We start from the raw sequence: 72,089 nt of genomic DNA, 5'->3' as shown, positions 1-72,089 counted from the left end.
ATCCTCCACAACGCCATGTACTGAGACGGTGCCACCTGCATTTTAAATGACAAAAAGGTTCAAGAAAAAGGAATAAAGGCATTCTTATGCAAATAAGACTAGTAAGACAGCCGAAGCTGGGGGCTTACCCTCCTCACTAAGTGCTGCCACTCTCCTAGGCCAGCGTCCGTCGCCTCCTCGCCAAAGTCACGGATCTCCGAGATCGTCGTCATCCCCGCCGCGTTAGTGTACTAGAGGGTCTCTAGGTAAGCTGGGGGCTCGACGCCTGCCACCTCGATCTCCTACGAGATTCAAATAATTTTTTATTCGACGATCATTCGTCATTTTTCAAATCAATTCAAAAGCGGAAAAGTGAGATACTTACCACGATCGGCCAGAACGTCAACCTCCGGTGAACGAACTCAGAGTACTCCTCGCCAGGAAGGAGAAGGGCGTCACCACTAGCGTCCGCCAAGTCAGCTTCTCTCTCAGCGTCAGAAGGCTCCCAAAACATCGTCCGTGGAGGATCGATGGGAACCGTGAAAGTGTCACGAGAGCACAGTCGAGTCAAACACTCACCCAGGTACCACACAGGTCCCATGGATATCCTCAGCAAAAACCGACTCGAGATCCTAGGCCGAAGGACCTCAGCAACGAAGGCTGGAGCGTCAGGGTAGTCCACCCAGGGTCTAGGCACCCACTAAAACAAGCAAACGAGGGGTCATTCCTATGATCGGCTCTAAGCAGGTAAAGGGGGTCATTCCTATAATCGCTTCTAAATAAGAATAAATAAAGGAAAAGTAATCAAAAGTACTTACGTTCTCCGGCTTCAGGGCGTTCACGCCCCGTCGAAAAACATCGTAAGAAGAGCGATGGCTCTTCCTACGGCACACTACCCAGTCTCTCACGACCGGGTATGCCCTTGGCTCAGGCTCCGTCCTCTTAGGCGCGAATCCGGGAAAGTAGGAGTTCACCCACGCCTGCAAAACAAAAATAATTGATAATGATCTTTCATAATTCGATAAAAATGGAAATAAATGAAGAAATAATGATCTTTCATAATACAAAAGAAGTAGCAGGAGAAGTCCCCTTCTCCATCAGCTCAGGACGTACCATGGCCCTCATATAGCGAGTCAGGACCGCAAAGCCTGGAGTAACCCAGTCCCGTCATTCTAGGCTACTCAAGTTAGAAAGAAAAGGAAGAAGCTTCGTCGACAGCCTCTCCCCCTTATCTTCGAGGCAAATCGAAGACAGAACCACCACAGACACAAACGAGCCCTCTGCTCCGCAGTACAAGCAGGAGGAGCCACCTTCCTCCCATCCATCACCACCGTCGCCGGGGTCCTACCCGCAAAGTAGTCTCTGAGGTAAGAACTTGGCTCCAACCCAGGAACGCTAGCAAGACCCTCCGCCAGGTTCCAGCCGATCAGCCTCCTCGTCTCGGCTGAGTCCACTCTCATGGCCGTCAACGGCCACACCAACACCTCATCTCCGCACGGCAGACCAGAGATCATGCCGTAGTCCTCCAGAGTGACCCCGACGTCTCCAAAACGCATATGAAAAGTTGAGGTCGTGTCCCAGTACCGATAAAGGAAAGCTCGAATCAGGCAAAGGTTAGCCCGAATCTTCCTTTCCCTGATCGCCCTCCACGCTCCCACCAAAGCTCTGAAGGCTCCCAACTCAATGATGGCCTTCTCCTCCTCCGACAGTCTCTCAAAGGCGTCCATCATCATCGTGTAGCCGGAAAAGGACCTCATGTTCCCGGCATCCTGCATCGATTCGAAGCAATGCTATCTTTAGCGCAAGACGAATAAGAAATGAAACGATAAACGAGTAAGGAAGGTAAATAAGAAATGACAAGTTTGAAATTTACCAGACTCCTCGCCATCCTGTAGGACAAGTGGCTCTCTGCCGCCCAAATGAGATGTCTACCATCCCATTTCTCGGCCCACTCGGGTGCACCGACTAACTGGCGACCACCACGTCCCACGTTGGCCCGCCTCGGGACCTCCTCAGCCTCCTCCTTAACCACCTCCTCTCTCTCTCCCCCAACAAGAGAGAGAGAAGGGTCAAAGTCTACGTCTACGTCCATGAGAGCCCTCCCCGATGTAGAAGGAACGTCACCTGCAAAATTAAGGTGAATTAGGCCATGTCGAGCCACGACAAGCCTTGATGGGGTCGTTTTCAAGTGTTTTCAAGCCCTAAAAGTGGCCTTTTCTCGCCATCCTTGGCCATTTATTTCGAAACCCGACCACTCATGTGGAACAATGGGTCAAGTCAAGTCTAAGTTCAAGCCTAGAAATGGGTTTGAGTCGAAATTTCGGCAGCATTTTGCCATAATAGCGATTATGCCCTAGAAAAGTGTCCTGAAAAAGTTGTCGCAAATCAAAAATCCGACATGGTAGGAAGTTCATCCATTACACAAGGGTTCCAGAAAACCAATTTTCACCAAAAATGGACAATCCTAAAGGCATTTTCGAAGCAATTTTCGAAACAGCTGAGAAACCTGTAACACCCCGATATTCAGAGGAGCCTTAACTAGGCCTTCCTTAGCATATGAGGGCGTTACCATCTCGGTTACCCGAGGAAAGTAATTATCAAACGTCAATAAAAGAACTATTAAGTTATATTACAAGTGATTCAAACCAAAATACGATACAAGGTACAACTCAAAGACTACTCGCTATGACCATCGTATGTCGTGAAGACTCATCCCTGCTCGGACTCCAGCTATCATCAACACCAACACCTGCTAAGACCGACTGCTCACCATAAGGGATCATGGCAGACACATAACAAACAAACAACCACACAAGGTCAGTACTGAGATAAGATAAGGCAACGGCAACTACAAACAACAACTCAAACAAAGACATCGGTCTCAACCACAACCATAACAATCCAACCAAATCTATCACTGACTGTCCACTGGACCAGCCCTGCCAGTGGGGGACCGCAGCCGTTCCCACCTAAGCCCCGCTCATCATACGAGCGATAACCCTGCTCATTAATGTGCACATCCCCTTTCGTGGCGGGTTCCACGAAGGGCGAAACTAGGGCGTGAAGTCACTCCCGCAAGTGACCCCACTCAGCCGAGAACGCATCTCGAGAACCGTCACCAGTAATCACGACCACCAACACAGCACCATCAATTACCATGCCAAACAATCACAATACTATCATAACGACTGACACACTAGACCATCTACAGAAACTGAGTAGGCGAACCTACCTTTACGCATCCGCAACCAATCCATGCCGACAAACACAGCATCCAGTGCACAAGCAAAGCCTACTACCATCATGCAAACATCTATTACTAACAATCAAACCCTAACTATAGAGACAAGGACACGGATGATGATTGTGACATACCTATTAGGGAGAGACAAGGCAAAAGACCGCTACCCGACTCAAGGGACGCTCTTCTAAGGCACAAGGATCTTCACAAAGGCTTCCATGGAGGTTTTGAGGTGAAGGGAAGGGAAAGAGGCGACTGAAGGATAGGAGGAAAGTGGCGGAAGTGATTTGCGGATTTAACAAAACGCGATATAAAACCCTCGCTGAAAACCAGGCACTCGATCGAGTACCCAACTTACTCGATCGAGTGGCCCCCTACTCGATCGAGTGCCCTAGCTACTCGATCGAGTAGCCTCTACTCTATCGAGTACCACTCTTAACACGCAGCTCAAACAGGTTTTGGCATACTTTTCTAAGATTACTCCCGTTCGAGGACAGTCAATGATGGTCAAAGGGTCCTAAAAAGGGCGGGTATTACGTCTTCCCCCTAAAAAGAACTTCGTCCCCGAAGTTCAACTCACCTCTCCCGCTCACGACACGGAACCAACACAACCTTACCAAACTTCCCGGTCAAACCATTACCTCTTGAAAATACCATTCCCCCTCATGTCATCATCATCACCGACCACCTTTATACCTAACGATTCTTGACACTATCATGCAACCTTTATCACAGTCGACCGTTATCTTACATATATATAAAGCGTCCGACTCGTGATGCGAATCGTCGCTCACGATCTTCCAACATACAATAACAACTATCAAACTGTCAATCGAGAACATGTTTCATATTAATTTCTATGTGGTACCACTAGTGCCACCATGTTACTTGGCAACATGATTCAAATGAAAAAAAGTAAGTCGTTTTTTTTTTTTTTTTAACACATGATACCAACAACATTCTAAACAACTACCAATGACTTTATAATCAAGCAAAACATAATACCGACAACATTATAAATAAACAAAGCATTATTCAAAAACAGCCTTTTTTATTTCGCGACATTACTCTTCCCCTCTAAAAAGGAACTTCGTCCCCGAAGTTCACCACCCAAATATCAACACGTATTACTTATTATGGGCATCAAAACATGAAAGAGAACCACATTATTATGGACATTACTCACTAATTGTACACTTAAATTAAAATCATACACACGCCACCGGAATAACTAGTCACCGTTGATAACACACATTAATATGGTATGCACAAACGTACGAGAAGCTAAAATTCCGATAAATAGATCGTAATGAGGCGTATACAAAATAAAAGTAACAAGAAATGATTACCGGCTTACTAATTGTGACAGATACGCTTATAAAACTTCAATCATGACTTGTAACATATGAAATTAACGGTTCAAAGGTGTTATTACGTACTCACAACTACTTTAAACATTAAACTCGTAATTATAAAACAATTGAACATTTTTATTTTTCAAAAACCTCCTGAATAAAGTGCCACTCGATCGAGTAAGTAGCGGTACTCGATCGAGTGCCATGCTACTCGATCGAGTGTCTTGGCTACTCGATCGAGTGGCCTACAGATCGTAAACTTTTTCTCATTCCATCCCGTAGCTACTCGATAGAGTACGGGTACTGTCGAGTACCTACAGCCAACTCCTCATACAACCTATTACGAGTTAACACCCATGTGCATATTATAAAATTGAGTCGGGACGACTCCCCGACTCCTAATATCCTGCAAAAGTTAGAATATGAAATCCGGCCTTATGGCCAACCATACAAATCCAACTAAGTCTTAATAACAAAAGGAAACATCTACCAACGTCTAACAACAATACCACCATCTAACATCAACTACTATCAACAAGGGTAAGAACAAGGAGTATCACTCCTCCTGCTGCTGTTGCTCCAACATCACCTCATCATCACCACCACCCGAAGTACCAGCTCCTGATGTCCCAATCCCCGCATCCATTCCTCGCTCCCGCTCCTCCCGCTCCCGGGCTGCGTACCATGGAGTCAAGCCGCCGTAAGGGAAGGATCGAGGTGTCCCAGCGTCGATCGCTCCACCCCGTAGGAATGGAATACCCCGAGTAGTCCCCAACTCCACTCCACCAAACCGGATGCGGTCCATCTGTACCTATCCCCGAGCGTACGCCATCTCGTGCATGCTCCGGAGTGTCAAGGTAGATGACACTCTCTCCGCTAGGTAATCGGATCGCGTCTCGGGGTGTCGAGGTAAGGGTAGTACGGGGAAAGGCTGCCGCCGGCTGCGCTGCGGTGCCTCCGGCTATGGCCTAGTCCCCGAGGCCCTCTCCCTCACTCGACGGGGTCCCCCCACCACTGGGTCTCTCCACCCCGGACTTCCGCATTCTCGCCCTTCGTCGGCTCCGGCATCTTCTGGAGGATGGTGCCATCAATGAGATAGGTCTGCGGTGGCGGGGTGTATCCTCATCCTCCTCCTCCTCCTCCTCATCGTCCACATCCACAGTCACCACCGCGCTCTAAGGGCTCGTGGGTCGGGAGGTGCTCAGAGCGGAATCTTCATCCAACTCATGCCAAGCACTCTCCACGCTAGGCTACCGTCAGCCAAGGTTCTCAACCATTTCAGGTCGAGATAGTACTCACGATCCATGGTAGGCACAGGGGTAGCTAGAGGCACGTACGCTGAAGAAGCCTCAAAGGAGGTTAGCTTTTCAGCTAAACGAGTGGCAATGGCACCACACTCAGTACCGAGAAGTAGAGGAAGCCATCAAGGCAAGAGCAGCACAAACTATGGAAGGAGCATTAAAGACCACTTTCTTGGCCCGCTCCGGATTGAGGTACGACATCAAAAGTAAAACCTCATGGTTATTCAACTTACTGATATCTTTTCGGTCATAGAGGAGGTTTGAAAGAGAACGGAGAAAGATTCTCAAGGCGATGTCAACGTCATTAATCAAAGATATTGCTCGCGGTGGGAGCTTGCTTCCCAGTCAAGCAAGGCATTAGGCGGCAGACGCCGCACTCAGCTGGAATGTCGGTGATGGAGTCCTTGGGAGGCTTGGCCAACCCAAGGTGAGAGGCAAACAAATCCATGGTCAAAAGAAAACTGGTATTCATCAATCAACTCACAACGACCCTACCGGGTCATAGTTAAAGGAACTCATGAATTCTAGGGTAAGAAAAGGGTAAGTGTGCTTCCTCAGCCGGTACAAACCCGTAAACCCCAAGGTCTCGAATATATGACGGACATCCGTCTCTATTTCCAACTCCTCTAGCACACCGGTGTCTATACACTTTGTGGGTCTCATCTTGCGTTTTTGTAAAGCTACAAAACGCTCCCTTTGCTTAAAGTCAACAAAAACAACAGAAGGGTACTCAGAAACTGCGGGTACTACCGGTCCACTAGCCTCCCCCTCTCAAGTGGATCAACCCTTCCCGTTTACTCGACGGGTTCCAAGGTTTAGTCTCGATCATCGCTTTGGACATAAGTTCAAACAATTTATATAAACATGCAAGCATATACTTCATGTAATTTGGGTTCTATATACTTAGTAAGTTTACTAATTCATCAACCAATTCCATATTTGAAGCACATAAATCATGTCGCCAAACTGGGTTGCTCAGCTAGATACACACCAATTTTCCAACCATTCTCAGCATGTGAAGCACATATTTCACGTTGTTACTTTGGGTATGAAAATAAGTATACATGTTCCTTAGCAGTTTCTACGATTTCATCACACAAGTTCATACTATTACTACTCATAAGGCATAGTGGTGAAAGTAATTATCATGATGGCCGCATATGTTCAGCGAATTTGAATACCCTATCATGCTTCTAAGGGTCGTTCTAGTACATTGCTAATTACATGTTACTAATTCAAGAGAATGAATAATTTATGACAAATTTATATCACCCTTCACTACTATGTAAAACAACTCAATCAAACTTTTCAGACGGTCTTTACAGCTGTGAAAATTGTGGCAGGTATTCATCAATCATTGTTTCCATTATCATATTGAAGTTCAATTCATGCTTATATTGTCAATTACAACATCAATTTTCTAATTCCAAGTCACGAATTTCTCATAAGGCACTTTTAAGACGGAGTTTTAAGGCAACTTGTCAAGGGTGAAATCATCAAAATCTATCCTTCAACATGATATAATCAATACTTAAGGTTCAATTCTACCATCTAATCATTATAAAACAACCAAAAATCGATTTCAATTTGGAAACCCTAGAAATTTCGATTCCAACTATGCAATCCCTACTCTAATTTACAGCATACAATCACCAACAACCATGAAAAAGGAGGCATATGAATCATATTTCAACAATTAAAAGCATCAAATTGGCCATTATCATCGAAATTTCAGTTTGTTTTACTATTTTGACACATTCAAAGCCATAAACCATGTACATTAGGAAGAATAGCATACCTTGATTGAGGAACAAGTAGAGGAACGAAAATTAAACTAAGAAATTAACCCCAAAATCACTACTAACCCAAGGTAAAGAGAGGATTTGAGAGGAGAAAAAAAAGAATTTGAGAGTGATTTAGATGTGAGAGTGTCGAAACATAGGGGAATAAGAAGAAGATATAGGAAGATTAGGGGTTTTAAGAAAACCCGTAGAAATCACTGTACAGTAACCTACTCGATCGAGTGCCTGGGGTACTCGATCGAGTACCACCCTACTCGATCGAGTAGGAGCTAAATCATCGAGTAACTGCGGAAATTTTCCCACATCCCGACATCATAGCTTCCTAATCAGATCGAGTGAGGTCTACCCGGTCAAGTAAGCACTTGCACTCGGTCAAGTATAGTTAAGTACTCGATCAAAAATACGAAGTAACTTTGAAGATTCCTGCAAAAACAACACCGCGTGTCGATTCCAACTAAGTTCGGAATTCGACACTAATTATCGCATTCAATCACGTTTTATAACCGCCGTCACACAAAATACAACTCTTCAACAACTAAGAGACATATCACGTCACGTTATACACATTACCCAACTCGGTCTGCCTGTCACCGAGTTATGTATAAACCTAGCCGTGTCATTTTATTACATTTAAACTTACTTTACATGCTATTACTAAACTCGTGTTTTCATCAAATTGAAACGTATAATTAACATTAATTCCCCATATTTACTTATCACATAATTATATACCTTGCAAATCACTTAATCAATTATGTCTTACATGTTATTCTAAGCAATCTATTTTGCATAATTCAAATATTTCGCAGCGGAAAAATTTCAACTAGCTAATAAAGTATATACACATTACCATATACCGTGATTCGAATTATTACCCATCCATACTATAATTATCATTATAGTCATCTCGGTAGGATCTACAAGCTCACTTACAACTTCCGTCATCATTAATTCTATGACAAACACCTACATGTCCGCTATTCATATTACACATTCAAGTTCACACTTTCACGCATCTCTATGACGTATAATCTCGTCACATAACTCCTAGCTATCCTATAAGCTCACTAATCATCCAACGAGCTTTAATAATCTCGTCAATGTTTACCATACTCGGCCCAAACATTACTATCACACCGCTATGCATTCTAACAAAACTTAACCGGAGGTAGCTCCGGCACAATTAACATACATAGCACACATAGACACACGGACTCCACATTCCCATCCCATGTGACTGGCTTAAGTATCATGGGGCCAAGATTTTGAAATGAGGGCGCCTACTCACCCAAAATCTAGCATCAGCCGGGGCTCCCATTATACATACACCAGGTTCATTTTATTAGACTCTCTATGTTCATTATGTTTATTTGTTACAGGTTCCAAAATCGTCGCTCTGATACCACTTTGTAACACCCCGATATTCAGAGGAGCCTTAACTAGGCCTTCCTTAGCATATGAGGGCGTTACCATCTCGGTTACCCGAGGAAAGTAATTATCAAACGTCAATAAAAGAACTATTAAGTTATATTACAAGTGATTCAAACCAAAATACGATACAAGGTACAACTCAAAGACTACTCGCTATGACCATCGTATGTCGTGAAGACTCATCCCTGCCCGGACTCCAGCTATCATCAACACCAACACCTGCTAAGACCGACTGCTCACCATAAGGGATCACGGCAGACACATAACAAACAAACAACCACACAAGGTCAGTACTGAGATAAGATAAGGCAACGGCAACTACAAACAACAACTCAAACAAAGACATCGGTCTCAACCACAACCATAACAATCCAACCAAATCTATCACTGACTGTCCACTGGACCAGCCCTGCCAGTGGGGGACCGCAGCCGTTCCCACCTAAGCCCCGCTCATCATACGAGCGATAACCCTGCTCATTAATGTGCACATCCCCTTTCGTGGCGGGTTCCACGAAGGGCGAAACTAGGGCGTGAAGTCACTCCCGCAAGTGACCCCACTCAGCCGAGAACGCATCTCGAGAACCGTCACCAGTAATCACGACCACCAACACAGCACCATCAATTACCATGCCAAACAATCACAATACTATCATAACGACTGACACACTAGACCATCTACAGAAACTGAGTAGGCGAACCTACCTTTACGCATCCGCAACCAATCCATGCCGACAAACACAGCATCCAGCGCACAAGCAAAGCCTACTACCATCATGCAAACATCTATTACTAACAATCAAACCCTAACTATAGAGACAAGGACACGGATGATGATTGTGACATACCTATTAGGGAGAGACAAGGCAAAAGACCGCTACCCGACTCAAGGGACGCTCTTCTAAGGCACAAGGATCTTCACAAAGGCTTCCATGGAGGTTTTGAGGTGAAGGGAAGGGAAAGAGGCGACTGAAGGATAGGAGGAAAGTGGCGGAAGTGATTTGCGGATTTAACAAAACGCGATATAAAACCCTCGCTGAAAACCAGGCACTCGATCGAGTACCCAACTTACTCGATCGAGTGGCCCCCTACTCGATCGAGTGCCCTAGCTACTCGATCGAGTAGCCTCTACTCTATCGAGTACCACTCTTAACACGCAGCTCAAACAGGTTTTGGCATACTTTTCTAAGATTACTCCCGTTCCCGAGGACAGTCAATGATGGTCAAAGGGTCCTAAAAAGGGCGGGTATTACAAAACCGTCTCAATTTCGCTCAAATGCTCAATACTTGACAAAAATTCAAAAAGAATACATGGTTATATTCCTAACATTGCCAATTATCCATTTCTAATGTCAATTTTATCAAAAAAAAATCCATTAAAAGCAAAACCCCCAAATTTTTGACATAAAGGGGAGGGGAAACCCTAATTTTTCGGCTCTAAATTGATCAAAAACAAGAATTAAAAGCAAGAATGTGATGCATACCTCTATTATTCATGATTAATGGAGTGGATTGATCAAATTTTGACGGGAAATGGTTAGAATTTGAGAGAATTTAAGAAGGACTAGTGTTTTGTTATTATGAATAAAACACGGTCTGTCGAGTTTTTACTCAGACAAGGACAAACCCGGGAAAAGACGCAGCACCTGCTCCGCCTCTTCCAAGAGTCGCATCTCTTGCTGCGCCTGTTTCCCAACTTCCCTCCAGCTCAATTTTCAAAAGTTCGTTATAAGTTGGTTGTTTGTGGGCCCATCTTTGGTGCGCCTCTTCTCCGACACCTTATATCATATATTTGGTTCTTTTGGGCATCTACTTTTGTCCGGACTCGTATTTTGCCAAGACATACTGCAAACTGTTACGACATTTTATCTCCCAGCAAGGATTTTTATCAGGATTTCGCTTGCAACAACGATCGGATTTCCAGCGGTGCTTAGGACGCGCCATTATCATTCAAGCCCCTTTGACGGTGTTTTAAGACACACCTTTACCAATACCTTTTTATCCAACGAGAGTTCATGACAGCCGATTGCACTTCTTGAGATGGAGTTTGTTTGGAAGCAGACATAAGCAGATTCCCAGAAAATGATTCGATCCAGACAGAATCATCAGCATATTCCCCGACGAGAGTTCGCTTGAGACCGACGCAAGCAAATTCCCCCCCCAGGTTTTACCGACGCCCCATTGTTCTCAATATTGTTCGTTTCAGATGATCCTTTATTCCTTCAGACAACTTTCATCAGCCTTCAGAATCCTTGCGACCCCAAATGCCTTCAGACATCAAGTTATCTTCAGACCAAAGAGTTTTGTCGAAGCGCCTTCAATCTCGTTTCACCCAGGGGTGTCCCAGGTATGATTTCTTCTTATGGCTGGCGAGCTTCCTTACGTAGTCTAATGGACTTTAAACGACCCTCCTCGATAGTCGACAGACTCTAAAATGTTCCCGATGACAGGTCCTTGGCTCAGCCCCTTGAGCTGCCTCGCGTCGCCATAGTCGTCAGGTTGTAATATTTGATTGACCTGATGGCTATACTTTAACTTTCGCCTTGTCCAAGCCTCAGTCAAAATGGGGGCTCTGTAGATACCTCATTTCTACACCTTCCGCCAACCACCCAGTGATGATTGGGCCGCATGTTTGGTACGCGGAACGATTTATGATAGTCCGTAAGTTTATCGTCAAGTGATAGCTCAAATACTTGTTTCTATCCCTTGGTTGTCATCTACGCACCGATATGGTTCGTTTTGACAATAATTAGAGTTCATTTGGAGTCCGGGTCAAAAACCGCTTCATTTTCTAAGAAACCGTTATAAAATGCCGAGTCGGAATGTCCTAGAATATTCCAGATATTTATTCCATAAATTAATTTTATATCTTTTGGCAAAATATATCCCATAAATCTTATTTTACGAAATAAGGAAGTAGAGATCCACCATAATTCCCTAAAAGAAACGCGGAATTCTTTCTTCCGCGGGAGGAAACCTCTGGGGAAATGACGCAGCAGATGTTGCGCCTCGTCGAAGGATCGCAGCAGCTGCTGCGCCCTTTCCCCAGCTCGTTTCTGCCTATTTTTCAGATTTTTCCGTGATTTGTTTCCAAAGTTTGAGTCATTCCATAACTCTCCATATTTTTTAGTATAAATAGGGACCTTCGTTCCACATATTTTTCACGCGAGTGTCCGCCCTTCTCTTCTCCCCTTTGCATTCTAAGACCGTGCTCTAAGCTTTCGACACCTACATGCTTGATCAATCGACCACGTAAGCTCAGATCATTCTAAGATCCAGTCACGTTGCATGACCGACCAATTTGACGACTACACATCAATCAATTTAATCTAAATCCTCTAACGAGGGCACTTTCTACATACATTCGAGTCGAACAATCATTAAACGTTAACTTAGTTAATCTCGTTTCGTCAAACATGTAAGTCTGAGGATATAAACCCATTCTTTTTATTGTATTTTATTTTTATACTCATTATTGTAAGATTTACGTCAAAAGTATGTTTAAAACCGACTTCTAAAACCCTATTATCAAACCGTTTTTATGGATTAGCAGTAACCAGATGTCGAGAAGAAACGCAGTAACAGCTGCGCCTCTTCGAAGAGTTGCAGCATCTGCTGCGCCTCTTCTAGAGGTTGCCGCTGTTTCTGCTCTTCTTCTTCTTCCTCGGTTTTCCTATTGATTTCGTTCCTTTTGTTTGACTTTCTTATTTTCTTTCCTTCCTTCATACATAATAAATTTTAATACATTCTTAATAATAATCACATTTTATTCCGACTTAAATCCCTTATAATCGATATCTGCGGGTTTTCGTCATTAAATCAAACCCGGATTTTAGAGACTCGATTTGTTCATATCAAGTTTCTGGAATCCGACCTTTGTATATGTTTTCATCAGCTTATTACGTCCTTTCAAGCATCGTTTCCGTCTTTATAATTAAACCTAGTTAGTTTTAGCCCGTTTTAATTCGTCCTTAAACTGTTTTGATCCGTTTTAATTCGTGTTTATCGCTTTTATGACGGTCTCATATGTAATTGATATGCTAAATCACTTCTACTTGAGTCAAATATCGATAATCAACCATTAAACCCACCAACGAATATTAACTACCCGCAGTTCTGACTTCACAGCCAGAGCTCACCTCAGGAACAGACGTAGTGATAGCTGCGCCTCTTCCAAGGGACGCAGCAATGCTGCGCCTGTTCCGGGATGAATTCTGTCTCTGAATTTCCGTTCTTGCTTTAACTTAATCCTTTAATTAAGTAATTAATTGACTATTAGCCGTAATATCACCCTTAATCTGTCCATAATTTCCGACCTTTTTTATATTCCTTCATTTTCTCAAATCGTCCGTCTTAAGTATATTTTTGACGTAAATCAACTAAATCATTGTAATTTATTGTAATTTCAATTATCGTTATTTTATTTTCCGTATTTAATTATGGATGACGTATTTGTTTGTTTTTCACATGTAACCAATTCTAACATCTAATTCGACATTAATAAGTGCTAATTATTTGTTCACCGACTTAGTTAATTTTCACATGTTAGGATTAAAACGTTGGATGTTTCATTGCATGCATATAATCGACGACATATTAAATATGAACGATTTCCCTAATCATTAGTAGAGGCTGCTAGCGAGGCGGGCGGGATTAGGTGTTCAGTAAAAGGACTTCTTAATACGTACCGTCACCCCTTACTCCAGATCTTTGTGAACATCCGTGTTCATTGGCATCCACGAGAGTCATTCTAGACATAGAATGCTAAGGGTAACGAGTTCTTAGTGTTCATGTCACTACTTTGTGTCTTGACATGCCACGAGGTATTCGAACGGTTGCAATTTCCCACAAAAATTGGTGGCGACTCCACAAATGCAAGCGCTTGTCCCAAGCGCCCCCGTGGCCCCTCGTGTCAACACATAGTATAAAACAAGGGTTGTAACACATGAGACACGGGATTTTTGCAAGCAACATTTGGATGTGTGAGGTTCAAATTAAGAATAGTCAACACATCACTCCTCCCACTTCTTATTGCAACACATGAGACACGTCTATGTCGTAACATAGAATTGATTACCAAAACAATGCATAAACCCAACTCAAATTGGAAAAATTTGAAAATACTCCTCTTATTTCAACAAATGAGCAACGTCTACACCCTAACAAGAGTTCGGTTTCCCAAAATCAAGCAAAAATTGCGTAAACTCGACTCACTTTGGAAAAACATCAAATCGCCCTTTATTCTAGCAACGGCTTTTTCTACCCCTTAAATGATGAGTAGGGTTGTTGCTTGCTCTTTCTTTTCTTCTAAAACAAGTATTTACAATCACAACATCTCTTTTTTTTTGCATTTTTAAAAAATTTCTAATTTTCTCTTTTTTTTTCATTTCCTTTTTCAAAACCTCTTATTTATTTGAAATTTGCCAACCAAAGCCGACATTCCAACACAACAAAAGGCCCAATACACCTACTAGCTCACTACTACAAATATGACTCATTCTTGATTAAGGAAGGTCATTATGGAATGTAGCTTGTATTGTGGTTATGCCAAATGAAATAAGCTAAGGCTCAAAAGGGGTGCATCAAAAAGGGAATCAATGTAAAGGTCAAAACAAGGCTTGATTTAGGCAATGTGAGGTTCAATTATGTGTAGACAAGTTTGTTTCATAAAATGTGCATAAAAGGAAAGCAATTCACGGTCTAAGGACGGAATGATACACTTATGCGTCTAGACATAACACATCTCGCAAGGAGACCTACTCACAATCCTAAGCGGGGGTCGGGTATGAATGCACCGACCCGAGGAGGCTCTAATCCTCACATATGAGTAGCTAGGTCGAGACCTAAGTCTAGCCTACGGTCTTTGGTCTCACAAGGTGGTCTAGACTCATTAGACAAACTCCTCTTCCCATGAATAACAAAGTAGTCACGGGTGCGAGCCACGGGGAGGGGGGACGGCACAATTGGAATGTGTTCATCCTTGGGGTATTCACTTTCCTCTCTTGACCACATTTCAAGCAAAACATTTATGTACAAACTCATGCAAGACTAAATGTAAAAACAACACATATAAACATTTGACAAATGCATGCGAAAATCAAACAAACATGAAACTAAACGTGCAACAAGTTGGCTAATCCTAGGAGCACATCAATACCAACAAACCAAAGTTCCCCAAAGGAACATCCAAGGCACAAAAATCTCATTCTCCTCCATATTATACAATGATATAAAAAGGGAAAGAACGGAAAAAGGAGAAAGAGATAAGAACGGTTATACCACGCGGTCTTCTAGTCTCCTTTTTGCCTCGGATAGTCAATGTACCTATGCCACTTTAATAGCCAAACATATATATACAATGCAATATTTTTTTATTTTTGAAGGTTTTTCTATTTTTTTTTTTTTTGAAGTTTTTGAAATTTTATCAAATTTACAAATTTATTTACAAATATATACAAAGTAGATATTTTCCTCCCCACACTTAAGATTTACATCGTCCTCGTTGGAACGAAATATAGGGAGCAAATAGCAAAAATGAAAGACATATTTTCGTATTTTCAAATTATTTTTTTCGAAATTAAAAACATGTTTTTGTATTTTTTTTTTTTTTTGAAATGTTTTGGAAATTAAATAACTTGTTTTTCTTGCTTTTTTTTGGGCCTCCTCCCAACACTTGTTATTTACAACATCCAATGACAGATGAAGTGTGGTTAAGAGGCAAATATGAAATAACATAACGTATTTTTGTGTTTTTTGATTTATTTTTTTGAAAATAAAAAACATGTTTTTGTATTTTTTTTAAATTTATAGGATCTCCTCCCCACACTTATCTATATACATAGTGTATGGAGGAGATTCGGAAATTAAAAAGCATGTTTTTATGAAGTTTTCGATTTTTCAATTTTTTTGTATTTTTAAATGGAGATGCAATGCATGATTTAACTAAATGCAAAAATTGAAATACGATGCAAGCTAGCCTATATGAATGCAATCCTATATGTGACAATTTTTACATAATTGAAATCTAATGCGAGTCTAAAGAATGCAACTAAATGATTAATTATCCTACATATCATACAACTAACTAAATGCACACAAAAGGGAAATATGAATGAGAAGTTTGGATTTAGGGAATCATACTCGGCATTTGGATTGAGAGGGAGAGAGGAGGACCATCATTACTAGGCCTCCTCAATTTGGGTGTCATCACCGTCATCATTATCATCATGTTCATCATTCCCGATCCCAAACTCGGACTCACGGATGAAGTCATCCGCGTTCATGGGCATGTCCGAGCCGAAAGTCCCCGCCTCCGTGGTCATATCAATGAACACCTCCGTATTCCCTCCCGAGCCACTAGAACCTCCCTCACCAAAGATGGAAGGAGCGCCCCCAAACCATCGAGTGTCGTGCCCCTCCCCATGAGTGGAAGACGGGGTGGGGAAGATGGGGGCATTATAGTAGTCGGGCCCCATATTGATGTCATCATAGAGATAAGACCCGTCCTTCGGATGGCCACCATTCGGAGCTAGGTAGTAGGAGGGGTGAAGGCCGTAGGGGTGCTCGTATCCCCGCCGTTGGTAGTCATCGTAAACTGGGAATTGGCTAACCGAGTGGTCAAAGTAGATACGGTCCATGCGTTGTTGTAGACCGAGCCGCTCATTAGCGACGGTTGCCATTCCCAACTTCATCTCCTCCATGAAAGAGATTAAGTCGGCGTGGAGGGGGAGTGGTTATTGAGGTTGTTGACTTGAGGACCCTTCTCCATGTTGCAAGGGACCGGGAAAGAAAGGGAACTAGGCATGGTGTACCGCAAAGTGGGTCGTGCAGTCACCGGGCGCTCATGCGCATAGACAAGATTGGGATTTTGTTCTTGGGCAGCGGCGGTGTCTTCATCCGCCTCAATTTCAAGTAGGTAATATGGTGAATTGGGCACCACTCTCATTTTCTCGGGATTGGGGAGTGGAATTGAATTTCTATCCACCCCGTTCACTCGGATTTGCCAATAGTTTTGTTTGTCACAGGGGTTCTTCTTGATCCAATTAACGGTGAATTGGATGTAGTCTTTGGTTAGCATTGTTTCCCCCATGATAAACTGCATCCCATTCAAATTAAGCTTTCGGATGAGTCGTTTGGCAAGGTGGGTGATGAGTCCACCCACCACAATTTGGGTTGATTGGCCCGGAGAATTTCTTAGGCGGTGAAGATGGAGGGCCAAGTGGTGCACAATATCAATTTTGAAGGTGGTGGGGTTGGAGAAAAGGTAAGAGCCGAGAATTTCCAACTCCTCCGTTAGGAAGTTGTGATTCTCATCACGGCCGAAAACAGTCCACCCCATATACCTATGCCAAATTCTAATTGTGGCATTATGACAAGTGTTGGCCGCTCTCTTGAATCGGGGGTTATCATCAAGGCCGGTAATGGCCTTCTATAGAGCACTATGGTCAAAGGTTTCGGGAGCTTTGTGAGGAGGGTTTAAGTCTAGCCTAAAATGAGAAGCAAAGGACGGTAAAGTTAAGGAATAATCCTTGTTCATCAATCGGAAATGCAAGAATGTGACCTTTTGGTTTTGGCGGTGTTTATCAATCCTCAAGGAACTCAAAAATTCCCATGTGAGACGGGAATAGGCTTTCTCATGAATGTCGTACATCAATTTCATACCCACTCCCTCGAATAATTCTTGGGTAACACGGTCTAACCCTAGTTCTCTCATTAATTGGCGATCAATAAATCGAGTCGGGGTGAGGGGACGTTGTTTGAATAATATAAACTTACTTTTCATAGTGACAGAGCTAAACTTGAGGTCTGGGAATGCCGGATCGGCACTCATGTAAGTAGCCGCGGCCACCACTAACTCCGCTTGTTGTAGTGTCAAATACCCCTTTCAGACTCTCTTTTTTGGTGCCATGGGTGTATTTGTGAGAGGGTTAGTGAAGGGGAGGGAGTTTGTGGTGGTTTGTTGGTGTTGGTTGGTGGATCGGAGGTGTTGGGTGGTATTTTGGAGGAGAAAGGGTAAGTTAGAGAGGGGGGATGTCGCGGGTTTTGTGAAGGATTGGGTTGATTTTTGATGTTATTAAGCCGTCAGAGTACTCCCAGCCGGTCGATGGACCGGCCGCTGGTGCCCCGGCTGGGAGTACATGCATATTACGATTTTTCTTCAAAAACATCAGAGAACTCTCGGCCGGTCGATGGACCGGCTGCCGGTGCCTCGGCTGGGAATACACCTCAAAGCTCAATTCTTCACAAGGGTAGTCCCAGCCGGTGGGCCGGTTGCCGGCCTGCCGGCAGGGAGCTAAATTTCCTCCTTTACTTCGTTTTTTCCTCAATGGGGGTGTTCCCAGCCGGTGGACCGGCTACCGGCTCACACCCCTCTTTCTCTCCTTTTTCACCAACTTTCCAGTAGATGCACTCCCAGCCGGTGGACCGGCTGCCGGCCTGCCGGCTGGGAGACACCTTTCCTTACTATCGCAATTTTTCCAACAAACTTACAGGAACTTCCCAACCGGTCCATGGACCGGCTTCCGGTACCTTGGCTGGGAGTACACTTCCTCACATTTTCTTCAATACACCCCCACTTTCAATCCACTTCTTCAATTGGCCTCAAATTGCGTGTGTTCGTCTTTCTAAGCCAACTCATCAAGTCGGGAAATTGCCAATTGAAGATTATGCGCTTGTTCTTCATCAAATCCCAATTTTCTTCACAACGATATCCCGTCATCAATCAAATAGCCAAGTACTAATGATCCAAAATTCTCATTGTCTACCTATATGCTAGGTTGCACGAAAACGGACACGGACACGACACGGACACGGGACACGGGACACGGCACTCCGATTTTTCAAGGACACGGGACACGGCAAAAAAAAATCCAATATACATATTAAAATAAAGAGAATTTAGAGCCCTTTATAACCAACATAAACTTTGCTCACTTAAAAAGGCAACAAAGTCATAAAAGCCCATCAATAGGTCTCCCTTATGACAGGTATATCCTTCACAAGCTTGCGACGGGTCAAGTATCACCCACTTGGGTAGATAAGATAAAAGTAAGTGCGTAGGAAATCACAAATGACTTGTCTTTATCTCCCCAAGTGGGTTTTATTTGGCTCGTCACAAGCTTGTGACGGATATTACCCGTCACAAATGAAAATTTGTGAAAGCCCATAAGGTAACTTTAAATGTCATTATCCCTTAGAAGTTATAATTCACAAATCCAATATTTTAACATCAACAATAATCGTATAGTATTATTATAGATTTATAATTATAAAGTTTGACAAATTTTTGAGGATGCCAAAAAAATCCTAAATCATTATCACAAATATTTTGAATTCATCCCCACCTCTTTCCCTACTCCCATCTTCTTCAATCCTACCAATTACTTTATCCCAATACAAACCCACACCATATCAGCCGTTCATCTTCATCCTCTGACCTCTCCCCATAACTCTAAAAACTTAAACGAGATCCTACCATTTTGTGCATACTCGTTATACCGAGAAGAAAAATTAGAAAGAAACCCTAGATTGAGAAATTAGGGAAACTAAGAAAGCAACTTAGGAAGGCACCAGATCTGGACGTAGACAGCGGTGAGGAGAGACCGGCGACCGGCGGCGAGGCGAGGTATCGACGGTAGATGGTGGAGATAAGGATTGAGGGGTTTTGGTTTTGTTTAATCAGTTAATAATGTCGACAAATCGAAAAAAATGAAAAGTCAGGGGTTTGTTTTTGTTCTCGAAAATGCCTAATTGGCGTGTCCGACTGAAAACAGACTGTGTCCAACGCGGTTGGGCCGTGTCTGACACGTTTTCGATTTAAATAAAAACCGCGGACACGGTTTATGGCGTGTCCAGGACGTTTTGTGGCGTGTCCAAGGCGTGTCCGTGTCGGACACGGTGTCCGACACGCGGACGCTAAAAAGTTGGCGTGTCCGTGCAACCTAGCCTATATGCATGCTATGTACTAATTGTGGTTCTTGTGGAACTCCACCAAACCAAATCATTGCTCAAAACTTTTAACTTAACCCTTCCTTGGGAAACGGTTCCCCGAGGTAGAGCACTTCAATCGGACCCTTGTCATCTCCATCGTAGTAACGCTTCACTTGTTGCCCGTTGACTTTGAAGGTTTCACCTTCCTCACTCCAAAGTTCAAAGGCACCGTAAGGAAATATGTTCATCACGTTGAAGGATCCCAACCACCTCGATCTAAGCTTGCCCGGGAACACCTTCACTTTGGAATTGAAAATGAGAACAAGGTCTCCCACACTTATATCTTTCTTCATGATTTTGGCATCATGCCATTTCTTCGTTTGGTCCTTGTAAATGTTGGAGCTCTCATAAGCCTCCAACCTCAATTCTTATAGCTCATTCATTTGGAGAAATCGCGCTTCTCCGGCGGCATCAAAGTCAAAATTCATTTCTTTGAGGGCCCACCAAGCCTTGTGCTCAAGCTCAACAGGCAAATGACATGCCTTACCGTACACAAGCTTGTAGGGTGTGGTGCCAAGAGGTGTTTTGTAAGTCGTTCTCAATGCCCATAATACATCCGGGAGCTTTTGGGACCAATCCTTCAGGCTCTTGCTAGTCACCTTTTCCAAGATAGCTTTGATTTGGCGGTTAGAAACCTCCACTTCCCCACTAGTTTAAGGGTGGTAGGCAAGGGCGGTTTTATGTCGTACTCCATGTGACTCTAACAATGCCTTGAAGGTGCTCTTGCGGAAGTGGGATCCACCATCACTTATAACCACTCTCGGGGTCCCGAACCTTGGAAAAATTGTTCCCTTGAAGAGTTTTATGACGACCTTACTATCATTGGTAGGAGAGGCTACCGCTTCAATCCATTTGGACACGTAGTCCACCGCCACCAATATGTACTCATTTCCACAAGAGTTGGGAAATGGTCCCATAAAGTTTATACCCCAACCATCAAAGAGCTCAATCTCCAATATGTTTGTGAGGGGCATCTCATTCCTCTTTCTGATATTCCCGGTGCGTTGACACTCATCACACGATTTAACCAAGTAGTGAATGTCCTTGAACATGGAGGGCCAATAAAATCCGCCTTGGAGGATCTTGGCAATGGTTCTTGAAGTGGGCAAGTGTCCTCCTTAGGCCGAATTGTGTACTCTATCAACAATTTCCATGCCCTCCTCTCTAGATATGCACCTCCAGAACATCCCATCCCCACACTTACGGAATAAGTGGGGATCATTCCAAAAGTACCGCTTGGCATCATGTCTCAACTTTCTCTTGTCTCTTGGTTCAAAGTCATCCGGAATAAACCCATTTACCAAGTAGTTAGCAAGATCCGCGAACCATGGAGTTTTGGTGCTAACTTCCATAAGACTATCTTCCCTTAGCCATTCATTAATCGGCCCACCTTGATCTTGAATTCCGTTGTCTTCAATGGTCAATCTTGATAAGTGGTCGGCAATAACATTTTCTGAGCCGGCCTTGTCCTTGATTTCCAAGTCGAACTCTTGAAGTAATAAAACCCACCTCAAGAGCCTTGGCTTGGCATCCTTATTCACCATGAGTTGTCTCAAGGCGGTGTGATCGGTGTAAACCACCACCTTATAGCCAACTAAGTATTGCCGGAATTTTTCAATGGCATGCACAATGGCCAACATCTCCTTTTCGGTTGTTGAATAATTGCATTGCGTTTGGTCAAGAGTTTTGCTAGTGTAGTAGATGACATTGTGTTTCTTGTCAACCACTTGGCCTAATACCGCGCCCACCATAAAATCCGACGCATCGCACAAAATCTCGAATGGGAGGTTCCAATCCGGTGCCCGAATAATTGGAGCCGTAACCAATGCTTCCTTGAACCTATGGAAAGACTCAAGATAAGGTTAATCAAATACAAAAGGCACATCTTTGAGGAGTAGTGAGATCAATCGCTTTGCTATCTTTGAAAAATCCTTAATGAAACGCCTATAAAACCCGGCGTGGCCTAGAAAACTCCTCACTCCCTTCAGATTGGAAGGAGGTGACAATTTTTCTATTACCGCAACCTTAGCACCATCGACCTCAATACCCCTTTAGAGATAACGTGACCGAGCATAATCCCTTCCTATACCATGAAATGGCATTTCTCCCAATTTAGGACAAGGTTGTGCTCCTCACATCTCTTCAACACATTCGTCAAATTAACTAGCCCATGATCAAAGGAGTCTCCATGGACACTAAAGTCGTCCATGAAGACTTCCATGCTTTTCTCAAAGAAGTCTAAAAAGATAGCCATCATTCACCTTTGAAAGGTACCGAGTGCATTGCACAACCCGAATGGCATTCTACGATATGCATAAACTCCTATGGGGCATGTAAAAGTTGTTTTCTCTTAGTCCTCCGGGTGGATTGAGATTTGGAAAAACCCGGAGTATCCATCGAGAAAGCAATAATAGGCATACCCCGCTAGCCACTCTAGCATTTGGTCAATGAAGGGGATGGGGAAATGCTCCTTAAGGGTGGCGGCATTCAGTTTTCTATAATGTATGCACATTCGCCACCCGGTCACTGGTCTAGTAGGCAAGTGAGTCCCGTCCTCTTGTTCCACCATGGTTACCCCTCCTTTCTTGGGTACCACATGGAACGGACTCACCCACTTACTATCGGTGATTTGGTAAATAATCCCGGCCTCAAGCAATTTTAAAACTTCGTTTTTCACAACCTCGGCCATCTTGGGGTTTATTCGCCTTAGACCATCAACCTTGGGTTGACTTCCCTCCTCTAGAACGATTCTATGCATGCACAAGCTTGTACATAGTCCCTTGATATCCTCAATGTTATACCCTAGTGAGCTTTTGTGAGCTTTCAAGACTGTCAAAAGTTTTTGTTCTTGGGCCTCACTAAGGTTGGCATTGATTATCACGGGATAAGATTCCCCCTCACCAAGAAAGCCATACTTAAGTGAGGGAGGTAGAGGTTTGAGTTGTACCTTTGGAGGGAGAAGTCCCTCCACCTTCTTCAAAAGTCCATCATCGACCTCATGGTCTTCTTTCATTTCCTCATCATGTAGGGAGATTTGGAAGACCTCTTTCATTTCCGACTCTTCTCGAGCCACCGCATCAACTACTTAATCAATCATTCCAATAGTACTTACTCTTTCAACTTTGGGTCCTTTCATCAAATTTGGAAGATTAGACTCGACATTCTCGCCTTCAATCTGGAAGGTTAGCCGCCCATTCCTCACATCAATAAGCACTCCTTCGGTAGCCAAGAATGGCTACCTAGGATAATGGGGGTGTGGCTATCCTCCGGGATGTCAAGTACAACAAAGTCAACCGGGATTAAATACTTCTCAACTTTGATGGGTATGTCTTCAAGCACCCCCAAAGGGCGCTTGACGGACCTATCCGCCAATTGGAGGGTTATGGTAGTAGGAGCAAGACTATGAATGCCAATTTTCTTTGCAACTTTTAAAGGAATAACAATCACACTTGCTCCCAAGTCACAAATAGCTCTTGATATAGGAACACCACCAACTATACAAGGAATTGAAAAGCTTCCCGGGTCACCAAGTTTAGTGGGCATCTTGTTAAGGATATGAGCACTACATGCCTCTTCCATTGCCACTATCTCTTGGTCACCCAAGACTCTTTTCTTAGTCAATATATCCTTTAAAAATTTTGAGTAAGTTGGCATGTTCAAGATCACTTCCGTAAAGAGTAAGGTTACTTCAAGTTTCACAACCATGTCACAAAACTTGGCATACTTGAAGTTTTCCCTACTCTTTATGGCTCTTAAGGGGCAAGGTATATGAGAAACAAGTCGAGAATCGGAAAGTACCTTTGGGGGGATTCGCATTCTTTGTTACCTTAGTAGTGGGTTGTAGGAGCACCTCTTTGGTAGCATCTTCACCTCTTTCTTCTTCATAAGGTAAATTTTCAACCAAATCGTCAATTTCCCTTTCCACTTGTGTTTTCCCGCTTGAAGGTCCTCCACATGTTCTCTTCCCTTTCTTAGCTTTACTCATTCGAGCCGATGATGTCATCGGTGGGCTTTTCCTTCCACCATTCGCTTCCATCCTCTTTCTCTTTGGATCTGCATCAACTTCTATCTCAAGATGCTTGTAGGGGTCTTCAAGCTCTATTCCACTTCTCAAGACCACCGCATGTGCTTGGTGGCTAGTTGAGGCATCCTTGGATATTTGCCCTTAAGCTAATAAGCCACCTGGTGGCCTATGAGGGTTAGCAAGAGCATGAGAAGCCAATCGGGCCTCCAATTCCCTTATTTCCTTTTGTTGGGCAAGTCTTTGATTAGCATTTTCTTGTTGAGTAGCTTTTATGAAATTAGTCATGTCTTGGCTATGTTGCATTTGCATGTTCTTCACCACCCTCATAATTTCATTTTGGGAGGGGTCACCTTGGGGTTCTTGATAAGGTTGGTTAGCTATGGGTAAAGGGAACCCATAGTAATTCCGAGTGTTGGGACCTTGTCCCCCTTAATAATTCCCTCTAGGGCCATTGTTGTTGAAGTTTGGTCCTTGACCTTGATTTTTAAACCCTTGAGCATACCCTTGCCCAAATCCTTGATTAGCTTGGTTCATTTGGTTCCCTTGATAGAACCCTTGGGTGTTTTGATTGCCTCCAAAATCTTGGTACCCTTGAGGTTGGTTCCCAAAGTTTTGGTTTTGGTTTCTGGTGTTCCTTTGATTAGGATATCCACCTCTAGGTTGAGAAAACCCGGGTGGATTGGTATTTGGGGCTTGTGGTTGAAGATGTTGCGGGTTTTGAACATTGGTACCCTTGTAGCTAAAGTTGGGGTGGTTCCTCAATCCCGGATGATAGAAGTTGGTGTTTGGGTTATAGACATTGAGATTGTTATAGGGTGGTCGTGGTGGTCTTGTATTGTTGTTATAGCTTTGGAAGGCATTAACATCTTAGACATTCTCCTCATACCCCACATTATAGTTATTGGCACACATGTCAAAAGTGTGACCACTACCCCCACATAACTCACAAGATGAAACTTGGACTACCTCCTCCATGGGTGGACCATGAGAGAAGGTAGCTTGATGAACTTAATTCCTTTGCAATTTCTAGAGTTGCTTGGTGAGAAGATCAAGCTTAGCATTTGTCTCGGCATTTGAACTAGAAGAGTTCTCCTTAGGATATCGGCCATTCCTCCTAAGCATATTTCCCCTTGATCCATAGTTGGCCTTCGAGTCCACCATCTTCTTAATTAGTGGCGCCCCTTCCTCATCACCCAAATGATCAAATCCCCCTCCCGCGGAGGCATTCACCATTTCTTTAGTTCTAGGCAACAAGGTTTGGGTGACATACCACTCCGGAATCCCATGGTGAGGGCAACTAGCGATAAGGTCTTGATATCTATCCCATGCTTCACCTAAGGATTCTCCATCCTCTTGTTGGAAAGTGTGGACTTCATTTCGAAGCATGGCGGTCTTGGATGATGGATAGTACTTGGCCATGAATGCCTTGGCTAAAGCGTCCCAAGTTGTGAATGTGTCCGGAGGGTGAACATTCAACCATCGGTCCGCCTTACCCGTCAAGGAGAATAGGAACAACATCATCTTTAGTGTATCTTCGGATACCCCGTTCTTTTTCATCATAGAGACTTTTATCTTGAACTTTCTTAGATAAGCATGAGCATATTCTTTAATGTGTCCTCCAAACAAGTCTTTTTCAATCAACCCCACTTGGGCGGGGTGCATCTCAAAGTTGTTGGGAGCCAAGGTGCCGAAATTAATTGGGTTACAAGCATCATTGTGGATAGGGCGATTGTGGTCTCGTAAAGCCATTAGAGGTGGTGGGTTTGGTATTTGAGGGGGTGGTGATTGAGGTGGAGTTGGAATTTGAAAGTCGTGAAATGGGTTTTCTATTGGAGTCTCAATTGTGTCGTTTGATCGTAGTTGGGTTGTGGTTTCAATGATTGGTAGAATGAGTGGGTTTGGTTGGTCTAAGTTTAGTCAAGTAAGATGAGGATTGGTTTAAGACTAACAACTAAATTTAAACTAAAGCAAGTAGATAACTAGATATGTAAACGATTGATTTAAGAACTAAGGTAGTTGGGTTCCCCTAAGCAAGGTTGGTCAATCAATGGGTGTCAAAAGTTTTCCGGGTAGATATTAGTGAAGAAAGCGAGTCAATTTCTTAACCTCATCTTAAGATGGACACAAGAATCATCATTTAGCATCCTATCTCATCATAAACATACTATCAAGCAACCACATAAACTCTCATTCATAAGGAAGCTAAGCAAATATTGTAGAAAAGTATGAACTTTCATAGACACAATTCAACAAACACCTTCAATGCATGATTATGAACACTAATATAACCACCCAAAAACACATGTTAACAACCCATTTGATTAACTTAAACCCCCACTTAGGTTCCCCCTAAAACCTAGTGGGAGACTACTCACACATGGTAGCAAAGCAAATGTAAACAAATGAGTAAAAACAAACAAACATGGGAACAAACATTTTGAAAAGATGAACAATTACTAAATATCAAAAGGAAATGTAAACTATTGAGCAAACAAGTTAAATAAAGAAGAGAATTATACCAACAATAAAGAAATATTGCTACTTTATTGAATTAAGGAAGAAATTCTTCAATATCTCCAAAATAAAACCCAATAACCAAATGTAAACAATTGATAATAACTATTACTAAGCTAATTTTACTAGATAATTAATATTGATTAAGAAAAGATTAGTGCTTTGATTAAAGAAAGATTGCATAAATTAAAGGAAAGTTTCAGATCTAAGTTTGTGTGTACAAATGATTAAGGGAGGGGGTATTTATAGGTTGCACACGGATTAGGGTGAAAATTACAAATAAAGGTAAAATGCGGAAGAGGGGTCCCAGCCGGTCGACCGGCTGCCGGTGATATCATCAGGTGCCTCTAGCCGGTGGACCGGCTGCCGGTGGTCCACCGGCTGGGAGCTCATTTGACTTTTCTTCTTCTTTTTTGACTTTATCCTTCAGCTTGCACTCCCAGCCGGCTGGCCGCTGGCGGTGGCTTGACCGACTGGGAGTTCTCAGGAACTTCCTTCACTTTCCTCCTTCTTGTTGCGCTCGGCCTGACCGGCTGGGAGTTCTCTATAACCTTCCTCCCAAATTGCCATGCTAAGTGTTGGGGGTGAGTCCCAGCCGGCTGACCGGCTGCCTGCCTACCGGTTGGGAGCTCCTCTCAGCATATCTTCCTCCTTTCTTCATACTTATCCCATCAAACCGTCTCTCTTACTCCGATTCCTCCATTTCCGCCTCAAAACCTGCAAAAGGGGCATAATATCATAGACTAGCGAATCGGGGTACAAAATGCAAGGCAAAACGTATAAAACCAACTCGAATTGAGTCGGAAAGTATGAAAATAAGGAGGAAAGTTGGTGCAATTGAACACTATATCATTAGGTTGTGGGCCCGGACAAGGAACCCGACTATGACCGTAATATCAATTAATGCATTTCAACCAAGACCTCGTTCGAGTCTCACCATCTAGGGATCACAATGACACAAGTGTCCTAGTTGTCCCCAGCGAAGTCGCTAATCTGTGGACAAGGGCCACCTGCGACGCCAGCCAATCTGTGGACATAGCTGATGCATGCCTATTTCATACAATTATTCTATTCTTTTGCACGCATTTCTATACATTATTGAGTAGCATAAGCTACTATTCTCCCTTGTTTTGGCTACTTTGGGTCGTGTTGTGTTTTATGAAGGTTATAGGCTCGAGTATGTGCAAATAAGTTAGAACCCATCATGAAAGCTTGAAATCTTGGTCTTCATGGAAATGAGCTTGGAAACCATCCTTTTGGAGTACTTGGTGAAGTAAAGAAGCTTAGCGAGCAAAAGAAAGGCTTCACATTACTAGTGCCTACTTTGAAGAGTCATAACTCGAGTTCTACAAATGATAATCAATTTATTCTAATTGGAGGTGAAAGCTTATTCTCTTAGCTTTCCAACTCCACCAAAAACGCTTTATTTGCCCAAGTAACGAAGAAATGGCGACCGTTTGAAATTCAGTGCGCGGTGCAGGAAATGCGCGCTGAAGAAAAGTCGATCGACTGGTTATTATAGTCGATCGACTGGTATATTTAGTCGATCGACTGTCTCTGTGGTCGATCGACTTTTTGCTAACTGGAGACCTGGCGCTTGTCCTATTTAGTCGATCAACTGGAATTTTGGTCAATCGACTGTTTTACTTACCAGGCCGTGTTTGCTTAACTTGTTAATTCGGCCCATTAGTTGTTTAGTTAATAATTATCAGCTATTCCTACAAAAACACAAGCTGAGAACATTATTAGGGCATCTTTCACTTTGGCAAAAACCACTTTTACGTTACTTTGTTCTGGGAATTTCAGCCTTTCAGGATCTAAACTTGTAATCTTTCTTTTCCCTATTTCGGTAATTTCAATTGTTCTTCATACCTTATTTTTATTATTGTTCTTATTCGCTCCGCTTTATGCTAGTTTATTTATTTAATTCCGTCATGCAATTCTTCTATTTCTCTTCTTCTTTAATTGTTGTTTTCCATTTAATTATGCGTAGCTAATTCTTTTATGCTAGGATTTAGGGGATCGGCGGTTCTATGACATAATGTGTTTGGGTTTTAGGTCTAGCTGTTTACTCCGTCTGAATTGTTAATCGTGGCATCTGATAGCGGTTTGATTAATTAAGTGCACATAATTAATTGACCATCTTGTTAAACCTTGACCTGGATCGAGAGATTGGAAAATGCGAAGACTTGCTATGAACAATATAATATTCTAACTAGGGCGAGAGCTACATTAGAGTTCTATGGCGAATAGTGGACCGAGAGGACCTGTTCAGTACCCTTCAGACCGTTTATTGCTGACCGTTGACCTTACCTTAGATCGTTGTAGACCGCGGTGAACCGACCGTCCTAGCTATTTCTCTCTTATTTGAATCCGTTTATAATTAACTTTCTTTTGTTTGCTACCTTAGTTAATAGAGAAACCCATCTCAAAACCCCCAATTTTGTGACTCAGACAGACTTGAATTGACATTTAGATTTGCAAATAGCCTCCCTGTGGATACGATCCCGACTTCCCTAACTATATTAGTTAGAGACCAATTGGTTATTTTTGGTAGGTATACGATTAGCCTGTCAATAGCAGCGGACTTTTGAAAGCCACGCTCGGCGGCGTAAAAATGCTTTCGGCCGGATCGTTTTAGATCGGTCGGTTTTGTCTCGGCAAGGGTCTCGAAACGACGCAAGAGATGTTCGGAGTCGCCACCAAGCATTTGTGGGATTCTTGGTTCAAATCCACTTTATACCTAGGTCAACCAAGGCAAAAAGCGGTGTTTGACATAGGTACTAAAGATAAGGAGTCGTCCCTCTTTAGCATCATATCTCTAGAATGACTCTCATACGCCCTCGATAAGGTCATCCACTATCCAAAGTTTATGAGTAAGAGGTGAAGGTACGTATTGGGAAGCCCTTTAATCGGACACCCAATCCCGCCCGCGGTAGCGGCCTCTACTAATCGATCTTGGTTGGTTAAATGCAATAGTTGATAAAACGGGTAAATGCATGAATGCGCATCCACAAGTTTAAACCTAACATGTAAGCTTTCTATGTCGGTTGTTTTATCCAAGTATCAAGTATTTGATGTCGAGTTGGATTTAAAGTTGATTTTCATGGAAAACGGAAATTAAACGTTTATTTACCGAGTTAGGTTTATGGTGCATAACGTGATCCATTTGTCTTAGTAAGGCATTTTGTAAATACAATGTAAAATGGGCAGATTCGTCATCTGATCCGTCCTGTATTCGTGTTAACCGAAGTCGGGATAGTCCTAGACAAGTGCTGGAAGGAATCAGGGTAAGCATATATAGGCGCGAGCCATCAGGCGATGCAAACGAGCCTGTCCTGGTTTGAAATTTGGAAAATGAGTTTAGGCGTGGGTTAACAGACGATGGAAGGGACGTCTTCTGACCATTAAAAGGTTTGTAAAATGATTTGAAAAGAGGGTGTTTGAACCCGTCTTAATTTTAAAAGGTCGTTTAGACCGCTTTTGTGTCGATACGAAGAATGAGACTTGAATAATTATCATTATTTTGACAATATTCGATGTCGGGTTCGGTTTTGCAAGCTTGACATGAATAGTTTTGAAAAGGATTATGAACTAATTGTTATAAGTTCATTTGTTTGTGATTAGTCAATGTTTATTACCGTACTCGGGTTAAAATCCGACATGGTATATAGAACCAAGGGTGATTTTGTATTTATGACTAATGCATTTGTTTTGAAAATGTAAAGGAATGAAATAAAAGGTTTTAAAATGCCTTTTAAAATGTAATTAACCAAATATTATCACCGAAACACGGATTAAACCGTCATGGTATTAGGAACCAAAGGTGAAAATGTTTTATGGCTAAAAGTTTGTTATGAAAATGTAAAGAAATGAGATAAAAGGTTTTAAAACACCTTTTAAAATGTAATTAACCAAATATTATCACCGAAACACGGATTAAACCGTCATGGTATTACGAACCAAGGGTGAAAATGTTTTATGGTTAAAATTTTATTATGAAAATGATTTCTAATATTTGAAATGGTAAAAACCGATTACAAATAAGAAATGAAATAAAGGGGGAAGATGAAACCAAACACGACTGGATTAAGGCCTGAGAGGGGTTTTAGGCGCGAGCCCTACTGCTATACAAGCAGCCCCTGTCTCCATCCAAAATCCGGTTTTGGCTCATTTATCCCATATTTGAATCATGTTATGCATGTTTTAGCATGTTATAGTCATAAAACAGATGAAAAATATGATAGAAGAGGATTTTTACACCCTCATACTTACATGCTAGACTTGAGACGAGAAATCGACGAAAGTGTATTAACTTGTTTGGTCGAAAAACTCGGTTTGAAAACCGTTTTAGCAATGTAAAAGAGTGTTTTAAGTTTAGTGATGGTGTAGTTGGTCGAGATGGTCGGTAAAGTGATTTAATGCACGATGATGATACAAACAATGTGTAAGGCTTGTGTTTTCGATTGGTAGATCGAAAACACGTGTCGGTTTGTGACTTAAGAAGTCGAGTCTAGAATTTTAAGGGAGAAATGAGGAGGCAGACACTCGCGTAAGGTGTTATGGTGTGTGAAGATGGGTATTTATAGAGAAATGGGTGGTTGTGTGCGTTTTGAGCGACGTGGCCGCATGGGTTGCTCGAAGAGGCGCGAGCCAATTCGCGGGTCTTCGAGGTGTTTTGTCACTATCACGCAATTGAAATCATGATTTGTTCTATCCTATGTTTTGGATGACATGATTTGTACTTGACCATGAAGCATTCCGGGAAATACTTAACATGGAAGTCTTGAAAAGTTTTGTTTTTTGTGTTTGACTCGGTTTGACTCATTGTTGGAGTCGGGATTTGAATTTTGAGTCGGTTTTTGGTCCGGTGTCGGTTTTGAGTACTCGGTTGAGTACTCGGCCGAGCAAGCCTTACTCGGCCGAGTATCTCACTACTGGGCCGAGTGTTCCTGGGCAGTAGCCTGACCAGAAAACACACGACACCTTACTCGACCGAGTCCCTCCTAATCGGCCGAGTAACTAAACTCAGAAAAACGTGGTATTACACCTTTGGTTTCACTCTTTAATTTCTTAATTGTTACAATAAAGAAGTACCTATTAAGGTTGGGGAGGTTATTTTTCATTCTGACTTAATTGAGCCCTTGGGAGGTTTTGAGGTAATCTTAGGGATGGATTGGTTGGGAAAATATAGCGCCTTTATTGATTATCACCAAAAGAAAGTCACCTTGAGGGGACCTAAGGGAGTAATGGTATCTTATAAGGAGTTTGTTGTTAAGCCTAAAATAAAACTTATTTCTACTGTTACCTTAAAATCTTGTTTAAGGAAGGGAGGACAATTGATTTTATGTCATGTGAGAGACCTTAGGGATGAGGAGTTAAGTGTGTGTGATATGTTTTAGAGATATAACAAGTCCCAACCCAAATCGTCGTCGGTAGCATTTTCATTAAAACAATATTTAAGTTTAGAGATATGTTTTAGAGAGATAAAAAGGGCAATACAGAAAAATAAAGAATGTTAAAAGAGCGTAACAGGTAATTATGAGGACTATGTCATGGTGGAGCAATATGAGATTTAGATCCTTATGTAAAAAAAAGTCATAAGAGTTATTCTGGCTGCATTGATATATCATTTGTGGATGAGTAGAAACAGAAGTCGTGTGGACTATGTCATGGTGAGACTTGAAGTGTTGGCCTTGCAGGTTAGAAATAATGTAAGGCTTCGATTGCAATATTGCAATCTTAAGAGTAAGAGGGTTGAAATAACTAATTGGGTGAATAAGATTTGTAGTCGATAAGGAAGTTAGTTCATAACTATGCCTTAATATTATAATGTTTAGAGTGTTTGAGTTTTAATGAAAAAGTTTACATTTTCCTATAAAAAAGTGATTTATAATTTATAAGGACGCAATATAGCAAGTCCCAGCCCAAATTGGCAATAACACGATAGATAACCCGGAGCAAAACCGAAGAGTTTTATATACTCCCTCCGTTATTTTATATATGACGTTTTCGTTTTACGAGGTAAGCCTTTGACTTTGATTTTTATAAAAAAAATACTTTAAAAAAAATTATAAAAATTATATTGTTAGATTCGTCATGAAATTTGCTTTCATAAGAGTATACATTTTATATTATTAGCTCATATATTTTTAGAGATATTGAAGAGAGAAGTGACTATCTCGAAATGTGAGAATGACATATATAAAATAATGGAGGGAGTACAAAAAAGGTAGGGCTGATCATATGGCCCAGGCCCGCTAGCCCGACCCGGCCCAGCCCGATTTTTCCCCGGGCTTGGGCCTCGATTTTAGGCCCGAAAAGCCCATGGCCCGAAGCCCATGGCCCGATTCAATATAATAGGGCCGGGTTTGGGCCGCCTTTACGGCCCGAATTTTGGCCCGGTCCGGCCCGAACATATGCAAAATTTACGAATATGTACAATTTAAGAATGGTAATAAGCATTAAGTAAAATAATTAACCAATCAATTATTGTATTGTAAATAAGCCGTAATAACTTGTTTACATGTATTAGTCTGATAAGGCTTAGTATTTTCCTTCACCAGTATTTATATGATAAAAAATGAGCTAATGATTTTGTATCATACTAGTGCCGATAAATTGTTTACCATTATCGGCGTGCTAAGTCAATGTTTTTGAGCCTAAAGAAAAACAAATATCAAATCAATTACAAAACTACAACAACATACCAGTGAGCACCGCACTAAAATATATTATTACACTACTAAAAATTGTGCATTTAGTTTATATGAGTCACCTCAAGCAGTACGTTCATAAAAGCTACATTAGGTTACTACTTCTTAATTGCAATACTCGAAAAAAATCACACAATTCTATACGAAATTTTTGATAACAAATACACAAAGTATTATAACTTCATAATGGGGATTTCTAAACTTATTTCAAGAGGAAAAATATTTAGCCCGAATTGCCCCGAAAGCCCGCATGGGCCGGGTTTGGGCCGACAAAATAGGCCCGCACTTGTAGCCCGGCCCGACCCGCGCACTTGGGCTTAATTTAATGCTTGGACCCGGCCCATGATCACCTCTAAAAAAAGGTGTGCATAGGACGGGGTGGGGTGAGCGAGGGGGGTTTGGGCGTTTGGCAAGGAAGTGAAAGAGAGAAGAAATAAGAATAAGAATAAGAATGGGGTTTCGATCAATATTCGACGGCGCCGCCTTAAAATCGGAGCTCGACAACGCAGGAATCAACCCTCACTTCATTCCTTTCCTGTGGAAGTACGTCCTTACTCTCTTTCTCTTTCTCTTTCTCTTTCTCTGTATAATATTCATCTGCATATATGTTTGACAAAATTACAGGCATGTTGTACAGAATCCAGATTGCAAATGGGATGAAATACCATCTTTACCCTCAGCTGCATACCCTCTTCTTAATTCCAAGTTCCTGCCTTTGTCTTCTTCTCTTGATTCTGTCTCCCATTCCACCGACGGCGTCACCTCTAAGCTTCTCATTAAGCTCCAGGTTTATGTTTATATACTCCCTCCGTCCCCAATCATTTATCTACTTTTATATTCTTTGTTAGGGTTATTTAAATCAAAGGCAGTGTTAATTAGGCATTGCGTTACTGTAGAATGGGCTAGTGTCTATACTTGAAATTTAATCAAACGCCAGGATACATAAATATAATAAGGTTAAGCAATTTTCGCAATTTGCCAGCAGGATGGTTTAATTTGCTTTTACAAAACTTAAGCACTTCATAGGCCGCTTCGCTTTTATGTCTTGTGCAACGCAACCTTAGTAGTTAGTTGCCTCTCTATCATCTTCTATCTGGTATAATTGACAAAAAGGCCCTGATCTTTTTTCATTTGTTTTGGATATTTCCAACCCTACCCTTTGTCAATCACACTAATTAGTCGTTTTTTTCTTTAAATACACCTAGGTTGAAATAAATCAAAATTTCCAATGGAGCGAAAGACTCATTACTCTTTGGTTATGGATTATAATGGAATAAATCAAAATGGCTCACTAAAGTGGCAGCGCTTCTTTCTTTTGTGAAGTGGCGGTCCTTCGAGGCAGTTCTCGACGCAATTTTCATCTTGGGTCATTCGGAAACAGCCTCTTTGTGTTGCTAACACAAGGGTAAGGCTGCGTACATCCGACCCCCCCTTACCCCGCAATCTGCGGGAGCCATTGAGGCACTGGGGTAATGTTAATGTAATGTTAATGTACACCTAGGTTGAAATATGATAACATTTCTTTCTTTAGGTTATTAAATTTCTAGTTTGCACAAACGGTTCATTGTAATTGGGCTCCTTGTTTTCAGCATTTGCCAATCACTTTAAAAAGCTAGTGACTACATGAAATGTTACTGCTTTGTTTTCTTATGTATCATCGATAATGTGTTTCAGAATGGGGCCTTTGTGGAAGCTGTGGTGATGAGATATGATTCAAGTTTAGGAAAATATGCAGGTGAAGCCCGCTGCGGTGGTCTAAGGTCAACTTTATGTGTATCATCTCAGGTATCTATCTATCTATCCATAGTGCTTATTCTTTCCATATAGTAAATTGAAAGTGTCATGATTGTGTGGCTTATGGGACCGTGCTATACTAATAATTCCAAGTTTATAGTCTTTCAAAAATGGACCTAATAGCAAAATGTTAAAACCTCATTATATCACGGTTTTGAAATATCATAGAATAAAGCAAATGACCTATTAAGTTGTGTGTTTCAATATAGTTCTCAATCCAAGTTTCACTATGAGTCATCTTAAAATATTTTCTCTAAAACATATTGTTCAACATTAAGTAAATCTTCTATCTATCTATAGTGCGCCACTGCCTATGTCACACTTAGGGTCGAGTTAATGTGGTTGTGTGTTGGTAATCTTACATTACTACTTGAGTCAAAGACACTATTCTTTCGGTGTATAATAGGAAGGAATAAAGTAAATGACTCGCTAAAATCAATGTGTTTCTTAGTATGTGAATTCTCAATGCAAATTTTATCATAGATCATTTGAAACAATATATATTCTCCATACTTTTCACGATAAATGTTCATATATGACTTTTTTGGACAACTTTAACCGTAAATATAATGAAAATATGCAATTTTTTTATGGTTAGCTCTAATTAATGTATTAAAACTACTCCCTCCCATTAAGTAGGCTCTTTACACTTGCTTTTGGTGCGGTGTGTAAAGTGCATTCATTATCTATTAACCTAATTAGCCAAAAAAGGAAAATGTAAAAAATGTATTGAACATGCCAAAAAAAAAAGGAATAGCTTATGAATCTATTGAATAGGATGAACAATAGCAAACAGACAATGAGAAACAAACAATTATGCAAATAAATAGATCATTCAATCAATTAGTGAAAGGTCTTGACCAGGTCCAAATTCGTACTTCCATCAATTGATTTTCAACATCCAATTTAATTCTTTAGTCTCCCTTGTGGATGTTTTATCCTAAATATCCTTTGATATAAGTCATAACAATGAATCGACATATAAGTTGACAACCTAACTTATCTTATCTTATATATATATATAAAATTGGGTTGAAGCGTTGTGGATGCGCCACGTGTCGACCCAGCATTAAATACAGTATTAATTACAGCTGGACATTAAATATAAACATAATAAATGCTATATAAATCTCAGCAAAATATTAATTATAGTTTAATAAATTATATTATAAAATTACATTAAATAATTACGATAATTTGATACTAAATTTATTAAAAAATTATTTTGATAAAAATTCAAAAATGTGAATATTATGTTCATTGCGAAAAATGCTTTAAATTGAGTATAATTTTCAGTATATTTATTGAAATATTTTGATTTGTAGAGATGATTAAAGTGAGTGTCTCATAATATTTTATGTTTACGTAAAAAGACATTTTGAGAAAGTTATAAAACTTAGACCATTAAATCATAATAAAAATATATTTGGAAGAGTCATTGTATTTCTTAAAAACATAATTTAAAGAAAACTACTAAGAGATAAGTTTTTATGTGGGAATGAAAAAAATTTTGAATAGTGTGATAACGAGTATGTGTACGAGTATGTATGTACGCAGTGATCGCGAGTGCATTTGAATAATCAAAATAAATATAATGATTATTAAATAAAATAGTATTATAAACGACATAAAAAAGTAGATAAAACGTTACATTTTTCTTTAATATCTTCAATTAAAATATGTATACGTCAAATATAAATATTGATTATAACTAGCTAAATATTACTTTTAGTTAAATATTTTATATGTTATCTTTTAAATACTTTGAAGTTAAACCTCAAAAAATATTATTCGAGAAAGTTTAACCTATTTTATTTACAGGTAAACTCTTAAACATCATTTATATATAGTTATTTAAAAATACAAAAGGTGTAATTCTTATAGATATGTTTGACACATAACACATCTAAGGCAAAATCAAAACATTTGAATAAGTTGGGTTTAACTCTATATGTTTCATACATAAATATCATACGGTACATAAAAAACTAAAAATTATATAAAATTATATTCACATCATTTTGAACAAATATTAATTAATTTGGAACATAACATATCGTAAAATGCTATAATTTGAGAACTTAATGTTGATTGTTGCATTATTCGAATAAATTTTAATTTAATTTATATGATATTTGATCGGTCACAAAATAATTTATAAAACGTTGATCATGCATAATTAATTATCACTTATTAGTTTTAATTAAAATTGTATGTATTTTATTTTAAAACATTGAAGCTAAACCTACAAAAATTAAATTTGAGAAAAATTAATTTATTTTTATTTATAAGTAAGAAAATTAAAGGTCATATATAAATTATGTTATTTTTCTTCAATTATAATAATAAAATTTTAAAAAGGCCGCGCGAAGCGCGGGATACTACCTAGCCAACTACTAATTTCAAACAAAGGGTTAATTGACAAAATGATATGAAGTAAGCATTCAATAAAGATGAGTGACATTAATAAAACAATTAATGCTTAAACGTAAGTTAATGCTACTCTGAGAAACAAGTTAAGATGAATCGACCTACAAAGCCCATTCACAAGTTGTTACTAATGTAGAGGCAGTCGAATTCAATGCCTAAAAAATCAATCAATGTAATCTAACGAGATGAGTAGATGACCAATCAAGGAAGACAAACATCAATATAAGCATAACCAAGAGAACTAACAATAAAAGGGATAAAAGAAGAGAGAGTAGATGTCTCACAACCAAGATGACCATTTAAAGAATTAGATTAAGATTGAATGAGTAGTTCTCCATTACAATTAGCAAAAACTTTAAGATAATATGTCTGCAAGAAGTTGTAATGAATGATCAGTTCCCCATTATAAATAGCAAAAACTCAAAAGATTATTTATTTCCAGCAAGTTGTAATGAATGACTAGTTCTCTATTACAATTACCAGAAGCTCAAGATAATTTGTCTTCAGTAAGTTGTAATGAATGACATCAAGACCCTAATTAGAAGTCTATTTATTCAAATGACGGAATTGAATTTCGAAAAAACAAAAGATGAGTTGAAAAGAGCGGATGCGGGGAAGGGCCAGGAAAGGAAAGGCGGCACATTGAGGATGTGGAGGCTGCCGTTCAAGTCCCCCTCTCGTTTACTTTGATGCTTGCTTGCTTTGACTTCTGTTGACCAACTTCTTTTGGGCTCCTTTTTGCTTCCCTTTTTTGGGTTATTTAGCGAGAAAACTTTCATCTTTACTCATGACCTTCATGAAACTTGTCTAAAACAATTTAAGATATTCGGGATGAGAATCGGGAGGGGAGGTTTCTATAATGTCGCTTGCAAAACCGTTAAAAAAAACCCACTTTTATCTGCCTAATTACTCCTAATAAACCACTGCTAAATATGCCACATCAATATGATACAAATATATTCGTGTTTGCTATGAAGAAATCTTTCACAAAATCATATTTTCAATAAAATGTAGTATAAAAATGCAAAAACATCAAGTCAAAGTGTCGTCTTGAAAGTCAAATCTATATCTATATATATACATAAAAGAGAGTTTTTTCGAGCGATCTAAGAGCGTCCACATCATCAAAAATAAATTTAGGAAAGTATAATTTTTGATGTAAAAAATAAAGTGGAGAATCTTTTAATTATTATAATATGCATATTTCCTAAATTATATTCAAGTGATATTTCCAATTTTTATATCAAACTTTTACATTTCATTTGTCAAAAAAAAAATATCGTTAAAAAAATTATGAAAATAGTATAATTAGCTTTGTGATAAAAAAGTGCTATCATTAGAGGATAAATTTCATATTATTTGCACATATTAAAGATGGTGTACTTCTTAATATGAAAAATTGTGTACTTTTTAGTATGTTTTGTTCCACATTGAAAAATCAGTAGGTGTGGTGAACATACTACATATAAATAGTAGAATTATCCCACATCGAAAGATTGGTATAAGGTGGTTGATTCTATAATTATAAATAGGAGGCATACTTGGAACTTAGGCATCAACCTAAAATCTTTTGAGTCTCTTAAGTATTGTCTTGGAGAGCTCTTAAAAGTTTATATCGTTATATTTTCTACCTATAGATTTTATATGTCCCACAACAACAACAACAACAACATCAGAGCCTTAATCCCAAAATGATTTGGGGTCGGCTGACATGAATCATCCTTTCGAACCGTCCATGGGTGAACGCACGCCTCAAAATGCGAATAAAAAAGGGAAGATAAAAAGCAAAAGGGAGAACGAAAATGTAATGGAAAGTCAAGGTGAACTTAGGGGTTTTAAAATCGAATTCCGTCTTTCTTTTATAAAAACTTAAAATTTAAATCGAGAGAAAAGATTAAAACGATTTTTAAAAACCGAAATAGAGTTAAGGATCCGGAATGACCCAGGTAAAATCTATAAGAAAGTGGTTGTTGAAAAAGTGTGTAATAAAGGAGAGAAAAATAAATAAATATACTACGTTTAAATAATATAATTAGAATTGTGTTAAAAAAATTCTATCATTAGAGTATAGGTTCATATCATTTGCATATATTTTAATTATGATAAAAATAAAATAAAAAACAAACGTATGAATATTAATAGATAATATAGTATTTGATTATTATTAAATCCGGTTGGATGTCGAATTAGGTTCACAAAATATGGTGGACTTTTAAATATGTTATTCGTCTCACATTGAAAAAAAATGTAGGTGTGATAAATATATACTACGTATAAATAGTTGAATTGTCCCACATCATAAGATTATCATATGGTGGGGTGATCCCATGATTATAAATAAGATTTATCCTTGGAACTTAGGTATCACCCAAATATATTGAATCTCTCAAAGTATACTTATTATATAAGAGACTTTAAACATAATCTTGAATTAAATGTTAAATTTTTAAAGTTCTAACATTTTTTTAGGTGGGAGAAAGATCGATAAAATGGTCAATATTATAACGGAAATTTTTCATGGTACCCTTGAACTTTGTTAGATTACACATAATACCCCTAATTTTAAGTTTGTACATATAATACCCTTGTGTTTACTTTTTTTCATAACGTTGTTACTCCTATGAGTAACTAGATGAGTAATTGAGCATGCCATGCTATTTGTGTTTTGTTATTTAGGTATTAAATGTTCGTTTATTAAATAAAATATGGATTTAAGAATTAGATGATGAAGTGTTTGTGTAATAGATAACAAAAGAAAAAGGCGTCAAAAGTCATAGGAGGAATGGCGTTATGACGGAAGTTGTCAAATAGTATTCTGGGAAAGAAAAAGGTGAACACAGGGGTACCATTTGTAGAAACTTAAAATTAGGGGTACCATGTGTAATCTATCAAAGTTCAAGGTTACCATGAGAAATTTCCAATATTATAATGATATAGTTAATTAAATTTTCATTTAAAAGAGAGAGATATCCGTACCAATAAAACAATAAAGGGGGTATTATTTTTTAATTGTTATTTTATTGTCACGCCATCAAACTTAACGTCTATTTAACAACCTTTATATTAGGGGGTACCATGGGCAAAAAAATGGAACTTCAAGGATACCATAAGCAGATTCTTAAAAGTAGGGGTAACATGGAAAATCTGACAAAATTAAGGGGTACCACGGGAAATTTCCGTATCTCAATTATGATAAAAAAAAGGTAGAAAAACAACGACAAATATTAATGGAGAGTACTTGATCATATTATTAAATTTAAATATAACTATTAGATATAATGAGTAACAATTAACCGTATTCGGTATTCGAGATCTGGTTGAATGTCGAACTAAGTGCAAAAAAGATGGTGTAATTCTGAGTATGTTATTTGTCCCACATTGAAAAACAATGCAGGTTTGATGATATACTACGTATAAATAGTAGAATTGTCCCACATCAGAAAAATAATCCAAGTTTGGTGAATATATTACTTATAAATAGTAAAATTATCCCACATCGAAAGATTAGTATAAGGTGGGGTGATTATATGATTATAAATAAGAGTTAACCCACGTATATATTAATCTTTTATTTTTTTTGAAAGAGATATTTTAATAATATGTAAACAAATCATTAGACATAGAATGTAAACATTAAACCCTTATGTTTTTTTTTTTTTTGCATTATAAATAAGTTCATTACCCCGTTGCAACGCACGGGCATTCAAACTAGTATGAACATTACAATGAAATGGAGGAAGTATGTTTTTTCCATAATATCAATAAAAATGAAATGTATATTGATATTTAGCCAACCTTTTTAAATCGGCGACAGTTGTTCATGTAGCAACAACAACATTAACCCAGTATCTTAATGTCTCTTAATGTCTCTTGCAAATTGCGGGGTAAAGGGAGGTCAGATGTATCCTTTTGTTAACAACAAAAAGAGAGGAAGAGACTGTTTTCGAACGATCAAGATGAAATATGAAAATTGCGTCGAGTGACTACATTTGAAGGACCACCTTAGTTTAAAGATGCACAAGGCGCACTCAGGTAATAAAGTGTAGTGCCAAGGTGACAAGGCGCAAGGCACAAACTTTATCTAAAAGGCGCACCTAAAATGTACCAAGGCGTTTTAGCTAGTGCCTCATCCAAGGTGCGCCTTAGGCGAACTCAAGGCGCGCCTTTTTAAACTAAAAGGATCACTACTTCACAATAAAAGAGGCGCAATCACTTTAATTAGTCGTTTTGCTTCATCTAATACTATGCATTAATGTAATAGTGAATTTAACAGTAAAAATAGTTGGAGTAGCCAAAGTAACAACAGTAACAACAAGAGTAGTGAAAATAATAGTATTAACTAGAAATGTGGTGAAAGTAATAATATTAACAACAGGTTCCTAAAAAACTTATTATTAACAACAGGAGTAGTGAATGTATCTCATAATTTGGTTGATAAATTTTACATCTCATTGAATTTTAAGATAATTCATAGAAAAATATATTATAAGTGGCAAGTGCTTCAGTTTGGCAAGTCTAAGTGCTCGAGTTAGGTAAGTCTAACATAATCCTATTTCACAGAAAATAAAATTTAAAGGGTAAATAAAGATAGCCAAGATCGCAATCTAGAACCAAAGAATAACGAGTCTTTGACTCCATTGGAAATAGAAATAATGTTGGTTCATGTAGGCTTAGTATAAATCATTTTGGGATATCGATTTGTTGTCTTGTATGAGAAGAAGTCACTGAATTGAATTGTGTTACTTATGTTTTTCACCTTAACCCACTCTCTGAGTAGTCTCCCCAAACCTAAGATTATGATGAGACAACTTGGGTTTAGGATTATTAGTTCATGAATGATCAACAAGTTTTGGATCATTTTTTTTTTGGATATAGGACATCCGTAACTTATATTTCTTATAACCATTATAATGTGAAGAGGCTTGTGAGTTCTTTGAAATGCCCTAAAAGTGATGATGATCAGTACCAGTAGCATCTTAATTGAAGACAGGGTCGCTGTTTGTTGTTTCGCATGCATATTTGTTTTTGCTCTATGTTCACCATTAATGTAATTTTTTGGTGACTACTTTTCTGCTGTCATGCCGCAGGTTGGCTGCAAAATGGGATGCAAGTTTTGTGCAACCGGGAGCATGGGATTTAAGAGTAATCTATCAACAGGAGAAATAGTGGAGCAATTGGTGCATGCCTCTCGTATATCAAATATACGTAATGTGGTCTTCATGGTAAGTCTCTCCACTAATTTGTAATATTGTTCTTAGAAAACCGTCTCCCAGCAATTTTGCATGCAATTTCCTTTTACAATATGCTGATGTTAGTGCATCTGGCTAAATATGAGAACATGGGAATTTTTTTACTTGAGAGAATATTATGAGAATGTACAATTTTTTATTTGACACCCTGTCAGCGTCATTGTGGTCAACTTGATAATGTATTCTATCGGCAGGGGATGGGGGAACCGCTGAATAATTATTCTGCGTTGGTCGAAGCTATTCGTATTATGACGAGATCTCCATTTCAGTTGTCACCAAAGAAAATCACCGTATCAACAGTATGGATATTTCAATATTTCTCTTTTCTTTTAGCTTCATTATTGAGACATTTGGACGTATGATTTCTATTTTGCTGCGTGATTTTGGTGTAATTGCTTTATAAAGTATTGAATTACTTTCTCTAGTTCCTTTCTGTTATTTCCTTCTCTTTTTTTCTACCCTTTCTATTTTTACAACTTTGAGTTTTTCCTAACCGTCTTAATCATCATATCAGCTATGAAGCTATGGCCTTACATTGTTTCTTTGCGTAACAATTTCTACTTTATTGAATCTACCTTGTAGCTTAGAATGCAGTTATTTATTATGATCCAGTCATTAATTTTCCAGCTTGTGGTGACCCAGCAATCTAGTGATCCACTTTCGGACATTCAAAAGACTATATCTGTCTAACATCCCACGTCTGGCATTCAAAGACTATCTGTCTAGCATCCACTATGGTTGTGAATCCTTGTGATGGCACCTGGGTTTTGATTCTGATTTTAATGTGTTGTGGACTCAGTTTATATTTTGAAGGCTCAAAGTCTCAAAGCAAACTTACTTTTAGAGTATAATGCCCTTAATCCATGGCAATCAATTATCAAGTATTGTCGCATACTTGCCTGATACCATTTTTATTTTTTATCTTTACCCGAGACCATACAAGACCCCCTACATGTCGGCAAAGGCAAACTAAACCTATCAAAACTTGACCCAACCTCTAAAACGGACCTTTTTCAAGGTCAAAATTGTAAACCTTGACCTGAACTCAAAATGACATGTTAATTTAGAGTTGAACCCGACCAGGTCGACTTGATGGCTCGATGATAAGTTCATGTTAAATGGGTATTTAAACATGTAAAAAGAAAATAATGGCTACAACAACAACAACAACAGAGCCTTAATCCCAAAATGATTTGGGGTCGGCTGACATGAATCATTCTTTCGAACCGTCCATGGGTGAACGCACGCCTCAAAATGCGAATAAAAAGAGAAAATGAAAAACAAAAGGGAAGAATGAAAATGTAATGGAAAGTCAAGGTAAACTTAGGGGTTTTAAAATTGAATTCCGGATTTTTTTTTATAAAAACTTCAAATTTAAATCGAGAGAAAAGATTAGAACGATTTTTAAAAACGGAAAGAGAATTAAGGATCCGGAATGAACCAAGTAAAATCTATAAGAAAGTGATTGGTAAAAAAGTGAAATAAAGGATAGAAGAATAAATAATTTAATTTCTTGAAATTAAATAAAAAAACACTAAATATGTCAAAAACATCAAATACTAAAAATCCACATGTATCATTTCCCTCCATTGTGCCTTATCCGTCACCATACTCTCCTCAAGCCCCAGAACTCTCATATCATGCTCTATCACTCTCAACCATGTCTGTCTCGGTCTTCCTCTACCTCTAGGGACCTTTTCTTTTCTCCAAGTCTCCAGCCTTCTAACTCGTGTGTCCATAGGTCTCCTTCTCACATGGCCAAACCATCTTAGTCGGTTTTCCATCATCTTGTCCTCTATTGGCGCCACTTTTACCTTTTCCCTAATCACCTCATTCCTTAACCGATCTTTCCTTGTATGACCGCACATCCACCTCAACATGCGCATCTCCGTCACACTCATCTTTTGAATGTGACAATGCTTCACGGCCCAACACTCAGAGCCGTAAAGTAAGGCAGGCCTAAGTGCCGTGCGATAAAATATTCCCTTTAATCTTTGGGGCTGTGTTACTCCGACACGTTAGACCATTGGCGTATCCCGTGTCGACACGATACGATACGGAATACGACACGGGATACGTACCTGACACGCCGGAATGGGACACGAGTCGGGCACGGCACAAAGGAATGAGAAAACTTACCTTGTTGCTCTCACGAAGCTCTTCAAATATGAAGATCTCGACTTTCACCCAGATCTGGTTACATTGGTGGATGTAATCAGTGCTGGGAGAAGGAGAAGATCTCACAAAGTTAGCATTATGTGTGTGAGGAGGAGACAACGAGAACTGAGAAGGGGGAGAAAAGAAGGAAGAGAGAGAAAGTGTAGTGTGGAAATAGGAGTATTGCGGCTGGGTAGTGGGTTGCATATTTAGGGTTTCATTTTTAGGAAAAGAAGAGCAAGTGGGTACTTGGACAGCTGTAAAGTGTGGACACGTGTAATATTTTACTTCTCACCTTTACTAAAGTTCTAAATTGTACTATTACATGAATATACATATCATACAAACCACAAGTCTACGCTATATTTTTTTATTATTTCCCAATTTATGAAAAAAAAAGAGAGAATATATGTATATAATAAATAAGACGTGTCGTATCTGTGTTTAAAAAATAGTCAAGATATTCCTTTGACCGTATTCCCGTATCTATTAAAATTCAAAATCACGTGTCGGATACCCCGATACGTATATCGTATCCGTGTCTGAGTAACACAGCTTTGGGGCATATCTTTATCGCATAGAAAATAATGGCTATATTTAAAATATTAATATTTGTGTATAAAATGTGAAATAGAAGTAATAATTAAAAAAGTGCTTCATACTAATTTTTAGCACTTCAAATCATATATGATTAAAAAAATCAATTTTCTAGAACTATCATCTAATAATAAAAGAAGTTATTAAAATACCTTAATGTTTATAGTTGTTTCAATATAAGGTAATTAATGACTATTAATAAATATAATTATGAAATACAGTATGATTTAATCTTAATTCTTTCTTTTTTCGAATTAAAAAAGGTTAATAAAAGTGTGGGGAACTATATTTGTCCCGTATTCTGACTGTGGCCCGACCCATGACTTATATAATCCGAGCCTATTTAGCCCATCTCATATTCCGACCGGACTCGTTTGACCAGAATCCAAACTTAAACTTGCCTTGCCCGACTCGTTTTACAGGTCTGTGGCTAACACAGAGGTTGGCCATTTTAATATAACTAAATCTCGAGTTTAACTATTATGGGATGTTTATTCCTATTAATTTTTTGAAATGTCAATAATCAAACCCAACAAAGTTACCCCAATGCTGTCAAGGACAAGAGAAAGGGAAAAAAATACTGTTCAGTTATTTACCATTTAACAGTCTCACGTGGCTATAGGTTGGAGTTGGACATTTGGGTCGCGATGCCTAGAAGGCTAGAAGCAATGCTGGCTCATTGTGCTACTATTTTGTTGTTGATCTATTACATGCTATGCTGTACAGGTTGGAATTGTACACGCCATTAACAAGCTTCATTCGGATCTACCAAATCTAAATCTAGCAGTATCACTTCATGCACCAGTTCAAGAAATTCGTTGCCAAATTATGCCGGCGGCCAGGGCATTTCCTCTTGCAAAACTTATGGATGCACTTCATCTGTACCAAAAGAACAGGTAAAATATATGCTATTTCCACAAGTTGTTTACTATATTCATGCAATTATTACCGTAAACTAAATATGGTTTACTCGACTTACCCCTCTTTCTTGTTCTAGTCAGCAGAAAATATTTATCGAGTACATAATGCTTGATGGTATAAATGATGAAGAGCAGCATGCACACCAGCTTGGTAAACTGCTGGAGACATTGGAAGTGGTTAGTAGTTTTTTATATTCGTTTTTTTTTTTTCGAATAAGCCACAATTTTTTTTTTCTTTTTTTTGGTGAAACATATTTGACACGTAAAGCAGCTTATAAACTGTACATCTGTTAAGTATACAGATTAGTTCAATATAGAATTTCTGTGTCCTCAGAAGTTACAGAGGAAAAGATGAGCGACACAGGAAACCTTACTTTCTAACTACATCTAGTTCTTAAACTCATGAAATGTTGCAGGTGGTAAATCTGATACCTTTCAACCCAATTGGAAGCTTAAGCATATTCAAGACGAGCAGCGAAGCAAATGTCAAGTGTTTCCAAAAAGTCCTGAGAGAGCAATATAACATCAGAACAACAGTTCGGAAAGAGATGGGGCAAGATATTAGTGGTGCTTGTGGTCAGTTAGTGGTAAGTCAACAAGAAAAGAGAGCAACTGGAAGCACCGCTCTTTTAACCGACATTGAAGATCTTCACCTCTGATGTCTTCTGTGTTCATATTCTTGGAACTGGCAACTGCCAGAGTTGGTACATGTCGGTGTGCGAGGATACGACTGGTGAATTTTTTTTCTTGTTTTTAGCCTAAAGAGAAGTGTACAATTTCATGTCATTGAGCTGTTTTGTGGACATACAACTAAAATGAATATTGAAGCAGTTGCGAAATGTTTATTCATGTCATCGAGTTGTTTTGAGTCGACATATAACTAAAATGATTAGTGAAGCAGCTGCTAAATGTGACCATTGATAATTGCAATGTTATTGCTTTGTCGAAAATTGATATTTACCCTCCAATTCACAGCAAACTACCAATTCACTTTTTACACAAAGATTAAGAAAAATTATACTCCCTCCCATCCATCCTTTTTTTCCCCTTTGAAGTGGGCACGGAGATTAAGGGTGGGGAGTATAATATTGATAAATATATGAGTGGGGTTTGGTAATTGGAGAGAGGTATGAATAATTATGATTAAATATTAATAAAGGAGATGGGTGGGGTTTGGTTATTGGAGAGAGGTAGGAATAATTAGAATTAAATATTAATATAGTATATAGTGGGGTTTGATGAGTGGAAAGAGGTAAGAGTATAATATTAATAAAAACTTTCTCAAAAAGGAAAGGGGAAGAAAACCTGAATAATCCGTTTTAGGAAATAAGGAAGAAAAGAGTGGATAGGAGGGAGTAGATGTTATTAGTGTGTGGGATGGAAACAATATGAAAGAGAAAACAACATGAGAGCCTTTCCAATCCCAAAATGATTTGGGGTCGGTGGACATGATTCTTTTGAATGTACACCTCATTCAAGAAAAAAAAAAGGGAAAAATGAAAAACAAAAGGTAGAGTGAAACATAATACAAAGTCACGGTAAATTTATAGGTTTTAAAATCGAAGTCCGGATTTCTTTTAAAACTTAAAATTTAAATCAAAAATAAAAATTAAAACGATTTTGAAAACCGAACTAGAATTTAGGGATCCGGAATACCTTAAAAGTAAATCAAGTAAAATATATAAGAAAGTGATTGGTAAAAAAGGTGTAATAAAGGAGAGAAGAAAAAATATTTTTTTTAAAAAAAAATATGAAAGAATAACAATAAAATAAATTTTGATATTGTATTCTTTATTTAATAACAAAAGTGATAAGCGAAGTAGTCTCTTATAATTCATAATTGCATTATCTATAAAATATTAAAAGGTTAGCCTAAAAATGTCACGTAGACAATGCCACATGGGATGAAAAAAAGCCACGTACACAATAACAATGTGACTTGACAAACTAATATGACATGGATTATCAATTTATTATTATATTGCATTAATTTAATTCACTATTTCCTTTAAAAATCCATCCATATTCCATTAGCTTTAAACTTAATTAACTAAAAAAAAACTACAATAAGAAAATACGCATTAACTATAAGTTAATAATTTCAAGAAATTTCAAATGGATTAGTATTATACTAGTATAAATCCCGTGCACACGCGGTTTTTTAGATAGGGACATTAGAGAATTTAAAAAATATCTAATTATATTTAACTCGTTTTAACTCCTTTTGAATGAAATTTTAGTATAGAATAAAATTTAATATTAGTAATGTTTTGTGTTAAGAGACACGGAGTAGAAAAAAGAAGGTTCAACAGTATTACTCTATATAAAATTGGTGAAATTATTTTGTATGTATCTGTGTTGTAATAGATATACTTATGTATATATTGAATCAGAAAAATTAAAAAAGTAACCAAAATTTAAATGTTCACGTTGTATAGAGTATAAATAGATATTAAATTAAAGTGTAAGAAAATATATATTATTGGCAATTTTTTCGTTTTAGAAGTAAAAACAATATATGAATGCTCTTATCTTGTAGTAGGTTAGTTATTGTATGTAATTAATCAGGCCCAGTTGTAGACATATAAATGTGTAAATGGAATAGAATTATATGGAATTAAGCAGTTTGGCCCAATTGTAGATAGGATATAATAAAGCCCAAATATGGAATATTCATTTAGGCGGGAAAATATTAGAGCTTTCTTATTCTTTTAGTTTAGTGGGGATGTATTCGAAATAAAAAAACTGGATACATAAAAATTAAGAACGAAAAAGAATAAATGAAGTTGAAAACAATTTTTTTTTTTTTTTTTTTGTATTGTCAGATTTGTCACTAATTCACTTATTATAACTTTGTTGTATATAGAAGATATTTTACAGAACTAATTAATCAACAAATGAGTATTCAATATCATATAAAATATATGGAAAAGAAAATATTTATTTAATTTAAGTAATTTACAAACAAATTCCGTAAATACTTAAATGAAATTAAACACTAATAATAGAATTTTAAAAGGGTAGTAATACCGTGTATAGTTCATGAAATTATTTCACGTAAAGGATAAGGTTTTGGAAAATATAAAATACTAGTTTGAATGCCCGTGCGTTGCAACGGGTTAATTAACTTATTTATAATGCAAAAATAAAATTTATAAGGGTTTAATGTTTATATTATATGTTTAATGATTTATTTACATATTATTAAAATATCTCTTTCAAAAAAAGAAAAGATTAATATTTATGAGACTCAAAATTTTTTGGGTGGATACATAAGTTCCAAATATGCCTCCTATTTATAATCATAGGATCACATCACCTTATATTAATCTTTCGATGTGGGACAATTCTACTATTTATATGTAGTATATTCATCACACCTACGTTATTTTCCAATGTGGTACAAAACATACCAAAAATTACACAATTTTACATACTAAGAAGTTTTAATATGTGCAAATAATATAAAATCTATACTCTAATGATAGCATTTTTTTACCACAAAGCTAATTATATTATTTTAATAATTTTTTTAACGATATTTTTTGCCAAATGAAATGTAAAAGTTTGATATAAAAATTGGAAATATCACTTGAATATATATATTATAATAATCAAAAGATACTCCACTTTATTTTTTACATAAAAAATTATTATTTATGATACTTTCCTAAATTAATTTTTTAATGATGTGGGTTAACTCTTATTTATAATCATATAATCACCCCACCTTATACTAATCTTTCAATGTGGGACAATTCTATTATTTATAAGTAATATATTCAGCAATCTCGGATTATTTTTCTGATGTGGGACAATTCTACTATTTATACGTAGTATATATTCATCAAACCTGCGTTGTTTTTTCAATGTGGGACAAATAACATACTCAGAATTACACCATCTTTTTTGCACTTAGTTCGACATCCAACCAGATCCCGAATACCAAATACGGACAATTGTTACTCATTATGTCTAATAGTTATATTTAAATTTAATAATATGATCAAGTACTCTTCATTAATATTTGTACGTTGTTTTTCTTCAATTTTTTTTATCATACTTGAGATACGGAAATTTCTCGTGGCACCCCTTAATTTTGTCAGATTTTCCATGTTACCCCTACTTTTAACAATCTCCTGTGGTACCCCTGAGGTTCCATTTTTTTGCCCATGGTACCCCTTAATGTAAAGGCTGTTTAATGGATGTTAAGTTTGATGGCGTGACAATAAAATTACAATTAAAAAATAATACCCCCTTTATTGTTTTATTGGTAAGGATATCTGTCTCTTTTAAATGAAAATTTAATTAACTATATCATTATAATATTGTAAATTTCTCATGGTAACCTTGAACTTTGATAGATTACACATAATACCCCTAATTTTAAGTTTCTACAAATGGTACCCCTGTGTTCACCTTTTTCTTTACCGGATTAGCATTTGACAACTTCCTTCATAACGCCATTACTCCTATGACTTAGTGAAGCCTTTTTCTTTTGTTATCTATTACACAAACACTTCATCATCTAATTCCTGAATCCATATTTCATAATTTTTTACCGACATTATTTTGCCAAATGAAATGTAAAAGTTTTTATATAAAAATTAGAAACATCACTTGAATATAAAATAAGAAATACAGAGTATATATTATAATAACTTAAAGCTTTACCAAATATTAACTTAGGTTAGAAATCATTATTGTAGAGACAGTAATACAGACTCTTTTAAGAGCTATCTCTGAAAATATTTAAGAAGTTATGACTTCTATTTATAATCATAAGATCACCCTGACTTATGTTAATCTTTCGATGTGGGACAATTCTAATATTTATATATAGTATATTCACCACATTTAAATTACTTTTCAATGTAGGACAAATAAAATACTAAGTACACCATTTTTTTTTCGTACCTACTTTGACATCAACCCGATTTAATAATGAGAAAATACAATACAATCTACACTCTAATGATAGCATTTTTTTGTCACAATCTAATTATATAATTTTCATACGACACTTTTTTGTGAAATGAAATATAAAGTTTTTTATATCAAAATTATAAACATCACTTTAATATAATATAGAAAATGTATATATATGGGACAGTTCTATTATTTATACACAATATATTCACCACACCTACATTATTTTTCAATGTGCGACATATAACATACTAAAAAGTACATATCTTTTATATCAAAAAAATTTGGGTTAATACCTAAGTTTCAAGGATGCCTCTTATTTATATTTATAGAATCACCCTACTGTATACTATTCTTTCGATGTGAGATACATAATTTAATTATTTAGACGTAGTATGTTCATCATGCCTACATTATTTTTCAATGTGAAAGATATAACATATCAAGAAGTACATGTCTCTTCTTAAAAAAACCACTATTGTATACATACTACTTTTTTTAATGTAAAACCAATAAGTCTCGATCATTAGATAAGGATCTCTACATCGTACATATAACGACTCATTAACGCTCTATTACTGCATTCAAAAGACAACCATTAGTAACACTCTATTGCTGCATTCAGAAGACAACCATTAGTAAAATTTTTAGTTTTGTACCGTGTCAGGAGACTACCATTAGTAAAACCTTTAGTTTTGTATTTTTTGTTTTTCTTGTTCTTGTTCTTAACTCTTTCCCGGGTAGTTCCCAACGATTTTCATTTTATTTTTTATATCATAACTTAAATAATGATAGAAAATTTTAAGAGCTCTTTAAAACAATATATTTATGAGACTCAAAATTTTTTGGGTGATACATGAGTTCCAAATATGCCTCATATTTATAATCATAGGATCACATCACCTTATACTAATTTTTCGATTTTGGACAATTCTACTATTTATATGTAGTATATTCACCACACCTACGTTATTTTACAATGTGGGACAAAACATACTAAAAATTACACAATTTTACATACTAAGAAGTATTAATATGTGCAAATAATATGAAATCTACACTCTAATGATAGCATTTTTTTTTACCACGAAGCTAATTATATTATTTTAATAATTTTTTTAACGATACTTTTTTGCCAAGTGAAATGTAAAAGTTTGGTATAAAAACTGGAAATATCACTGGAATATAATTTAGGAAATATATATATTATAATAATTAAAAGATTCTCCACTTTATTTTTTAAGTCAAAAATTATTATTTATGATACTTTCCTAAATTAATTTTTGATGATGTGGACGCTCTCAGATTGCTCGAAAAAACTCTCCTTTATATATATACTAGATTTAATGCCCGTGCGATGCACGGGCCACTTATAATATTCAGTTGAACTAACATTGAATAATTCCTGCAAATATCAACTCCCGTTTACAAAGAGGCTCACCTCGATAAGAACTTCAACGTCATATTGACTAAGTTACTCGTCTTAATACATGTGCAATAACTTGATGGTAGACGTGTAACTACATATTATACTTTCATTTGCAATAACCTGATTAGCAATGATTTGCCTAAAAAAAAAAATTGTGATTAGCAATGTACTGTTATCAAAAATTGAATATTCACTTATTGCTCTCATATGATATGATTTGGTTTATCCCTCTAACAAATTTGTTTAAAACGGATGTATCCTATTTGTCTTATGTTTAAGACGCTTGAAGTAATAATATTGAATAAGACAAAAGTATAATGTTAGAGAAATGCAAAAGATGTGTTTTAAATTTTAAGTGAGATGATATTTGATCCTTTTAATATTAGAACGAATGACTAATTGTATGTCTGTTTCCCTCCTTATAAGCATCTTGGCTCTCTATGCAATTTAATTGTCATCTCTTAGGTAGTTATGTAGGTCGGATTATGACGTAAATTATTTCCTTTTTCATGTATTTTACTGTTTTGATTTGTTAAAAACGCTAATACCCTCGAAAATTCAACTTTTAATGAGAACTCGCAAAAGACTTTCAGGCAATAAAAAAAATATTCTTTATAAAATTATTCTAAGAGCAATAAAATAAACAGAAAATAGATACAATAACATAACACCAAGTTTTGGTATGTAATAACTTTTCTCTTAGAAAATGGTATACGCAACTTTGGGATGTAGTTGCCCTGGACTCTCTAATTAGTTTCCAAATCCTACTCAAATTCTACAGTAAGGATCCTCTGTTCCACTTTTGTGTCTCAATTTGTATGCCACTCCAATCACCTTCTGACACATCATTTATTGAAAAATAAAATATTGTAATAATTATATTTATTTTTCGCCTCTCTTTTAAGTACTTAACAAATCACAAACAGCTCGCAAGTTAACGAAAATGTTTGATGTGTTTTCTTCAGTTAATGTATTATACAACAGGTTGTACATACAAGTAATACAATTTATTCAATGTAATTGAACTTTCTTATAATGTTATCGAACTCTACTAACAAAATTATCGAGTTATGATACAAAGTTATTGAGCTTAACAGAATAATTATTAAGCTCAATAACTTCGTAAAATAGCTCAATAACTTATAAAATATCTCAACAACTTTGTGTAAGAGCAACAACTTTGACACGGTTGTACAATGCTACTATACAACTGGTTGTAGGATAATATTTGTGTGTTTTCTTATATTCTAGAATTTCTATTTTTTTTCCAATAATTGTATTAGATTACCATCATAATAATTTTAACCAATCCTTCTTGTTTAAATGCTATTATACTTGTTGTTTAGTGTATGTACCCATTAATCTATTGTCGCTCTAAGAAATTTAACCTTCATGAAGCTTACAACTATATAAATAACGAACGAAAGAACTTAATCATTAAGGCTCCATGTAAACAATACAATATAATGCAATTACTCCATTGTTTATCAACAAAATTGTGCTGCATAGAAAATTATGTCCGATGAAACGTATAACTAAATTAAACAACACAAAACTGAATGTAATAAGATTGTAGCCATCAGTAACTACAAATAATGCAAAATTAATTGCTTGTTTTTACTTGAACACTACTCTATTTCAATAGAGTCGTAGACTTAATAGCCTAAAATAAATGAGAGAGTTCAACTTTAGGCAACTACTTAAAATAAATAAGCTTTTTAATGGGTTTATAAAAGTAGAGATGATTAAAATAACAATTTGATTTTTAGAAGATTGAGTTGTAAAGGAGTTAAGTGTTCAACTAAACTTCAAACAAACTTAATTTTTTATGATTCTCAACTGCTCATATTTAACTCTATCTAATCTCTCAAAATAATCATATTTAAATCTTGAAGTAATATGAGATATCGTAATTTTTAACAATATTAAAGGCAGTACCGATGCTCCTATTATCCATAACCTCACCTTTTTTATATATTTATTCCATATTATTTCGAAATAGTATAGTTCAAATAACTAACAATAACGTGACCAAATTTAAGTTAATTCATACTATGATAAAAATCTTTAATAGAATTACTCTGTTCATGGGTAATTATTAGAAATACATATATTATTGTAGATAAGAAACGAAAAGCTGTAATCATGGTAAGGAGTCTTGCAAAATCACAAAAATAATTCCGTTAATCTGGATTATGTCGCGAATGTAAAGTTTATGTAATGTTTTGTAGATTATTATAGTGTATGGAGTATTAATTAAGGGCTCACATAAATCCGTGGCATGTATGTATTGAGCCACGGAGAATGTAAACACTTACCCTTATAAGTGGTCTTATGGTCCCGGAAAAGAACTTTATAGTATAAACAGAAAAAGGCTGCTTTGGGTACATTACCCATATTTCCCCGTGGATTAGTTTATAGTTTCCGTGGAAATATCGGTACCCCTAATTAATGAGGAGGTCTTCCTTAAAATCAATATATAATTGGGATAAACTTTTTGCTAATTTCAAAATATTATATTTTTTGTCCTTGTGTAATACTTGACCCGTCTTAACGGATTTGTGTTAAGTAGTATGTAGAGCTATATTCATATATCATATTGATAAATCGAAGTCAAAGCTAATTTAACTACAATATCAATGACGTATTCCTTTTCATGTCCCCAACAATCATGGATATCTCTCATATGGAGTATTAATCACCTAAAACTCATCTCCCATTCTCACTTATTATCTTTAAATCAAAGTCTTTTGTTTAGCAAAGAAATGAAAATAACAAACACATTAAAGCAACCACGACATATTTTTCAGACACCTCTGTTGATAGATTTCATGTGATAATAAATACAAATTTTCATGAGGGAGTCTCTTAATAATATTACTAAGAAAATTTTGCAAATGAGAAGTAGTTACAAAAAAAAAGATATCTAATTAGCTACTGAGAAAAATCAACAAACTAATGTAACTTTAAATCCAAGTTAGTTGAGCTCTATTGAAATTCCATTGAAAATAACGTCATCTACATACCTTTGTATACTTTAAATCCGAAAATGAAACATTTATGCTACGCTATGTTAAAACTTAAAAACGACCCTTACCCAAATAATATATTGATCGTTGTATCTCCAACAGAATCATACGGAGTAATATATGTTAACCTGCACATATACATACAATAAGTAAGACTTGTGAAAAAATCATTAGAAGACAATCTAATTCAAAGCAAAAACAATGTTTCCATAGACTAATGCTACAATAAGATTTAAACACAATATAAACATTAAGATCCAAAGAAGGGCATATATAAGGTCATATACAATATTTGAAAACAAAAGTAAGAAGCATAATAAAAATAAAAATAAAAAACAAAAACAATATAACATGAAGATAATTATGAATTTCTGAATGAAAATATATGTACATATATATATAAACATATTAAGGTAATAGTGTTTGTTTAGGTTTCTATATATTAATTTTATCTAATCTAATTTTTATGATAGAATTTCATAATTTCAGATTTATATTATTAATTTATTAGGTGTTGTAGTACATAACTATATTTGTTAGAACATGATATAGTTGTACACCACATTCCGTATTTCAATGTTGGTAGGATACATCCCAATTTCTATATCCCAACTTTACGTAAAAATACATTAATATATTTAAATTGGTTGTTTATAAAAATTGGAGACTCTATAATCGCTTGAAAAAAGCTTCCTTTAATAATATATATATATATATATATATATATATATATATATATATATATATATATATATATATATATATATATATATATATATATATGGAAAAGAAAATATTTATTTAATTTAAATAACTTACAAACAAATTATGTAAATACATAAGTAAATTAAACACTAATAATAGAATTTTAAAAGGGTAGTAATACCATGTATTTAGTTCATGAAATTATATCACGTAAAGGATAATTTAAATGAGACCTTTTCCATTCCACTTTTATTGTTTAATTATCCTTTAAAATTTATTCCAAATTAATTGTTTTTTCAAAATTAGTTATGATAAATGACTTAACTATTAGTATCTATACAATATAATAAAAAGACAAGATGAGTAGTTTATTATTTGACATTTTGACGTGTGTCGTGTTAAGCAATTTTAAGTGCCACATTTTATGTTATTTTTCTTTGCATTTTATCTATACAATATAGTTAAAAACCTACTTAAAGCATTTAATTTTAATCCACGTGTAATTTTTCTATTGGTTAATAATAATTCAATTATATTAATTAATTAATTAATTATCTAACTAAAAGTAAGTAATTATCTAACTAAAATTAATCTCTAAATACCAAGTGTTACATGCTTATAAAATACAAACAAAATAAAAAATATTAGTAGCAAACACAAAAAACAAATTAATACAAACTCTTTATTTTCCTCTCATAAATTTGGTATTAATCTACCTATTCATTTAACTTTTTTTTATTTAATAGATGGTCTTTTGGTTTTTCCTCACAATTATTATATTTTGTATTTATTTCAAAATAATTTTTATCTCCCCCTTAGTTAACACAACATTCTTCTTCTCTCAAATAAATTATTGAAATTAATTAGATAATTAATTACAAAAATTTCCTTATATACATATTACAACAATCCTATTTTTTATTTTTATCCAAAAAGTTGGTAGGTAAAGTATGCATATATAACCAATTGAATTATTTAACTTTTTTATTCTTATTATGCTTTGAATTAATTAATAGTTAGAATCTTATTTAATTATTATTTTTGTGTTTGTATTAAAATTGCAGGAGGATAACGTACTCACATATCAAAAACATTGCATGAAATCTGGAAATAATGATTATGAAACTTCTTTGCAATTATCTTTTGACTTGAATGTATTTTTCATTTTCATTGAGTTTTCCTTTTATTATTATTATTATTATTATGGTGTATACGCAATATCAAATTGTAGTATGAATCTCTAATTATTAGTGACATGTTACATTATATATTCCAACCCTTGGAATATTAATTGACAAATTTTGTAAATTGTACTAAATTGTCTTATACCCTTTCGCGCACTTTATTAGTTTTCCGTGTACTCTTCAACTTGTATTTTGTCAATCAGGTTATAAATCAAATATCTTAGTCGACAAACAGATTATAAATTAAATGTCTTAATGGAAGTGTTGAAGTTATATGCTCCAAGGATATAAATCGGATCTTTTAATGCGAATCAAGATAAATATTTTGCATGGCTTTTGATTGAAATCCGATGATCATTCTCCAATCCATTGTTCCATTTTGAATGCTTTCAAACCTTTAAATCATTTTGTTTGTTTTCCATCAAATATTTTCTTCTAGCACTCTCAATCTTTCTTCGAGAAATGTTTACTTCTTTTGTTTGTATATATTTTTGTTTTCTCATTATCAATTGTTACGAATATTTTTTAATTATCACCCCACTTCTCTTTCTTTTTTTGTCCATTTTTATATTATCACCCTTTTTCTTTAACTTGTTGTCCCTCCGCGCGCGATGCGTGCGGAGTTCCAAGGACCATCTTTGTCTTTTTCGAAAATGTTTAGCTTGCCTATAATCTAGAAATGATTTTTATATAATATTTTACGCAACGATATAATATTTTACGCAACGATTACGTTACGTACAATCTCTAAGGTAACAACTGATAATAATGGCTACACTAACGAAAACATTATTCGATAATGACTAATTAATGTTTGCTCGTTTTACTAATCAACTATAATTAACGGGTGATTTTGAAAGAATTGTTTCTTGTAAAACTCTTTGAGCTTCCGTATAATTTTAAAAGAATTTGAGCATGAATATACATTTAAACATTAAAAAAATATTGTTTATTTGCCTCCCTCATTAGAAGAAAATTAACAACGTAGTAACTTAATGTATCGCCCAACAATATTTTCAGTCGCCAATTGTATTGATTTGAGTGGCTGCTAATTTGGCGGGGTTAATTTTAGTTGCCAAATTGGCATTCAGAGTCTCTAGATGTAGTAGCGCGTTCCTCAACTCTTGTAGTGTGATTTACTAAGTAATGCGCTTAATTTAAAACTATATCCACATAGAAAGACAAGTAATTTTAAAAACTTGTAATTTACTTGCGTTATAATTAGCGAGTCTAATGCGGAAAAAGAAAACATAAATAGGCTGGCTCATATATAGATTAGAGAGTAAAGAACATCCATTGTCAACAAATTCTTGCAAAAGCAAAATTCCAACCAATATTCATCACCATACATATGACTTGCAAGCGCACACAAATAGATGACTGAACTCCATGAAAAACCATGATCCTTACACAATAGTTATACATCAAAGAAAACACATGATCTCAACTCAAATATCATCTACGGTCTCAAACACATGTACAACACAATCATATATGTAGCACCGATCTCGTCGACGCAACAACTACCATAGGTTGCATATGCCATCTGCCATAACATCAAGTAATTGATTATACTAAATTGTTTGAAAATTGAAATCTAGCACAAGATATCAGAACATCAAGTAATTGCAAGCAGGCTAATATGCCACACGTTCACCCGGAACTATCATAAAATAGCCCCCTTCCTTAGGTTTTAGAATCAGTGAACTTTTCCTATAAATTAGACAACAATGCTTCTCCACCATTAAGGAGCAGCATTGTCAAAAAAAGAATCACGAGCTGCCATGGCTCAAGCCTCTCTACCACAACAATAAAGCGGGAGAAATATGTGGTCAACTAAAAAGAGAAATATTTATTCAGAGCGTTTCCGCCTGTCTATACGTGCTTCCTGCAGCGAAAGAAACTTCGACGTAAGCCCAATCAAACAAATAGGCCGAATTAGTAAGGAACAATAGTTAAAAAAAAATGAAGATGATTGCTACTTATATATGCTTGTGCCATTGATATACGAATTATAAACTTTGCTTCTCCTGCCCCTCCTCCCACTTATCCTCCCCTCCCCTCCCCATCACACCCCTTCTCCTCTGCCTTCCGCCCCTCCTCCTTCTCCCCCGCTTTCGACTTCTCCTTCTCATTTCTCTTCCCATTCAACCAAAGTATCCAGCGACAAACACATCAAACAACTTAATCGCGTAGAACATAATTTTAAGGCTAAGAGCGACAGCCTAAACGTGCCATGATTCCTCATCTTCGACACTGTGGCCTATGGCATCACCCAATTCAATAATGTCAAAATAGTATTGATTGTAAGCAGATGATCATCATAAGATCTACTCATCATTTCAAGCCCAGGAGGGGTTGAAGAATATCAAAATAGTATTGAGTGTGAGCAGATGATCAATCATCAGAGTTGTTCATCATTTCAAGACGAATACTTTGCGATGATTAATTTCACGTTCATGGTCAGTACAATGAGAAACATTTCGCTTTACTGCAGTATCAACCCTATGAAACAACACACCACAACAGAACAAATACATAAGCATGCTTTATAGCATGTCAAACATAAAAAAAACGAATACACCATTAAAATTGGTAACTCATCATCAACATGCAATATTTTGTGTTAAGAGTCAGCCTTCTTATCAACCATAAAGATGAAAACTACAAGAGAAATAATCAATAAATGACAGCTGACAAGCAACTGCATCCCCAAGACTCAACATTCTCTCTAAATAAGGAATGTGGTTATCCTATTGAATATATGGCCATAAGTCATCTAAACTAACTACCCGTGCGGGTTCATCTGAAAATAACACAAATTACAAACTTGAACAACATAAAGATTAGGTCTTTACAAATACCTGGAAGAAAAATCAACACAGCGCAAAAACAACAAGGGAACGAAATCCGAAAGCATTATTAAAATGAAAAATATCACCTACCCATCTAACAAAATAATCAAAATAACCCAAATTACAAAGTTAAACAACATAAATAGAGGGACAAAAACCATAAGTATTAGGGAAAAAGGTGGGAAAATCGAAGACCTTGATCATATCAGTGGATTGATTGATAGAGATTGCAAGCATACCAGAAGCACCCCTATTAACAAAGGGTTTCACAGTTGGCCAAACTCCAGCAGATTTTGTGGATGAAAATGGAGAAAGAGGATGGTTAGAATGAGTGAACGGGAGGAAAATAGGAGTTGGCAGAGAGGTTTAGATAGAAAGAGTAAACTAAATACAGTAGAAGTAATGTTGGAGTTGGCAGCAGACAATATATACCAGCAATTTACCCTTTTCAGAGCCCGAGACACTCTATCCGACATGAATCATACCAACAACCAACAATCAATTGACGCCTCATTTTCTGAACTCGTATTTCTAATTCATACCCAGCAAAATCAAAACAAGACATGATAATAATCAAACAAGCCAAAAAAAACACATAACCCCAGAGCAAATAAGCAGTAGGAGAGCATATAAATCCAGGTAAAAAAAATTGCAAAATGAACTGAAGTTGGGTAAAAGAAATTCGGACAAAATGTGATTAAATGAACTTGGACAATCAACACAACCAAGAACGAAGCAATCGAAAGCAACCGGATATTGAAAACGCAACACATTAACCCAAAGATCCAATGATAAAAAGATTGCAATTTTCAACATAGATATTAATCGGGCGATTGAGTGAATTATGGTACATATCTGGGAAAATTGTGACTGAGAATAGATTGGCGAAGGTCTGGAGTATTCTTCAATTGACTTACGGCCAGCAATAATATGACCATCTTCATCACCCAACAATATGACCATCTTACAATTTTGTTGTATGAAGGATATGGAGATTGGAAAGAGGGATGTGGAAATTAGGGGAAAAGGTTACAATAATGGATGATTAAGTTTGAATAATTAATTGATATCAATAATTAGTTATTAAAGTAATGAAGGAAGAGGGAGATGAAGAAATGAAGATGAGAGAGCAATGAAGAAATGAGGAATGAAGAGAGAGGGAGAAGAAGTAGAAGAGGAAATGAAGCAGTACTTTTCAACACTTGTTCAGCACGCCTTTCACTGCTCTACTGTTCCTTAGAGTGATTTTCCAAAGTTTAGACATTTAGAAGGGTTTTATATATTGAATGTTTTTATATTAAATATTTCGAGCGGAATTCTTAACAATCTGTAAGAAAAAAGCATGAATTGAGACGATAAAATTAATCAATCATCAACTTGAGGAACCTTCTCACTAAAAAAATGGAATCGTAAAGCAAATAAATTCATGCTGAAACCGTAAATTAAATAAAAATGGAACAATAAATAAAGCAAAAATGATCCCGAACGAAAAACATACGAAAACCCTAATTAAGCATACGAAATAAAATCCGTGGATGAAAAAAAAAGAGGAGATTAGTAGATGAAATAACGACCTTTGCTCTAGCGCCACTGACGATGTGATTGTCAATATGATAAAGGAAATAGTCAAATAACAAACCTAAAAGTAAGCGAGGTGATATAAGGTGTAGAGATTTGTAAGTAGACTTACATATCAGAGATGCAATGAAATGAAGAATCTTTCATAGCAGTCAGGATTATACACGGAACACATCTGTGCCAGCACCAAGGCCCGCATCGACACCTGTTACAAGCCAGTTACGCTTGCGTAAATAGGGCGAATTATAAAACGACAAACACAAGCGCTAGAATATGAATTACTGTAAAATCAGAGACATTAATATTTGGAATTGATTTGATTTATGCCATAAATAATAATAGCCAAATACCTGAAATGATGGAACATAATACTGACTCCAGATAGCGCCGCCTAACCCCAACTGCCTGATCATCTGAAATGTTGTGATCTATAATCAGAACGTTGGGCAAGCTATCTGGTGTCCTCCTCAACAATCGTCGGAAAACGACTTTTACAATCATCAATCGGACATGAAGCCACATATTTGCTACAACAGTTTTCGGTCAATAGGATTGTGGGGATTATTTCTACTCTAATCCTAGCATTTCCCCAACATTACAACAATAACATAAAGTATAATTCACAGTCCAACAATCAAACAAATTTGCAAAACAAACTCTAATAAAATACCCAAAAGTAGTCAGTGAAATCCCAGGGACACAAACCACTAATAAAAACAAAGAAATGAGGAATAAAGCACGTAATTAATTTCAATCAAAAACTTATGAACAGTAGAGTTTTATGAGCAGTCATCAATTGCTTCATCTTATTGATGATTGATTGTATGAGTAACATTATAATCAATCATAACAACAATCATCAGTTGAACATTGGACTGTCATCTCCGTTTCAACATAGACATCAATCGGGTGATTGATTGGCGATATGATAAAAACGAATCACTTACCGATTTAATCGATGCTCAGAAAAGATGTGAGAAATCTTCAATCTCCCGGAAATTGCACATCGGACGGGCAAAACACAAACACAGATCTAAAACCGCATAACAAATTTAATAAAGTATCAAGTTATCATTTTCCCAAAGAGAGAAATAAGTCTCGAAAAAGTTCAGATTCAATATATATAACCGCAAACATATAAGCAAATAGAAATCTGGAAAAAGGGAAAACATATAAGCAAATAGAAAACTGGAAAAGAGGAGATGAGATACCGAAAATCTGTAATCAAATGATTTTGTACTGGGAAAAAAATAAGGAAGAATCACATACAGATGAGCGAAGAAACTCTAGAGCAAGATAGAGACGGCAGTGAGTAAGAAAGGCAGGAACAAATTGAGTCGTGCAAGGTTTGATTTTTGTTTTTCTTTTGTAAAATTTGTGTGTAAAGGTTAGGGTTTTAATTGGAGTTTTGATAGTTTTGTTTGATTAATAATGATCTCATCTTTATCCATGTAGGCGTTCAGATATAGAGGTTGCATATGAGATATGTCTACTGCTCCGATGCTTGTGATGACGATGGCGACGGAGACAACCATGATGATTTGCGATGATTGGAGCTCCGGTAATTCGTCACTTTTCGTGTTTCACACTTTCTCAGCCTAATAATTTAATTAGGGTTTTGCTTTGATTATCATGTTGCGTGTTAAATTTTAGGGATTTTAGTTTGATTTTTGTGTTGATTTCAATATCATAGGTTATCAAGAAAGAGCTACACCTGTAAGTATAGTACAAACAATACTCAGTAAAGAGACTCAAGGTGGCATTGCCTATGAGATGCTTCTGCAAAAGATATATATAATTGATGTACGTTCAAGTGTTCAATTAAGTAATTCCTTGCTAATACATTATCAGATAACAACTGTTTTAGTTTACCGTCTTTGGTAATTAAAGAACTGTCAAAATGCAAATACTGCAAATAAGCTCTAAGCTATAAGATGCATCTAAATATAAAAAGTCTGTGCGCGAAAGAGGACGACAACATTTGGTTTAGCTCCAATCTTGATAAGTAAACTAAGACAAACTAAGAGGACTAATATGGCCTAGCCACCCAGAAAGGAGACTCTTCTCCTAATTGAACAGAACTGCAACAACAAAAATAACTATTCATACAAAAAGACTCAAACTTTATTTACATAGAGCAACAAAAGATCAAACCTTTGAGGATTTCCTGAAGAGCTGAAATTATTAATATAATTTTGCTTTTTGGGTTCACTGAAATTCTTACTCTCCTCGGTATTTAACAACATTCTGCTAACCTCGTTCTGCATGATCAAAAAACATACTCATATCAGAATGCTAATAATCCATTAACAAAATAAACTATAAAACCTATCAATTAAATTTGATCAAATTAATAAGGCTTTCAACTTTTAGAAAAGTTAGCTAATAAGCCATTAAGGAAGCGAAAAATTCTTTTATAAAACTGTCTTATACAAGAATAATAACGTAGTATTGCTGTTTTTGAATCCCTTATTCTTGTAAAGATGAAATATTTATCTTAAATAACCAAAATCAGCGCCCCAAAACACCATGTTGGTAAGTTGAAATCAAACGTTTGACACCAAGTTTACCAACATAAAGTACAATAAGATCGATTATTGTTGAATAAGCAACCAAGTACACTGTTTCTCAGTAATTAAAGCAATACACTGATGGTACTGTTGGAGTTGTGTCCTCCAGTTAGTGCGGATAACGTCATTGCACATACACTTGTACGGACAAGTGGGAGCTTGTTGGGGCTGGTGTCCTCTACAAGTAGTGCAATAACATTTAAATCTCTAAAAGGATCAAAGGGTATACTTTTGTATTATAATCAGTTGGTCCACGTTTATCAATAACGGTTGGCTTGCTAGATAAGTTTGACGTTATTGTCATACAGATGGCGGTGATCAACTGGTCCCTAAAAGTCACACCTATAGGATACGTTTGAGAGATGTGACGGTATGAAAATACAGTCATGTTGATGCCAAAATTGACTAAGCAGTTAGTCGGAGTTATTGACTAATAATTAGTCAAAATGCGATGTTGAGATATTTTATTTAATACGGATTAAATAAAATTGGCTAAGGCGAATTAAACAGTTAATTCGTAAATTAAATATAAACGATTATATTTAATTAATGTATATTGAATTAATTATACAATATTGTCTGTGTCGGACATGTATTAATATTTCAGCTAATCCGTGTTATTAGTTGATATTTTAATAGCCGATAACCGATGACGATTTATAATAAAACCGTGTCATATACATTTAGCATTTTACGAGCCGGACCACGAGTTAAAATTAAGAGGAAGTGGAAGCCCACTTTCCCATGAAGGGCTCGGTTTGGCCGAATGAAAAGAACAAAAAGGAGAGCTTCTCCTTCTTGTTAACCTAATTCATTTGCAAAAGAAAATTAGGGTTTTGAAGAGTATTTTCCTCTGAAAAACCTAGATCTCACATCTAGCAAAAACTCACACAACTATTCTCTCAATATTGCAAGGCAATTAGAGAATACATTCTAGCACAAGGGCATAGTCTCAGACGGTCTTGGGTGCAACGATTAGAAGGAAATCTCTGTTGATTTCTGTTCTTAGGCCGCATCTCAAAGGACCCGAGGTTAATTCTTACCTTTATCGTTTCTATTGCATTTTCGTTTTATGACAATAATTACATATAAAATTTGCGTTATAGTCCTATAATTTAAGGGTATTATACGGATATTACCCCACAAGTGGTATCAGAGCGAGGCCACGTAAATTTTTCTATGTGATTTTCATCAAACGGAATTGAATCGATATTTTTTCTCTTAAAAAAGCGTGCGGCAGCCTATTTTTCATCTCGGCAGAATTTTTTTTTTTGCATTGAAATCCGTGTGGCTGCATTTTTGTCTCGGCAGAATTTTTTTTTGTCTCGGCAAATTTTTTTTTTTTTTTGCACGGCTGTTTTTCCCTTTCTTGAAAACCGTGCCTTGTTCATACATGGTTGTGATTGTTGTTGTTTTGTTTATTGAAAACCAAGACAAACTTTTACCGTCTGATCAGACGATGTTTTGTTTTCAATCGTTCATTGCATATTGTTCTTGTAATCGATATTCATAACAATATGTTAAAATTTTGTCAATTGTAATTTGGTTTTAATACGGATTAGTTTACATTTGCAATTGATTTATTTTTGACAAATCGACATTGTTTTTGGTTTGTTAAGGCTCACGGTCTTGAGCTGAAAAAAAAAATTTTTTTTTTTTGCCTTTTTGCTCTCAGTATGAGCTGCTGGATTTTAATAAAAAAAAAAAAAAATTTGTTTTTTTTGTCCAGCCGTGAATAAAGAAAAAAAAAAGGATTTTTCATGTTCTTCTATTTTTCGGCCATGTTTTATGCATAACACGGATTTTATGCATTCGCTTGATAGTGAAACGGTTCACTCACGTACCATTTAGTTATTTTAAAGCATTTAAAGTAACGGATTATGATGAATTAAAATTAAACTGATAGAAGCGGTTTTATCACATAATTTTAATTATCTTTGGTGGTTTGGATAAATTTAACATAATTACGGAATTATGTCACGAATAAATTTTATTTTAGTTGATGCATTTTATTTATCGTTATTTTGAATGTTTTGAATGCTTTTATTACGTATTTATTTATTTTACAAACAGTTGTAACTTAGTGTGGCCTTAGTAGAACGTGTTACCGTAATGATGGAACACGGTCTTGGTTGTATTTTGAGATCTCGTATCTCCCTTTTATTTTTTTTGTAATTACAGTTTTTATTTAGAATGTAAATAGGTTTATATTTTGTAAATTTTAATTGTAATTTTGAGAAGACTAAAGAAGGAGATCTCGGATGCTCACTCCCGCTGCATGGAAAAGATGGAACATCAAGACCAGCTTCTCGGGTCCAACGGTGGATTCCAAAGTTGTATTATGTTCTTTTTACTAGGATAGGCCACACTAGGAATTTTTATTTACGTATTGCATTCTTTTATTTATTTTATCGTAACGATAGATTGCATCATATTCCGCCTAAAACCAAACCACCTAATAATTGCATGAAAACTGACTCATATAGAGGTCACGCGTTAGTTTTCTATGACATTCTCATGTCACACGATCAATTTAAGCCATCACCTAAGTTAATTCATTCACGTAATGCTAGTTATTCGTTCACTTAAAATGAATTAAAACTAAGTTGATGGGATCTTCCTCGTATAACCAAAAATTGAGAACAGTCTTTATAGGTCAAACTCCAATGAATCCCTTCTTCGTCGGTAGGCATAATATGACCCCTTCTACGTCGGGTAAGTTGGAACTGATTGACTTATTTTATCTCAATACCATGGTCACTCGTACGATCCTGTGATTATGGTGGACTATAGATAGGATTTACGGAAATCTATCGACCAAGAGTTCTTACGGAAGAACTAGCTAAACAGTTGGCTTATCAATTTACGGAAATTGAGTCTTGGGATCACTTGTATTATTCTTGAGGGAGATCAATTATGCAAGTGCAATGAGTCTACACGATTAAAATGAATTTTAAATAGACTTAAATCACCTCGATGAGTTGCTTATTTCGTTTTTGTTTTTCTTTCTTTTTCGGCGTAGATCACGTTTTTAAACTCGCTAATAACATAATGGTGGCATCCTCGATGACCCAATGCCAAGTGCCACATTGGACCGTGAGTCCCGGCTTCGGATCTTTATGAATCGGATGAATCGGTCTACTAGATCGAAGAATGATGGATCAAACTTCGCGGAATGGGAAGCGGCATTACGGAATGCCGCCACTGGCCGACGGAAGCTCAAGTATCTGACTGAGCCGCTCCCGCCAACCCCAGGCCCCACGGCTCGAGTTAACGAGGTCTCCACGTATAGCGACTTCGTCATGGAAGCGGGTGCGATTAAAAACGTACTCATTTTTGCAATAGAATCCAATTTGCAGAAACGCTTCATAGCCCAAGGTGCAAACAAGATTTTCACCACGCTCACCAAGGAATTCTCGAAAGCACCGAGAATCGTGACCTATGAGCATACCACTCGCTTCTTTGATGCAAGACTCCAGAAGGGCCAACCGGTAGCCCACACATTCTCAGCATGATTGAGAATGTCGAGAGACTGGAGGCGCTTGATTGTAAAATCAGCGAGAACATTGTTATTGATCGCATGCTTCATTCACTCCACGATGGTTTTGCGCTCTTTAGAGCGAATTACTATATGAATGATTTGAAGAAAAGTCCCCATGAACTGCACTCCCTTCTCGTACAGACCGAGAAGGACATGAAGTTCAGTGGGAGCATGAAACAAGATCTTCTCGTTGTGTCAAACAAGGGCAAGGGTAAGGGCAAAGCTCAAGCAGACCTAGCTGTAGGTAAACCGAAGTTTAAGAAGTCGGGATCAGGTAAGAGTGGGCCTGGTGAGGCAAGTAACTCATCAGGCGCGACAAAGAGCAAAACCGAAAACATGGAATGCCATCATTGCCACAAGACTGGGCATTGGAGGCTTACATGTCCCTGTTTATCATGAGGATATAAAAGCAGGTCGCGTTAAACCTGTTGGTATGTCTTCTTCCTCTTCTACTTTTATTCATATGATTGAGATTAACCACGCAAGTTACGGAACTTGGGTACTAGATATTGGTTGTGGTTCTCATCTGTGTAATCATGTGCAGGGGCTCCGAAACATCGAACCCCTCGTAAAGGGTGAGGTGGACCTGCGTGTCGGGAATGGAGCACGAGTGGCTGCCGTCTCGAGGGGAACATACGTGATCCAGCTTCCTAGCGGATTTGAGTTATTTTTATATAACTGCTATTATGTACCCAGTCTTTCTAAAAATATTATTTCAGTTTCTGCACTTGACAAACTTGGTTTTTCATTTGTAATAGAGAATAATTCTTGCATTTTCTCATTACACGATATGATTTATGGCAAGGCAGTCTCCATGAACGGAATTTATGTTTTAGATCAGACCACCGAAATATTACACGTAATGAATAAAAAGTTAAAGGTTGGTGACAAAGATCAAACGTATCTATGGCACTGCCGTATGGGACACATTAATGAGAAACGCGTAAAACAGCTCATAAAGAATGGAGCTATCTCGGCCTTTGATTTTCAATCATTTGGCACGTGTGAATCATGTCTCATCGGTAATATGACTCGAATTTCCTTCAAAGGTGTTGGAATGCGCGCTGCTGACCTATTAGGACTCATACATACGGATGTATGTGGGCCTATGTCAATCACCGCACGAGAAGGCTATAGGTATTTCATCACTTTCACGGATGATTTAAGTAGATATGGCTATGTCTACTTAATGAAGCACAAAAGTGAATCCTTTGAGAAATTCAAGGAATACCGAATCGGGTACAGAACCTCACGGGAAGAAAGATTAAAAACATGCGCTCGGACCGTGGTGGCGAGTATCTTTCTCACGAGTTTGATCAACACCTTAAGGACTGTGGGATTGCCCTACAGTTAACTCCACCTGGAACACCTCAGTTGAATGGTGTGTCCGAACGGAGAAATCGAACACTACTTGATATGGTTCGATCCATGATGAGTCACACCGTGTTGCCTGACTCATTATGGGGTTATGCTCTTCTGTCGGCTGCTCTAATACTTAACCGAAATCCGTCTAAAGCTGTTGACAAGACTCCATATGAACTATGGAAGGGAACGGTCCCTAACTTGTCCTTTATACGGGTTTGGGCTGCGAGGCTTATGTCAAGTGGAGACACGAGGATAAGCTCGGCCCGCGATCGGTCAAGACATACTTTATAGGTTATCCTAAAGGAACACTTGGTCATTACTTCTATTCGCCAACCGAACAACGTGTTTTTGTTGCGGTTAGTGCGACATTCTTAGAGAAGGAATTTCTCGAGAATGCAAAGAGTGATAGAACCTTCGACCTGTCGGAGATTCCAGAACCAAATACCGAGCAACCATTGGAGGAACCAATTCCTTCAATCCCGGCTGCGGTGAATATTCCTGAGGAACCTAGGAGGTCGGGAAGAGTCTCTATTCCTCCGGACAGATACATTGGTATGGTCGAGGAACATGACATAGATGACATTCTACTCTTAACGAGTAGTGAACCCGCAACCTATAAAGGTGCCATGACCAGATTCGACTCAAAGCTATGGCTTGAGGCCATGCAATCCGAGATGGACTCCATGTATGAGAACAACGTGTGGGATCTTGTTGACTTACCTGCTAAGGTTCGTCCCCTTCAATGCAAATGGCTTTACAAGATAAAGCATTCTGTGGAAGGTTAACAAGATATCTATAAAGCACGACTAGTTGCTAAAGGTTTCACCCAAGTGCCAGGTTTGCACTACGATGAAATTTTTGCACCCGTAGTCATGTTGCGTTCCATTCGGATTATCTTAGCGATCGCCGCTTTTCATGACTATGAAATTTGGCAGATGGATGTGAAAACCGCCTTCTTAAACGGTTATTTGGAGGAAGAGTTGTACATGGTACAACCCGAAGGTTTCATCGATCCTGAACATCCTAAGAAAGTGTGCAAGCTTAAGCGTTCCATTTATGGACTTAAGCAAGCATCTCGGAGTTGGAATCATCGCTTCGACCAAGTGATTAAAGAAAATGGATTTACTCGATCGGTCGAGGAACCATGTCTTTATATCAAGTCGAGTGGGAGCAAGATTGTCTTCCTAATATTGTATGTCGATGACATACTCCTGATTGGGAATGATATACCTCTCTTAACTTCGGTGAAAGTATGGTTGAAAAACCATTTCCATATGAAAGATCTGGGTGAGGCACAAAGAATTCTGGGCATCCGTATCTATCGAGATAGATCACGTCGGATGTTATCTCTCAGTCAGGAGTCTTACATAGACAAGATCCTAGAGAGATTCAGCATGACTAACTCCAAAAAAGGGTTTCTTCCTATGACTCCAGGGGTGCATTTGAGCAAGTCTCAGGCACCAGAGACACCGGAAGAGAAAGAGCGCATGACACGGATTCCTTATGCCTCGGCTATAGGATCAATCATGTATGCCATGATATGCACACGTCAGGACGTGGCATATGCATTGAGTATGACAAGTCGATTCCAACAGCATCCAGGTGAATCACATTGAATGGCTGTCAAGAACATTATTAAGTACCTACGGAGGACTAAATATTGGGCATTGACTTATGGAGGCGATCAAAAGCTATGCGCAACCGGTTACGCAGATGCTAGCTTCCAAACGGATCGAGATGACTCAAAATCTCAGTCTGGATTCGTTTTTACTCTTAATGGCGCTGCGGTCAGCTGGAAGAGTTCCAAACAAAGTGTTACAAAGCAGATTCTACGACCGAGTCCGAGTACTATGCCGCGTCGAAAGCCGCAAAGGAAGCGATATGGATGCGTCAATTCTTACAAGGACTATCTGTAGTGCCTAGTTCGAATGACCCGATCACCATCTATTGCGACAATAGAGGTGCCATCTTCCAAGCTAAGGAGCCAAAGTCTAGCAACAAGTCTAGACATGTACAACGGAAAGCTCATCTAATCCGAGATTACGTGGAGCAAAAGGAAGTAGTGATAGAAAAGATTGCTCTGAGATGATAACATAGCAGATCCTCTCACTAAACCATTACGACAAAATAAGCATGAAGGGCATGTTAATTCCATGGGAATTAAAAGTGTTCCTAAGTTGTAGTACTCTTTTATGGATTAGATTCATTCTCTTATGTACTCTATACGACATCATCGTTTTGATATTTATATATTTTGTTTTTCATGTGGTTTTGTACGACAATTTTGAACACCACAAAGTGAACTGAACAAACATTATATTTTTTGGTCCTTAATTGCCCACGTGAGCTGATAACTCAAGGTAATTATTTTGTGACGTTGGTTGATGGTGGGTTCAACGAGCCATAAG

The 72,089-nt window shown here is 37.2% G+C and overlaps 2 protein-coding genes and 1 non-coding gene across 4 annotated transcripts; 2 read left to right on the top strand and 1 right to left on the bottom strand.

Annotated features, from left to right (window-relative positions):
• Nucleotides 1–21,213: 21,213 nt before the first annotated feature.
• On the bottom strand, nt 21,214–24,131 carry LOC141607833 (uncharacterized). Its single transcript, XM_074427181.1, has 4 exons — nt 23,894–24,131; nt 23,335–23,589; nt 22,516–23,176; nt 21,214–21,934 (listed from the first exon to the last, which is right to left on the bottom strand). The coding sequence occupies exons 1-4, from the start codon at nt 24,129–24,131 to the stop codon at nt 21,214–21,216; spliced, it is 1,875 nt and encodes a 624-aa protein (XP_074283282.1).
• Nucleotides 24,132–25,398: 1,267 nt separating this feature from the next.
• Nucleotides 25,399–25,505, top strand: LOC141610394 (small nucleolar RNA R71). Its single transcript, XR_012528305.1, has one exon. It is a non-coding gene; the product is annotated as a small nucleolar RNA R71 (small nucleolar RNA).
• An 8,217-nt stretch (nt 25,506–33,722) lies between these two features.
• LOC141605699 (uncharacterized) lies at nt 33,723–47,350 on the top strand. Of its 2 annotated transcripts, XM_074424572.1 has the most exons (8): nt 33,724–33,892; nt 33,974–34,136; nt 35,024–35,134; nt 42,661–42,795; nt 43,017–43,121; nt 46,303–46,472; nt 46,574–46,673; nt 46,913–47,350. In XM_074424572.1, exons 1-8 carry the CDS (start codon nt 33,801–33,803, stop codon nt 47,153–47,155), a joined length of 1,119 nt encoding a protein of 372 aa, XP_074280673.1. In that variant the 5' UTR covers nt 33,724–33,800; the 3' UTR covers nt 47,156–47,350. The 2 variants fall into 2 exon arrangements, with proteins under 2 accessions (XP_074280674.1, XP_074280673.1); XM_074424573.1 differs by lacking the exon at nt 43,017–43,121 and having other exon boundaries at nt 33,723–33,892.
• The last annotated feature ends 24,739 nt before the right edge of the window (nt 47,351–72,089 follow it).

This window comes from Silene latifolia, chromosome 10 (genome assembly GCF_048544455.1).
Source record: "Silene latifolia isolate original U9 population chromosome 10, ASM4854445v1, whole genome shotgun sequence".
Classification (NCBI taxonomy): domain Eukaryota; kingdom Viridiplantae; phylum Streptophyta; class Magnoliopsida; order Caryophyllales; family Caryophyllaceae; genus Silene; species Silene latifolia.
The sequence above is the reverse complement of the archived record's forward strand: the minus strand, read 5'-3'. Positions and strand labels throughout refer to the sequence as shown.

Bases quoted from the DNA above. Each gene is read 5' to 3' on its own strand.
- LOC141607833 (XM_074427181.1), bottom strand. From the start codon at position 24,131: ATGGAAGCGAATGGTGGAAGGAAAAGCCCACCGATGACATCATCGGCT. The intron at 23,590-23,893 runs GTACTTTCCGAT...TTCCTTGTATAG, and splicing joins GAATGCGAATCCCCCCAAAG to TTGGTGGTGTTCCTATATCA. The intron at 21,935-22,515 runs GTATGCCTATTA...GTCTTTCCATAG, and splicing joins ATGCTAGAGTGGCTAGCGGG to GTTCAAGGAAGCATTGGTTA.
- LOC141605699 (XM_074424572.1), top strand. From the start codon at position 33,801: ATGGGGTTTCGATCAATATTCGACGGCGCCGCCTTAAAATCGGAGCTC. The intron at 42,796-43,016 runs GTAAGTCTCTCC...TTCTATCGGCAG, and splicing joins TACGTAATGTGGTCTTCATG to GGGATGGGGGAACCGCTGAA. The intron at 46,674-46,912 runs GTTAGTAGTTTT...GAAATGTTGCAG, and splicing joins TGCTGGAGACATTGGAAGTG to GTGGTAAATCTGATACCTTT.